The sequence below is a fragment of the Pseudorca crassidens genome, chromosome 14 (assembly GCF_039906515.1).
Source record: "Pseudorca crassidens isolate mPseCra1 chromosome 14, mPseCra1.hap1, whole genome shotgun sequence".
Taxonomy (NCBI): domain Eukaryota; kingdom Metazoa; phylum Chordata; class Mammalia; order Artiodactyla; family Delphinidae; genus Pseudorca; species Pseudorca crassidens.
The window spans coordinates 90,168,028-90,237,642 of NC_090309.1; the positions used below are offsets into that span (position 1 = coordinate 90,168,028).

General features: G+C 58.7%; 2 long non-coding RNA genes across 2 annotated transcripts; one reads left to right on the forward strand and one right to left on the reverse strand.

The window, feature by feature from the left end:
• The first annotated feature begins 1,843 nt into the window (after nt 1-1,843).
• LOC137205511 (uncharacterized) lies at nt 1,844-60,242 on the forward strand. Its single transcript, XR_010934200.1, has 5 exons — nt 1,844-1,972; nt 49,076-49,201; nt 50,499-50,569; nt 54,017-59,106; nt 59,203-60,242. It is a non-coding gene; the product is annotated as an uncharacterized lncRNA (long non-coding RNA).
• On the reverse strand, nt 19,548-25,554 carry LOC137205509 (uncharacterized). Its single transcript, XR_010934199.1, has 3 exons — nt 24,739-25,554; nt 21,499-22,741; nt 19,548-21,387 (listed from the first exon to the last, which is right to left on the reverse strand). It is a non-coding gene; the product is annotated as an uncharacterized lncRNA (long non-coding RNA).
• Nucleotides 60,243-69,615: the final 9,373 nt, after the last annotated feature.

Sequence of the window (69,615 nt, forward strand, 5' to 3'; positions counted from 1 at the left end):
CAGGGGGCTGCTCCCAGAGCGGATGCTGGGCTGGGGATGTGCCGGGCAAGGAAGAGAGAGGGGCAGCCTGGGACTCGGTCGTGCTGCCCCCATCAGCTGAGTACCCCGTGCAGGTCACATACGTCATGGACTAGCTTCTCTCTCTGGTATTTGAAGGTTCTCGTGAAAAGCAAGTGAAAACAATTGTGTCTGTGGAAGATGCACTTTGTAAACTAGAAAGTGTGACGAGGGTTCTAGGGCCCTTGGCCCTGGGCCCTCCCCCCAGGACCTGCCTCAGCTGGCTGCCCCGGAGAACCTTCTCATGTCGGCTCTGCGGGAGGAGGATGGGCCTGAGTGGCGGGACCTTGGGACGCGTTCAGCCGCAGCGAGGCTGCCTCTACGTCCTCCGGGGGGGGGGGGGGGGGGGGCTGTGCTCCGGGCTGCTCTACAGGGCGGCCAGGCCAGAGGCCTCAGCCCTGGCGGTGGGCTGAGCTCCCGGGTCTCCGAGGCGCTCTGAGCGCAGCCCTGCTCCTGAGGGGTTCTGGCTCCGCTCCCTGACACCCTTTTCCACCAGGATTCCCCGCAGCGGCTCTGCTTGTGTTAACTCTTCTCCACACCCTTACGTCTCTGCAGAGGCGCAGATTTACTGCCACCCGAGGCCCCGTGAAATGAATTCGGTTTATGGGGACTCTGAGCTCATTTCCTCGTGCCCGGGAGCGCCCGACGTCCTGCTGGGGGCGCCTGTGGCCCCCGAGGTTCCAGGAACCCTGGGCAGCCTGGGGCAGACTGTGGACACGTCCCCCCATCCCCCATTAACTCTGAAAACCCGGGCGAGGGCCATTTTAACTCGACACTTGTGCAAATATATTCAAATGATCATTCAAATGATTTAACGCGGAAAGGGTCCGACTCTCCCCAGAGTAAGTCGTGTTTTTAATGTGCTGTCTGAGTGATTTCATTAGGTTGCAATGTTAAAGAGAGGTGTATTTGCTGCATAACTTACACAAGTGTACGCAAATACTGTGCCCACTCCTGCCTGCAGAGGCAGCCAGTGAGGCTCCTGGGGGATTCCCTTGGGCCCCACCACTGCCTGCACGGCTGTTCTCATCACCAGGGGGACGGGCAGGGGTGGGAAGGATGATTACTGAGGCAGGAGGGGAGGGGCGGCCGGAAAGCTCCCCGGCCCGGGAGCGGGGTCTCCAGCGGGGCGGGTGGGCGGTGAGCCCAGGCTTCTATCGCCCGCCCTGGAGCTGGCTTGCAGCAGTTCTGGCGCCTGGAATACTAATCAGCTCTCAACTTTTGAACTCCTTCTGGTAGGAAAAGAAACAAATAACACAAAGAAGCCAATTCCATACCCAGTGGAGTGGAGAGAGGCCTTTCATTTCTCTGCGGGGCGGGGTGGGGGGTCGTGGCCAGGGGCAGCAGAGCTCTGGGCCCTGGGCGGTCCTGCATCTCCAGGGCTGCCCCTGGGGCCACCCGTGCCTCTGGGACTGTGCCCACAGTGATGAAGTGGTTTCCCCCGTCAGGGGAAGCTGCAACTTTTTATTTGATTTTCAAGGTTGTGAATAACCGTATTGCAGAGCTCAGGCCATGTATTTATCCAGGATTCTCATCCTCCCCTCGCCCAGAGCCAGGTGGCGAGAGGAAGGAGGGGGGCTAGGGGTCGGCAGGCTTGGAAGGAACCTCAAAGACCTCCCCCCTGCCCCCCGCAGACTAGAGACCTTGGCCGTCTGTCTGTCTCGCTCCTCCAGTAGCTGACCCAGCTCAGCCGGAGGTGCTCGGCCTAGACCTCCACCTGACCGCTTGTGCCGCCAGACCTCTGCTGGAGTCCCGCCCGTCTCCCCGCTGAATCCCTGGCTAGTTTGGAGGTGGCCCCTTTCACCCACCGGTGTCAGCTGGGAGCAGGTCTCTTGCCGGGGGCCCGCCTGCCCCCCGCAGCTGCTCTGTGCGTCAGCTATCCTCTGAATCCACCCACTGCCTGCCCGGACCTGGGGTAAGCGCCGAGCAAATTACTGGCAGGACCAGAATCCCAGCCTGGCACTGGTGTGGCAGGCACAGTGTTACCCACCTGCCTGCCTTTGCTTGTGTGTGTCCTGTTGCCCTTCCCCACGGGCATGATACTGGACTTTGGGAAAGTTCCCGAGTCCCCGGGCTGGGTGGAAGCAGGCTCTTCTGCAAGCAGGGCCTGGAGTCCCCTGCTCCATGGAGCCGTCGCCGGGCCCTCAGTTTCGAGTTTAGCTCAAGCACTATCCTTTTATAATAAGGGTTTCCTGAATTTTTTCTTCCCATTTCCTGCCTGTCTCCTCTGTTTGTAATATCGGTTCATGTATTCCAGCTCATTCATTCAGCAGGTGTTTATTGAGGCCCTGTCAGGTCACAGAGATGGTTCTAGGCACTAAGAGGATAGGAGTGAACAAAACACACACACACACAAACACACACAAGTCACTGCCCTCATGGAGCCCACCTTCCACTGGAGGAAGACACAAGGTAGAACCAGTAAACTGCACACCACATTGGATGTTGATATAGATTAAGGCAGAGACTCCTCGGGGACGGGGATGGGGAGTATGTTTACAGTGACTTTAATAGAAGATGACGTTTGAATAAGTCCCTAGAACAGGCAGATGAGTAAGTCACGCAGATGGACACCTGGAGAAAGGGTTCACAGCAGGTGCAAATGTCCTGAGGCAGGAACATGCTTGGTACGTGTGAGGGGGACGTGGGAAGCCTGCGGAGAAAGGGTGAAAGACGAGGCTGGAAGAAGGATGGGGGTGGTCACAGGGTCTCCCAGGACATTTAGGACTTTGGTTTTTACCTGAGTGGGATGGGAGCCTGTTTTGAACAGTGGGGTGACTTGATCTGACATCGTTCTATTTGACATGTGGTTTAGAGCGATTAATGCCAAGGTCCCAGAGGCTCAGTGAAAAGCATATATTGGCCCCCATGTCACAGTCTGATGCCGGGCCTCCTGCAGGTGGTGGTGCAGGGACCCCGGCTGTATCTGGGCTGCAGGGCACCTGTGGCCTTGAGTCAGGGAGCAGAGAAGAGCGATGTCCGTGGAGAAGGTGCAGCCCCAGCGCTCAGGCTAGGAGCCATTTCTGCTCTAGGGCTGCTGGTGAGAACGCCACAGCCCGACCTGACTGCAAGGGCCTGGGTGTCCCAGCCCCCCAAGAGACAGCAGGAGGCTGGAAGGGCATGGAGGTGGGAGGGGACACATCCTCCACGCGGTGAGTCTGCTGTGCCCCCCTCAGCCCCACCGGGCGCTCGGGTGGGAGCAGCCTCTGTGCTGCTGAGGGTTCTCTTGCGCCAAACACAAAAAGGGTCGGATCCCTGAGCAAATTCTTGGCGTCTCAGTCCTTCTGGTCCCTTAGGGATTCTGGGAGGGGCATGCCTGCTCTAGTATGAGATTCCGTGATCAGATGGAAATAGGCGAACGCCGTTCGGGGTGATGAAGGGAGGCTTCCCATGAACGGGGGCGGTGACCACCTGACTGATGTCAGAATTATAGAAACTTTGGGGACCCTTGGGCCCCACTGCTCTCTTCCTGCGCCAGCTCATCTTCAGGGGCTTTGGGGCGAGGGGCTGCCCCCTGCTCCTGGGGACCCGCTGCAGCTCCATTCATTTTAACCTCCAGACCGTGCTCGGCCCGCAGGGTGCAGCCAGTCGTGCCGGGCGGGGCCTGCTTGAAACGCCTCCGCGGGTTGAAGTCCCTGCCTCTGAGGGCCACTGGTTGGTGTCAGTCAACGTGACTGGGCCGTGGGAGGGCCAGACGTTTGGTCAAACACCATTTCTGGGTGTGTCTGGAGGATTCCAGCTGCCAGACTGGGGCAGGGAGGTTGCAACCAGGAGAGGAGGACCAGAGGCAGGTGGTGGTGATGGCTCAGAGCAGGGAGCTCACGCCCTCACCCCGCTGCAGGCCTGGAGCCTGGTCTTCCATCTCCTGAGAGGGCCTGGGCTTCCATCCGTCTTCCCTTCCCACGGGCCAGCCTCCCTAAGCTTGCTGAACACCCTTCTCTCTGTGGCGAGGGCCTCTCCTGGGCCTGCTTGACGCTGCAGACATCTGCGCCTCGGCTGCATTTCTTAGGGGTCAAACCCTTGCTCCCTCGGAGGGAAAGGCTTACGAACTTATGGACAAATCAGAGTAAGGGTGAGGCTGCAGGACAGCTGCACCGGAAAAGCAATGCTCGTGTGCTGCTTCTTCAGACTTTAATTTTCACTTTCCGGTCACCTAACCAGTACACCTTCATTGGAACACGACTATTCCAGGAACATAAAAAGAAGGCAGGTAAAAAACAACCATCCTCAGGCTTCCCTGGTGGCGCAGTGGTTGAGAATCTGCCCGCCGATGCAGGGGACACGGGTTCGTGCCCCAGTCCGGGAAGATCCCACATGCTGCGGAGCTGCTGGGCCTGTGAGCCGTGGCCGCTGAGCCTGTGCGTCCGGAGCCTGTGTTCTGCAACCGAAGAGGCCGCAACAGTGAGAGGCCCGCGTACCGCAAAAAACAAACAAACAAACAAAACCCCATAGATCTCCCAGAAGTATCTAAGAGAACATTGGGGAAAATTTGTTTCCATACTCATTTATTAACATTGGCAATCAACGATTAAAAATATATATTTTTGTCTTAGTACGATTTCTGTATCAATGGAGGGACGTTTTCTGTGTATGTTGATTAAGCATGTGTGTCCCTCTTGCATGATGGGCACGTTTCCACAGCTGGTAGTGGAGGAAACGGGACATTTCCAGGTCCTGGGGCCGATACTAACACTGCGTGCTGACGTTGCTGAGCGCTGGCTGTGGGCCAGATCTGCTGGTGACCCCTCCAGGCCGTGTCCCTGCACGAGGTCCATGACAGGTCCTGACTCCACGCCTTCTTGGTGATGCAGGAGGAACATGCCCCTCGGGGAGCTGAGACGACTGAATGCCCCCCGAAGCGCTCTGATCCTAACAAAGGTGAGGGGTCGGTGATGATCCCACGGGGCTGTGCCTCTCGGTTTCACTACGTTCAACCCCTCGTCATCCTCATGCCTAGAATCATAGACGTGGCAGAGCACCTGCCTGTTTCCGGAAAGCTCTGGGGAGGTGCGTGAACGTGGGCAATTCTGTTCAGTTTGAGGAGATCCTCTGGGTCCTCCTCAGGTCGGGGCTCTGTCCGCACAAGCAGGAGTGGCGGGAACACACCTAGGACTGGACGTCAGGAGAACAGAACCCCCTCTGGGGCCTCAGGCAGGAAAGGCTGACACACAGGGGGATTCGGTATTTACAGACCTGTGGGGAGTTCTTGGGAGTGAGGCCAGGAAGGCCACCGGAAGCTCTCAGGACACCTGGACGTGTGTGAATTAATGGAAGACTTTTAGGAGACGACGAGGCTGCGGGACTCGCAGGGAAGCCACCACCAATACCTGGTGACCTAGGGCCCCGGGTGGGTGCGTGGAAGCCACTAGAAAAATCCGACCTCTGTCAGCTGACGCTCTGATATATGTCTGTCCACCATGGCTGCTAGAGAAGATACTGCTTCTCCTTTTCTGTCTCCCAAATTTCATTTGCACGCCTCTCATTGGATCCCGGTTTGTAAGGGAGTCTGGGAAGATGGGAGGGTCATACGAATATCAGTGGACAACCGACAGCGCAGTTTTGGAAGCGCGAGCTGCTTCCAGTCAAACGTAGGTGCAAAGAGAGACATGTGCACGGAGGCACCCAGCACAGAAGACCCCGAGCGAGGTTGGAGCCATGTGCGTGGACTCCCAGGCAGAGGGACCTGTGCGGGCAGACAGGTGAAGGTCGGGTTTGGTTTTTCCGGACGCTCTCTCTAGTTTCAGTGGGAAAGCTGGCTTTACGTAGGAATAGACTGGAATCATGGAAACCAGCAGTTCCGGCAGAAGATGATGAAGACCCAGCCTTGGATGCTGGCCTGGAGAGGGCGTGCACTTAGCAAGCATTTGGGCGTGAACTACCAGGACACAGCCTTCAAGCTGACTGGGTTGGTGAAGGTGGGGTGATAAAGGGAGGTGCTGTCGTGGACCCTTTGGCTTCTGGTTTGAATGAGTCAGTGCTGGTACCAGCAGCTTAAACAAGGGTAAAAAATACAGGGACTTATGTTTGGGACTGTTGGTCTTTGGGTGTCTGTGGGGCATTCAAGTGACTTGACAGTTGAGCCTGGCAGTGTGTCTCGAGTTCGGGGCGGGGGGCGGGACCCCAGCTGCTGAGCGGGTTGTCTTCTGGGGGTATGTGGAGGTGAGAGTGGTGAGGTCAGCCAGGGAGAGCTTGTAGAGGGAGGTACACCTGGTTCAGAATTCACCGAGTAGCAGAGCTTAGAAATGAGGTGGCTTTCTTTTTTTTTTTTTTTCTGTGGTATGCAGGCCTCTCACTGTTGTGGCCTCTCCCATTGCGGAGCACAGGCTCCGGACGCGCAGGCTCAGCGGCTATGGCTCACAGGCCCAGCCGCTCTGCGGCATGTGGGATCTTCCCGGACCGGGGCACGAACCTGTGTCCCCTGCATCGGCAGGCGGACTCCCAACCACTGCGCCACCAGGGAAGCCCACGAGGTGACTTTCTATCCACCAGAATTTTGTCGGGATAGCCAGTTGCTTCCTACAGCTGGGCAATTTACAAAGCACAATCACGTGTCCTGCCCACCACTGGCCCACAAAGACTTCTTCTGTTTTATGGATGAGGAAAGTAGAGCCTAGAGACTCTGGGTCAGAAGCCAGTGAACAGCCGTACGGCTCAGGGCCGCAACCCGATCCTCCTCTGCTTTCTCTCCTCTTTCTTCTTAAACATGTCACAGCCCCGCATCCACAGTTAGGGTTTAAAGTGGTCAAATGTCAAATGACCCCCGAATTTTTGCACAATTGCTTCACAAAATAGTGAGAACAACACAGGAATTGTTTCCCACTTATTAAAGATAAAGGTACCTAGAGCTTTATTGGTGTTCAAGGAAATTGAATGTGCCAATAGGTAATTACAGCACTGTTAGCAATAGCATGAATTATAAGTTCAAAATAATTGGAAGTTGGCTTTTGCATGTGAAAGTGGAAAATGTTGAGAATTATTATGGCTGGGTCTGCACGCAAAGGGAAGGGTATAGATTTCTTAAGTTCTTGCAGTTTTCAAAGTCGTCGCAGCTGTGGTCGAGAGAGCGCAGTGGCATGCTAGAAGGAAAGTTGAAACCAAATAAGAGTCTGCGGGTTTCAGGGTCCGTCCCTGGCTTCCTCCCTCCCTGTTGTCGGTCTTCACCCTTTCAGTCTTAAATTGCAGTAGCGACTTGGTTGAAATTCCCATCAACCTTTCAGGAATGTCTGACAAAATCATATTATAGACTCTGCCCTGTGGCCGGAGTGTCGGATGGAGTCACAAAAGCATACGCTGCAAGGAGCGGCCATAAGGTCCACCCCGTCCAACATTGCGTTTCCGGGGCCGGCGCCGGGAAGCGGGGATGGAAGGTGTGATTGTCACCCAGTCGTTCAGGCAGCGTGAGGACTGGATATCGTGCGCTGAGCCCGTGCCCTGAGTTCCCAGGGCTCAGCTGGGGGGAGGCGAGGCAAGGGCATCTCTCCTGAGACAGGCGTGGCTCAGTGCGCTCAGCTGTTGTTGCAGTGATTTTATGACCACTCTGGAGGGTGTTCACAGGCCTGTGTTGCAAGTCGGAGCCCAGGACTGGGTGCGGGGGGGAAGGCCTCGCCTGCGACCACGTGAGTGTCCAACGATGGCTCCGGGCGGTCAGCCACCAAAGCCCGGGATCCTTCTATTCCTCGTGCACCTGGCGACTGTCCCCAGGCCTCCGTCATGTCCCCTCCACACCTGACCATCCACAGACCGAGCCCGAGGGCTGCGGGACCACATCCGCCGTCGTCCTCAGTCCTCACGGGATGACGGCTTCCTCTTGGAACCCATTTATCTATTCTCGTTCTGCAAAACTTTCCCCTTTCCAAACACCCATTCCTAGATCTATTTTAAATAATCTATTTTCTAAAATTCCTTATCTTACAAAGCTTTCTTTTACTCTTTATCACATGGTCTCAATTTATATTTAATCCGTTTATTCATCCATTTATTCATTCTTTATTTCATTTATCCAGTATTTCACTGACTAAATATTCTTTGGGTCCTATTATGTGTGAAGTGCTGGGAGCACAAAATGCAGTGGCCCAGCCCGTGGCCTCTGGGAAGACCCACGTTACAGAGAGATTGCAGCGAAGCAGGACAAGTGTGGTAACGACACTTAGGGGGCTCTGGGCGGCAGGAGGGTGGGTTCCGCTCCGAGTTTAGGGGGAGGATCAGGAGGGAAGGCGGCGAAAGCTGTGGGGCCAAAGGCATCAAAATAAGAAAGAGAAGATGAGGGGCTGCCCTGGGCCCACGCAGGTGGCCCTGGAGAGAGTCCTCTACGTGGAGAAGGCAGGGGTCCTGGAAACCCATGATGCTGTGGAACTGTTTCTTTTCTGTGTAACTGGAGCATGTGCGTGCGTGTGTGTGCCTGTGTGTGTGTAAGTGTGTATGCGTGTGTGTCCATAGGGATGTAGGAGGTTCGAACGGCCTCTGTTGTGGCCACACAGCCGGACACGAGCAGCGCCCCGAGCAGTGGCTGGTGCCGTGCTTGCCCCACCTTTCGCCGTCTGCACCCACGCTCTATGTGGGCAGGACGGCTTTGCCCAGGGGCCTGTGGGTGGGAGCAGCCGGGTCCCGGCTCCAGGCCACAGCTTCAGAACCCCGAGTTTCCACGACCTCTCCTGCCACGAGAAGAGGAAGCGCAGCCAGAAAAAGTGCCACGAACGGGGGCTGGGGCGAGGTGGCTTAAGACAGCAGAAATGTATCTCCTCGCAGCGCTGGAGGCCGTGCCCTCCCCTCTGCGGAGAGTCCTTCCCGCCCGCTCCAGCTTCTGGAGGCCCTGGGCATCCCTCGGGCTCTGGTCTTTTCGCTCTGTGTCTGTGTCCTCACGTAGAACCTCCTTCCTGTGTGTCTGCTCTTCTCTTAAGGACCCAGTCGTAGGGGATCAGGGCCGCCCCAGGGATCGTCCGCAAAGACCCTACTTCCCACAAGGTCAGGTTCGCAGGCGCGGGGGTTAGGACTTCGACGTGTCCTTTGCCGGGGGGCGGGGCACGGGACGCGGGACACAATTCCCCCCAGAACAGCTGCCTCCCCGCAACCCTGGTTCAGGCAGAGGAGGATGATGGAGCAGGGGCCCAGCTGACGCGCAGACCCACAGCCTGGAGCAGAGTGCGTGGCAGCGGGTAACCGACGCACCTCCTCCCGGGAGCACGGTGTTCAGGGTGGGGCCCCTTGCCTTTCCTCTCCTGTGGACCTCAGGGTCCTCTCCGCCCCATCGTACGGTCCCTTCATCCAGTCTTCTCACTCCGTCCCCTTCTTCCACCCCCTGAAACCCCACCTGGTCCCTCCCCGGCTGAGGCCCCACCTCTGCCCAGTGCCAGGTCAGGGCCGCGTCCGCGACCTTGGAGCAGTTACTCTGTCTCCCTCTCAGCATGGGTCCTGACCCAGTGACGCCCAAGACGGCCACGTCCGCGACCTCGGAGCAGTTACTCTGTCTCCCTCTCAGCGTGGGTCCTGACCCAGTGACGCCCAAGTTGCTCTCTAGTTCTTTCCTGAGTATGCACCTTGCTTCATGGGCCTTCCGCCTGGTCAGTGGCCAGCACGGCCCCAGAGCGGCCCAGACACGGCTTCCAGGAGGGACGCCTGGACCAGGACATAGGCCTCCCTTGGAGGTCAGGGTTTGCTGTCCTCAGGGAGGACGCCCATCCTTTCAGCTCCTCCCTCCTCGTCCTGCTCTGTTACCGTCCCTTCCTGCACTGTCCTCCGTCCACACAGCCGCCCTCACCCTCACTCCCCGCTCAGTCCCACTCCCACCCGGGATGCCGGTCTCTGCTTTGACCAGCTGGGGTCCCGGTCAGTCCTCCAGGGGCGCCTCCAGGGAGCTCCGTGCACGGCCAGGGCCCTGAGGATATGGAGTCTGTCAGGGCAGCGGGGGGACGTGGGGGACACCGGCCGGGACCCAGGAGAGAGCCATCCCTCAGGGCCTCAGATGCCAGGTTTGGGGACCTTTCTGTTTTGTGTCAGCCTGGGGAGTCACTGAAGGAACGACAGCAGAGGAAGCACAACCAGGTCTGTGTTTAAAAATAATTCTCTCGGTAGATTAGCAAGTCGACCAAAGGTGAGACCGACCAGCCAGTCAGGAGGCCGCCCCAATTGACATGAGAAACGACCCCAAAGTGAGCTGTGGGCACCTCAGCCCCCGAGGTCCGGTCGCAGATGGGGCTGGGGTCGGGGAAGTGGGTCCGTGACCCGATATACACCGTGGTCCCGACCACGCCCCGCTGTGGATAGCGGGCCTGGGGGGCCCTTACAGGTTAAGGCGCAGACCGGGGGCCTGCCCGTGGGTTGCGACTCTGCGGAGGGAGCTGCCCCTTTAACCGTGCCCTCCCCCGATAGCGATGGCAATCTGCCCGCTCAGAAGGAAAGCCTCATTACTAGCTCTTTAAAATGCAGGCCCCTGCGGGCATCGCACGGTGGATGGAACAGGCATTTAGGCGGCAGAGTGACAGGAGGCCCCGGGGGCAGGTGCGGGGGGGAGCCCCGGGGGCCAAGCCTCATCCCCATCATGCCGCCTTCACGGTTCTGGGCCAGAGGCCGGTCTCCACGTCCCCCGCGAGACCGCGCTGTGCTGTGTGGCTCTGTGCGCAGCAGACACCCGGCAACGGTGAACTCAAAAGCCAGGGGCCGTGCTGCCGGGTGCAGCGAGGACCCCATGGGGTAGGGGCGCCCACAGCTGGTGCGCGAGGCCAGGGGCGCGAAGGAGTGACACAGGCTGCGCCTGGGGTGCGGGCAGGACGCCGTCCTCGGCGGGGGCAAAGGCACGTGGGACAAGGCGTGGCAGTGACAGGCTCGCCGCCCTCCGCCTGGCGGCGAGGGTCACGCAGGCCCTCAGGCCCGTTCTGAGCTGGAGCCCTTGGAGGCTCGGCCTCGCGGGCTGGGTCTCCTCTGGCATCCCAGGAGGGGTGCTGGGCTGCTTCAGGAGAGCCGCGTGGCCTGGGGCACGCGGGCTGCAGCCGGACCCCCGATCTGGCCCTGAGGTATCCCTCCGTGCCGGACGGTGCGACCCCGGCAGGCCCAGGCTCCCGGTTCGCCTGTCATGTTCTGGTGGCTTCCCCACCTGAGGAGGGCTGGCCGAGCGACTCAGCGCCCTCAGGCTCTGACAGGCGAGACCCCACAGCCCACCTCTGCGCAGGACGGTCGTCCCTCCGATGGTGACGTTATTTTGCCTGGGAAATAGGATGAACAATCCAGTAGACACTTATGACAAAGGACCCGCTGTCCTCAGCAGGCCCAGGAGGGGTGGGAGGCGTGTGAGGACCTACGGGGCTGGTGGGAACGCCTCTGGCAGAACCCGGGCTCCCTCCACTGCCACCTCTGCGGCGGCCCTGAGCCGAGCTCCCGGCCGGCCAGCGGGAGGGGCGTGGCAGTTGGGGGCAGGCGAGGCCTTGGTCTTGGTGATTGGGGACGGAGTCCTCCTCTCACCTGAGGCCTGTGCTCTGGGCACATGGGAGGCACCAGGTACCTGCAGACAGCACGAGTTCAGGGCCAGAGCTGCAGGCGCGTGGGCGCGTGAGGGTGTACCTGTCAGGTGTGCGTGACGGGCCTGCTGAAGCAGTCCTGACTTCTGTCTGTGGCTCCGGAAGTGCTACTCGTGGCAGCCGGTCCTTCTGTTCACTCTCGAAAGCATCCCGATTTGAGACAGAAATTAGATGATCAGCTCTTCAAGGCGAGTGGAGACACGGGGCTGGTACAGTCCCGGGCGTGGTCCTGAAGGGCCTGGGGGTTCTCCTGGCAGCTAGAGGGGGCCTGGCTGGAGTTTGAAGCAGGTAAGTAAAATTTTAAAAAGAAAAGGGAGAGAGAGAGGAAAGAGGAGACACTGAAGGGTACGCGTCCTTCCGCATCCGCCCACGCTCGCAGCAGGTGCAGCGCCCAGAGTGAGCCTGACCTGCCCTGGCCCCTGGGTGACGATGGCGCGCCAGTGCCCGTTCACTGACTGCACCAAACGCACTGTCTGGTGGGAGCTTGACAAGGGGGAGCCCGCACGTGTGGAGGAGGGGCTATGGGCACTCGCCGTACCTGCCCCTCGATTTTGCTGTGAACCTAAGACTGCTCGAAAAGGTAAAGTCTTTAAAAAGTAAGCAAGCATTTGGGAAAGACCTTCTGGGCGCTGTGCTGGAGGACGCTTCGAGGGCCCTGCAGGTCCCGGGTGGGTGCTGGGAGGGCCTGGTGGGGGTCAAGCCTGCGGGCGTCCCAGGTTCAGCGATGCGCCCTGGGCAGGGGTCCGGGCCTGGTGGGTGGTCAGGACGCTGGCCTGTTCTGGGCAGGTGCTAGAGTGTCCTTTAGGGTGATCTTTGGAGGAGGGAAGCAGACGTTCCGGGAGCGCTCCTGCCCTGGGCTGTGACCCGAGTGACGTCCCCTGGGTCCCAGACACAAGCCGCCACAGGTGCCCTTCCTGGCTCCCCTCTCAGGACCCCCTGCCCTCGTGGCCCCTCCTCCCCCCGGGTTCTGCCCCTTCCAGCTCCCCCCTCCATCCCTCTCCGTCCTCCTCCCCCACCTGCCCCCTCCCCCACTGCTGCACCCCAGGGACTCTGGCCCAGAGGCAGCATCTGCCGCTCCGTCTGCACGGGACCCGCTTCTGTCTCAGCAGCTGTGACCCTCTTATCTGTCTTCCTCCTGTCCGTCCTCCTCCCCGGGTTTCCTGTCAGCTCTGAGCCCCAGGCCCGCAGGACAGAGGAAGGAAGACCAGCGGGGCAGCTGTTGGCAGTGGGGAAGGCGGGGCGAGGGGCTCCAGCGCTGACACCGCAGAGGAGCCGGGGGCTCCCGGATCCGGCTCCTCTAACCAAGGGCCGGGCCCTGGGTGCGCTCGTGAGCACACGGATGCAGCGTGCACAGGGACGAGTGTGCCTGGTGACTCTGGTGTGGGGCACGCGTGGTATGTGAGGCGTGCACCTACACCCGTGAGGCTGGGGTGCGGTGGGTGTGTCCGTGCGTGTACTGCACCGCGGCCCACGCATGCTCGAGTGACCCTGCTGGGTGGGGCGGCCCTGTGTGAACCTGCCTATCTACACAGCGGGGTTCCCGGCACCGGCCTGGTGGAGGTGTCCCCAGCCCAGGGCTTGGGGCAGCTCCCAGGGACGAGGGCCTGACCAGCTCACCTGTTCCACGTAAAGCACAGGCTGTGCTGTCCCCCAGCTGCCTGGGCTTCGGTATCCACGCGGGGCAAGGTCCCTCCCGGTGGGCGGGCCCTTCTCTGGGGGCTTCTCAGTGACACTCAAGGCCGGGTGCTGAGTGTGGCCAGGAGGGAGGGTGCTCTGGGCTCCTCCAGGACGTCCCACCTTCCGGACGGGTCAGATAACAACCTGCCAGGCACTTCCGGGGGCAGGGGCTTCCTCTCTCCCAAGCAGGGTTGCGGGCGCTCACACTGCATCACAGCCCGCCTTTCTCCTGGGCCGTGAACTGTTGGGCGGGTAGAATTTCCCAACAGGCACGGGGATTGGGGCGCAGTCCCGCTGGTTTTACTGCCGGTTCAGGGGTGATGGCCGAGCAGCGGGCTTGCGGTGGGCCGGGGACCGGCTTTGAGTGTGTCCAGGGGATGCCCCGCTCTGCTCCTAGAATCTCCCCTCAAATCAGCCCTGGGGTCCTGTGCTGGAGGAAGAGAAGGGCTCTGGGAAATACCGGCGCGACCTGTGTCCCCTGGAAGAAGAAATCTCAGAGTGAAAATAGCTCAGGGGAAGGCCTCCCCCTCTTCCTTTTTCTTGTCGATTTCATCAGCACTGTTTGTGTTTCTCTGGGTGGGGCTCGTGTGTCCTTCTTTGTTTGGCTGCATTGGGTCTTTGTTGCGGCATGCGGGCTCTTCTTACAGCGCCGGGCTTCTCTCTAGTTGTGGCTTGTGGGCTTTCTCTTCTCTAGTTGTGGTGCGCAGGCTCCAGAGCGCATGGGCTCTGTAGTTGTGGCGCGTGGGCTCTGTAGTTGTGGCGCGTGGGCTCTGTAGTTGTGGCGCGCGGGCTTAGTTGCCCTGAGGCACGTGGGATCTTAGTCCCCACACCAGAGATTGAACCCGAGTCCCTGCGTTGGAAGGTGGATTCTTTACCACTGGACCACCATGGAAGTCCCCCACTCCGGGTGAATCCTTGACGTTCACGTGCCCCCGAGGACTCTGCCACTAGGCTGAGTTCTGCTTGTGACTGGACTTACTTTGGAACACAGGCGAGCAGTCTGTCAGCATCGCCCGTTTCTTCTAACTTGAGGCTCCTACCGTAGGGCCACAGAGGGAAATAGAATATTCTCTCGTGGAGGAGCCAATCCTTAAAGCAGGACCTGCCACCTGATGGCTGGGGAGAGACCCCCTGGGCTCAAACCCCTCCTGGCTGTGGGAACCTGGGACCTCTCCATGCCTAGGCGCCCTTCTCTGCAGGACGGGTGCAAGGCCTCACCTCCTTGCACTGCTGTGAGGGTGAAGTGCCCTGGAGAAGGCCACGTGCCTGGCACAGGACGGGCATGGAGACAGGCTGGCCCGCGCAGTACCCAGACCTTGCAGCCCTCCTCGGGGCACTGGGTCCATGAGTGTCTCCCCACCAGATATCCAGAGAGGGGGGCCTCCAGAGGGTGTGAGGTTCCTTCTAAGGGGACCACCAGGGACTTGAGCTAAGGAAGCACCTGCCCGCTTCCACGCTGCTGCATCCTCCTCCTCCTCGGGGCCCTGATAATAAAAATGGTGGGGGCAGCAGTGACCCTGAGGTCAGTGCCTGGCTGAGTGCCTCTTGTGGGAGCCAGCAGGATCTCACGTCCCCAGGGTGGCTCTGGAGAGCACGTGCGGGGCTGAAGCGTGTGGGCAGGGACAGGGGGCAGCGGAGGGCAAGGGGTGCGGGCAGGGTGGTTCCCGCCCTGCCCTCCCGGGGGACGCACCGTGTCCTGAATCCCACCACCCACCCCTGGGCTGACCGCCACGCGCCCTGGCTTTCATGGGACATGTGCTGAATCAAAACGCCCGGCTTTGTAAACACCTTCCTGGGAGACAAGCTTGAGTGTTTGAAATCATGAAGTGAGACTTGCTACGTCAGCTTAGGATATGAAGGAAGCTGCGCGTGGCGACGGCTTTGGTCCTAAGGTCTTACCTAGCTCAGGGTGTTCTGCTCTTTCTTTCTTTCTTTTCTTTTTCGTTAATGGCTCAGCGTCATCCTGGGGAATCGCTTTGGAGTCAGTCTCTCCTCGACTTCTTTTTCTTCCCCCCCGGGTTCTGCACAGCGGGTGGGGGCTGAGCCAGGGGAGGAGGCTGGAGGGTGAAGAGTCATCTGTGTGCCTGGCACAGCTAGGGCTCTGCGCTGTGGAAGGAGGAAGAGTAAGCAGCCGCCCCCCACTGAAACCCCGGCGTGCTGTCCAGTCCTCTCAGAAGCCTCCTCTGCGGTGGGCTGGGGAGGGGACGCTTCCCGACTTCCCAGAGGCCCATACCTGCGCTCCACACGGGGTCGCCCAGGGCTTCACCACAGCGGGTAAGGAGGGAAACTCTCATCACACTTGGAGAGCGCGGCCTTGGGCTGAGACTGACTCGCCCCTGGACCGGCTGGCCATCTGGCCGGACCGCAGACATCCCGCTGGGCCTGGCCTGGGCAGGGAGGAGAGCTTGCGAGCCGGGCTCTGGCCATCCTGTGGCGACAGGGACGCACGTCCAGAGAGACCTCTGGGAGCTCTGTTCCGTCTCCAGCCAGTCACTTCCTGCACTCGTCTTTGATCTGGGAGAGGCCATGGAGGCCATCGGATCTGCCCCTCATTTTATAGTCTGATGGGAACCCGTCTCACACCTGGACGCGCGGAGCGCCACACCACTCCTGGGTCAGCCGGGTACCGGCAGGAGGTGCCCTCCTCTGTTCCTCGCTTCTTTCTTCATTGACGGGGAGACCCCAGGGCCTGTGTGATCATCTTTAAAATGATGGAAATAACACTTCTCTTTGAGAATCTTTGCTGCGGATCAAGTGGAATGTGATTGGCTCTGTAGGTTACAAAGTCTCCTGTGACGGAGGAGGCCAGCGTACCAGTGCCGGTCCCCACTTCTCAGCTGGCGGAGTGCTGGGCCCCTGAGGCACCCCTTACTCTGTGCCTAGAATTCCTGATCTCAGACAAGCCTTGCCCCTCATTCCACCCCCTCCGTTTCTCACACACACACGGGGCTCTCTCAGCAAGGTGAGAAGGCCAGTCCCTAAATCACGCTGAGCACAGGGAAAGCCCTGTCCCTGTCCGGCTTTGGGAGTTGGGCGAATCCTTTGACTTCCCTAGGACTGGGTGTCCCAACAGCACATGAGGAAAGGAGTGAGCTGCGGTTTGCATCGGTGAGGGTTCCAGCAGCAGACACGAGGTGTCGCAAAGCAGCCACCGATGGAGTGTGCCGTCCCGGAAGGTGGGCTGCGGGCGGGACCTTCGCCACCCAGTCTGAGGGCGTGGTTACGCCCAGAGAGCTGGAGCCCTGGGCGCTGGTGTTTGCTGGGACCTGTGCCTCTGGCCTGAGCCTGGGCCGGGGTGACCCTCAGGGAGAGGGCTGTTGAGGGACTGGTGACGCCCTGACTCACCCCACAGTCTGGACCCAGGGGAGCCAGAGGGCACAGGTCAACGGAGGGGCAGAGGAAAGGTGGCAGGCCCGTAATCTCCAGCCCAAACTCGCAAGTGTGTGGGTGTGTGTGCGTGTGTGCATGTGTGTCTGTGTGTGCGTGTGTGCTGTGTGTGCATGTGCGTGCGCGTGTGTGCTGGGGAATAGGGCCTTGACTAGGCAGCGTGGACAGGACCAAATCCGGGCCGGGTCCAGCTGCAGCACCTGGGCGAATTCTGTGCTCACGGGGACAGAGAGGGTCAGCCCCACCACTGGCCCACCCGGGAGCTCGTGCACAGGCCACGCAGACCAGGTGGATCCCTGGCCCGTGCCCCTGCTCTGCCCCTGCCGCTGTGGACCCTGGACGCTGGCCAGGCCCCTCCACCCCAGGCTTCTGCCCGGGGTCTGTGCCCTCTGTGCCCACCTGCCTAGACTGTTTCCTGCAGTTGTGCATCTCCCGTGGTGGGACGTGAGGAGAAGACTCTGGAACAGCTGCTGATGTCGGCTCCCACTCCCAGGTGGCCCAGGGTGAGACCTGAGCCCGCCAAGAGCATCACGATTCCTCGCCCGTCACGGTCTCTGGCAGCAGCCCCTAGACTGTCGTCCCCACCCTGTCGGCCACCTGTGGGAACCCAACAGACCTCGCCCTGGCAGGACGGCAGCCACTGCGCTTCATCTCAGCTCTGCAGGCCTGGTGGGGCTGCAGCCCCCCGCTTCCCAGCAGCCCTGCAGTGAAGCCGCCGACTTGGATGGCGTCCTGGGGCCCAGCATCCCCTCCAGGGTCCTCCCAGGTGGGCTCGTGGGCAGAGATGCAGGTGGGCCGGAGCCCCAGAAGCAGAGCAGGGTGGGTGGGCTTCGATTGCCCTCCGGGGGTCAGAGATGCTGCCTAAGGGTCAGAGGCACCGTTCGGGGCTGAGCCTTCCCGTGGCCGAGCTTGAAGGGCCCGCAGGAAGGGAAGCGACCAACGGCCCGCTCACCTGGGACCTGTCTGTCCCCCCTGGTGGCTTTGCAGGAGGGCTTCCTGGCAGGGGCAGCAGAGCCGCGGGCAGGAAGAGCTCCAGGTCCTGCCTCACTGTGGAGGCTGAGAACCCGCAACACCGAGCCCGGGGCAGGTTACCGGGAGTGTGCCAGGCCACACCAGCAGACACAGCCCCCTATCTGGAGAAGGTTCTGGGCAGGGAGACGTCCCCCAGACCCACCGGGAGAGGAGGCCCTGAAGTGGGCTGTGCAGGGCAGTGACAGCCCCCGCCCCCTGCTGGCTTCTTCTTCACCTGGGTTCTTCCCTTTGAATCTTGCTGCCTGGAGAGGGAGAGGGGAGATGAATAAAGAGAAGGGGTGATCTCCAGGGGGTTTTGCTTGAGACGTACTCAAAATAAGGAAGATGGATCAAAGCTTTGGGAAGACGGGTGAGTTCCCCTCCCTAGCTCTGCTGAAGTGTGCCTGGTGGTCACGCAGATGTAACCCCCAGGGACTAACGGCACGTGTGAGTACACGCACGTGTACACGTGTGGCGTGTGGCGTGTGTGTGTGTGTGTGAGGGAGAGACAGACAGAGACAGACGGAGACAGAGAGAGACAGGGAGGGGAGAGCATCTCATGGTGCTGCGGGGCGCCGGCCCTGTGCTCAGAGGCCAAGCTGCACGTCTGTAGCGTGAGATGATGGATGGACAGACACGGGCAGAGAGACACGGCCGTGCCACGGCCCAGGTCAGCTCCACCTGCCACGTGCCCCTCACAGTGCACGTGGCACAGAGCCGTGGGTGCTTGTGTAGACGGGTCGACATCCCACCCTCCAAACATAAGGCAATTGCATTTGGTGTCCACTCAGCTGTCCCAGGGCGAGTGGCCGTACTGCCCTGCGTGTGATCTGAGGGGTTCTCGTGCACAAGAGGGAGAGGTTCTGATCTGGGGACCTGGGAGCGCGGCCCCGCGGTCTCCCCTGCCCTGGGCGGCCCGTCGAGGACAGAAGGGCCGAGGGGCTGACTGTTGATGTCGTGCTTCTCTGCCGTCCGAGGACACAGTCTGGAGAGGCTCAGGGACAGAGGCGGGCAGGGGTCTTGGCGTATTTTGGAGTTAAAACACAATACTTTTGAGCAGCTGAGGCAAGACCCCAAGAGCTCCGGGATCCAGAAGGCCTGCTTTTGCATCCGTCCCAGGCCCCGGTGCCCACCCGCTCTCCTCCCCATCTCACGTCTGCCGCCCCTGGCACATGCTTGTCTGCCTGCTTGCTGAGGAGAGACCCTCTATCACTCCTGCCATCCCCCAGGAAGCACAGACTTCCTGCTGTGTCTCCCCTTCCGCACACCCTGGCCTGAGGCCTGGGCTCTGCCTGCGAGGGGAAGAGCTTTCGACCGGGAGGAGAAATCTGCTCACGCCCAGGACGGTGCTTGCGGGGACCCCTGGCTCATGTTCTGTGGATGAAGCCCAGCGGCCCGCCCGCCACGGCCTGTGGAAGCTGCCGTGACGCGCACACAGCACTGTGCTCATTCTCTCTGTGTCCACGAGCCTGGGAGACGTGTCCACAGCAGCACCTGCTTTCGCCCCGTGAGCATCGCAAGTGCTCTGGCCTCACCCGTTAGAGGTGGGGGAACTGAGGGCCCGGCTTCCCGTGGAGGCTCCTCCCCAGGGGTGGAAGGGCTGGCAGTCTGCTTGGGCCCTGACGATTCTAAGGGCATCCCAACTCGAGGACAGAGACTGCATCTGCCCGAGTGCTCGTTTCCCTGGGCCAAGCCCTTGGGAGCGGGGTGGGCTCGCACACCGGCCTCTGCCCGCGATCTCAGGTGTGATCTGAGATGAGGCGGCCGACGGCCCCTGCCCCATCCCCTCCGCGGCGGGCGGTGAAATCGCCTGCCTCCTGGTTGCCCTGTGAGCCGTAGGGAACTCAGGGGAGCTTCGTATGTATTTTTGATAAACACGTCAAAATGCTAATCGGTATTTTATCCCGCTTTATAATTTAGGAGGCAGATTCACATGTGTTTAAGCCTCCAGTGAGTAGGGGACCCTGACTTCCAGAGTGAGGCAGGGAGTGCCGCTGGCACGAGGTCTCAGCACCGGAAGGTCGGCCTGGGACTGCGGCTGAGATCTCGCTGCCAATCTCGAGGTCACCCCAGCGCGGCAGCCCACTCACCTATCTGATCAGATGGTGGGCAGGTGACAGAGGGCCGTTCCGGGAGCGCCTCTTCAGCCGGTGAGCCGACGGCACCCACAGAAGGAGGACGGGTTGGGGAGGAGCTGTTTAGTGACATCGGGCGCTCGTGGGGCGGGGGGACTCGCCCTCGGAGGTGGGGACTGCAGCTGTTGGTCCCTGCGGCCCCCGCGACACAGCGTGGGGTTAATTCATCCCGTGCCCGCGGCACGTCCGGTGTACCTGGCGCGGACGTCCAGCCCCCTCACCACAGGGGCTTGTGGGTGATTCGGCCTGCTCTGTCTCCTGTGTGACCCCGCCTGCAGCCACCCACTTTTATTTGCTCCCTGGATTAGTGTCCTGGGGCTGCTGCATCACAGGACCACGAACAGGGTGGCTTAAGACAACAGAAGTGTATCTCCTCGCAGCGCTGGAGGCCGTGCCCTCCCCCCGTGGGCAGAGTCCTTCCCGCCTGCTCCAGCTTCTGGAGGCCCTGGGCGTCCCTCGGGCTCTGGTCTCTTCCCTCTGTGTCTGTGTCCTCATGTGGAATCTCCTTCCTGTGTGTCTGCTCTTCTCTTAAGGACCCAGTCGTAGGGGATCAGGGTCGCACCAGGGATCGTCCGCAAAGACCCTACTTCCCACAAGGTCAAGTCTGCAGGCACGGGGGTTAGGACTTTGAGGCGTCTTTTTGGGGGACACAGTTTTACCACAACCTGACCTTTACTCTCATCCCCTCTCCCATCTGCAACGTTTGTTTCAAGGAAGAAAATGATGACCGAATGGATTTGACATTTCCAAAAGGCCGTGACGCCATCGGTACCCGGGGAGTCAGCGGTGAAAGCACAGCTGCTTTGGAAGGCGGTTTGGTCTGGGGCTGGTGCCGTGCTTACTTTCCTGCTCGGCACACCCAGGTCCCCAGCGCGTTGCAGGGGGGCGGTTCTCAGCCATCCCCCGGCCCTCGGGCGCCACGTGGCTCACAGCGCGTCTTCCTGTGGGCGTTTCCCTCTGTGGGAGCCGAGCTGCTGGAGGGATGCCCAGTCTTCTCAGGCTGTCTCTGGTGGTTCTGCTCAAGCAAACTCGAGGTACCTCCTGGTAAACACAGACCCCCAACCCCCAAATCTGCACCTAGACCAAAGGGATGGCATCACACACACACACAGACACACATACAGGGTTTTATATCACTCTGTCTGTGGAGTGTCTGTCTCGATGCCCCAACTAGACTTCCAGCCCACCCTGACCTCTCCTGGCCACTGGGTGCAGTCTGTGAGCTGCAGGGGAAGAGGCTGGAGACAGAGGCCGGTACGGAGGATCCAGGAGAGGCAGCCGCGTGTGCCGGGGACTCGGGCGGCGCTGACGGGAAGGCAGGACGTGGAAACAGGCCGTTCTTACCCTGGCAGGTGCACCCGAGGGGCCCCTTTGGTGGGGACGCCCCCAAGCCTGTCCCATAACTACGTGCTCCCCCCAGCCCTGGGGTCCCCCTGCCTGCAGAGCCGGCCACTCCCCGGGGGACGTGGGAGGCTCAGCCCTGGGAGGAGCAGCCGGACCGTTTACTCTTGGCCTGGAGTCACTGCTGGTGACTGTCACGTGACGTCCCGCAAGCTCAGGTGTCTGGATACAGCCATTCCTGCAGGGGTTCTGTCCTTTTATCTTGGGCCTTACTGAAACAACAAGAGGATGAACAGTGAATGACTGAACCCGCCCCGTGGAGCGAGAACTGTGTGCCTGTGGCCACCCAGCCCAGTAACCGCCCCCCGCCACCCCGACCTCACCCAGGGCCTGGGGCGGCCTCTCAGCACGACCGGCAGGAAGAAGCGTTCTCAGCAGCTGCTCTCTCTGTGTTGTCCGCGTTCCCTCTCTGGTTGTAAGCGGCCGCACTGGCACCAGCCATCAGTTCATCGAGGGCCGGGGCTCAGGGGCGCGTGCTGAGCCTGTCCGAGCAGCCCCTGGCTGAGGGCCTGTCCTCTCCCGAGCAGCATGAGGACGAGAGGTCAGCGCTTCCCAGGCTGGATGCGACTCTGGCCTGGCTCTCGTGGCCCTGGAGTGACCTGGAATGAGCCGTCATGCCTCTAGAGATGCCCCAAGGTCAGCGGCCAGCCCGTTCCTCCAGAGCCACAGCTTCCTCCCCATCTTCACGGGGCCCCGGCCCCTCCCGTGCCATCTGCCTGCTCCCAGCTGGCGCCCTGTCGGCCTCCCGGACTACAGCTGTGAACCTTGGAGAGCGCACGCTTGGTGAGCAGAAAAACGAATCTGAAATCTCTCCTTTGGGCCCCCCTCTTGCTTCCCGCTCCTCGCCCGCCTCTGGACCAATTTATCTGCCAGTCCAGCCTCCAAGTGGAGTTCAGGCCAAGTTGGCCACCTGCCCTCGCTTGTCAGCTTCTCTGACCAGATGACAGGGGAGCAGCTCTGAGCCGGGGAGGGCTGCGCGTCCAGGGAGCACGCACAGGAGCAGCACCCAGGACGGTGGCGGCAGCCAGGAGGCTGTCCCGGCTGTGAGGGGCTGTGTGTGTGGGGGACGTCCCCGTGCCTGGGGGACACCATACCACAGCGTGTGCACGAGCACGCGTGCACACGTGTGTGTGCGTGTATGTGAGGGTTCATGTGTGCGCACGTATGGTTTAAGCGTGTCTGTGTGTACGCGTGCCTGGGTACCTGGTGTGGCATTGGAACACTCCTGGGCTATTTGGAGTCCCTGCAGTTGTCTTGTGGCACCTGTACCTGCCTTGGCCTTGACATAGGAAATTTGCTTCAGGCCCTTCCCCCTGCCGTGCCCCCAGGGTAGCTGGGCCCCGGACCCGTGTGCCCGCACTTCTGGGTCTGTGCACAGCAGGAGCCGAGGGGCCTGCCTGCGCCAGGCTGGAGCTGGGGGCTTGCTACAGGGCTCCCGCGGGAGGGAGGAAGCGATGTGTAGACGCGTCGTCCGCTCCGTGACCATCGCTAGGTGTGAGGTCCCCCGTGTGCAGATGGCTGGACTGCGGGCGCTGCCGGAGAAGGCGGGAAGAGGCGCGGGTGCTCCTGTAAGAGGGCGGAGGAGAGTGGGAGCTCGGGCAGAGCCTCAGGTGTCACCCGGTTGCCAGTGGACCCTGGATCCTAAGTGACCTGCAGTGTCGGACACTCATCCACTCCGTCCTTGTGGAAAAACCTTCTCCTGGCTTCCGGTTACCATGCTCGCTCTGTCGCCCCCCCCCCCCCGCCCCGTCCGTCCTCTCTGTCTGATCCTGGGGTTCCATGCTTGGTCTCTGCACCCTGGGCACAGTCTGGGGATCTCAGCTTCACCCCTGGCTGCAGTCACACCTGCGCAAATACGCCACCTCTGTCTCTACGCACCCCTCCGACTCCTCTGCAGAGCCCCGGAGCTTCACGTCCAGCCGCCGGGGCCTCTCTGCTGAGGAGACCCCCCAGCGGCCTCCGGAGCCGCCAACAGGGGTCCGAGCTTGTCCTGGCTTCACCTCCACTTGCGCCCCTCCCTGCATTCCATCCTGGGGAAGGCTCCACCGTCCCCCTCACCCATGCCCCGTGCGCTGGAGTCCGGCAGCCCAGCCCCATGTCCTGCTCTCCTGCGGGCACCCTTCCCTCTCCGTCCTCCACGCTCATCACCTCAGGTCTTGACCATTCTGAAACCCCTAAACTGGTCTCTGCACCCAGTCTGTGCCCGCCGCATCTTGCAGCCCGCTTCCTGCTAATACACACGCTCTAATCCACGCTCCACACGGCCTCCGTGTAGCCTCCTTCTCCTCCCGTCCTTAGGGCTCCTCTGCTCCTCTGCCTGAAATCCTTCCTGGGCTCTCCGTGACCTTCAGAAACTGCCGCAGGCTCTGCAGGACCTCGGGTCCGCCCTGCCCCCTCCCGACTCCCCGCACAGCCCAGCTGCGCAGCCCCGGAGAAGGTGTCTGGCTCCGTGACCCCTGTCCTCTGCTTGCTCCACGGCCTCCCTGTCCCTGACCTGTGGTTGGGTGCAATGACCATTCCCACCCTGTATCCCTGACCCGCGATTGGAGGAAAGGCAGGACCACCCTCTTGCCATGTCCTGCCACGAGGCATGGGGCTCAGTGTTCTAACCCAGCGGCCCCCAACCTGTTTGACACCAAGGACCAGTTTTGTGGAAGGCAATTTTTCCATGGATAGCGGCGGGGAGATGGTTCAGGCGGTAATGTGAGCGCTGGGGAGCGCTGGGGAGTGGGAGGGAGCAGTGGGGATTGGTGGGGAGCCATGGGGAGCGGCTGTAATTACAGATGAAGCTTCGCTCGCCGCCTGCCGCTCACCTCCTGCTGTGCGGCCTGGTTCGTAGCATGCCATGGACCGGCACCAGTCTGAGGCCCGGGGGTTGGGGACCCCTGCTCTAACCCACTGTAGAGGTGGCTCCCTCCACTGTGGCTCTGGCTGTTGGAACTGTTCCCTTGTACACAGCTCTGTGTCCGTGTCACCTGCCTTGAGGCACATGGTGTCCAGCTCCTTTCCTGCTGCACAGCCCTGTGGTGTCCCCCTGAGTGTTCTCGCAGCCAAGCTCCCCGTCACACAGGGAGACGCAGGCTGGGTTTCACAGCCTGCTGGCCGGCCGGGGGCAATCTTCCCCTCTCTTCTAGGCCACGGGCATGTGCCCTACCTCTTCCCCAGAGGCTGACCTGGGTCTGTGCTTCTCACACCTTGAAGTGCATGTGAAACTGCTGGGCGTCCTGTCCAGAGGCAGAGCTGGGTGGGGCCTGGGAGCCTGCATTTCTCACAAGCACACTTGGTGGCAGGGAGCTGGGCCGTCTCCAGGGTCCCCCCTAGCTCTCCGTCTTTGAGGAGCACCTCTAGTCGTGGTGCAGAGACCCCTCTGCCTTGGTCCATGGTGTGTCGCCCTCCCTCCCTCCCTCCACCAACCCTCCGCACTAGGAGAATCTACCAGGTGCTCTGCCTGGCACAGCAGGGGTTGCCAGTGTCTGCTCCCGGACTTCCGGGCCCTCTTGTGAGAAGACTCCCCGTGTGCTGACCTGGTAAGCTTCTCCTAGGGTGGGCCCCTGCGTACTGACCTTGGCATGTGTGTGGGCTTCTGTTTCTTGCCTTATCTTCCTTGGCTGACCTGAATCTTGTGAATGTCGACCTTCATCGCTTACCGAGATCTGCTTCCCACCTGCTCCCTCCCTGAAGCAAGGTGACAGGATACTGGGCTTTGCCTTTGTCTCTGGGCTGCATCCAACACCCAGGCTGCCGCAGGGGCACAGGAGTCTTGGCTTCGAGCCCGTGCCGCCCGGAAGATGCCCAGGGTCAGTCTGTCCAGCCGTCCCCCGGCTCCCTGCCCTGCGGTGCTGGCTGGGCTGTCTCTCCGCACCGTCCCCGGGCCTCGCCTCCCTTGTAAGTCTCCATCAGAGACGAGCGTGCACAGGGCCTCTGCTGTGCTGCCCGGGAGTGGGGGGTGGGGGGAGGCGAGGTACCCAGAGCCCACAGAGCTCAGCCTGCTGTGACAGAGCACCACTCGAGCCCACGTGTCCCACCTCTAGCAGGCATCTTGCTGGTCAGCCCCGACTCCCCCAAAGCCAGGAAGACATTCCCCTTCCGCATCACGCAGAACCACCCAGCATGCTTTCCCTCAGCTCTAAAGAATTGCACCGAGTTATTGATCTATGATTCCCACTCTTGGGGGCGCCTTCTAAACCGGAGACGGAGCCGTTCCAGACAGGCTCCCGCTGGTCCTGAGCTCCCCACGTGCAAATCATCAGCTCTGCACTCCTTCTCCCCGCTGAAGCCAACGATGTTCTAAGAGAGAAACTAGGTGCTCATCGGAATTGTGTCTAAATTTAGCAGATCATTTTAGAGCTTTAAATTAATGTTTTAAGACTGACCTCTGTCATTTTGGCCAGCCGTAATGGACTCCCTCAAGCAATGGTGATTTAAGGAAGAGGATTGATCTTGACAAACCAGGGCAACTTCGGCCCTTCGGGAGTGGGCGGCAGAGTGGACAAGTGGCCGGGCCTCACAGAGGGTCCCACTCCCTTGCCCAGGACGCAGGCTGGCGCCGGGGGCAGCTCCCCCACCCCCACCCCCAACCGCAGAGCAGAATCGCTGCTCCATGAGCCTGAGCTCGGCAGACAGCTTGACAGGCGTCCGGCACTGGAGGACCTGGCACACAACTGTCTCCCTTCCAGCCCTGCCAGCCTGCACACCGCGGAGGCCAGCTGCCCCAGAGCGCCTGCGCTCAGATACGGGCATGTGAATCTGCCACGTGCCTGCAGATCTAAAAAGAGACAATCACGCAGCGCTTGTGTCTTTAGAGGAGCTGCATTTTAAGATTCTGGGTATGAGTATTTTAAAAAATTCAGTGCTCACAGGCTAAGGATCTTTCTGGGGCGTACTGCTGACTTATGGTTCATCTTTTCACGTGTAGCTTTTGGGAACCACACAAGCAGTTCAGCTGACAGTCGGTCAAAGCAAGCAAGGCTCCCAAGTCTGGAAAGCAGAATCTGAATCCTGTTGCTTCTCTGGTATTTCCAGCCAACGTGGGGTCCACCTCTATATTCCTGCCCTGAAGATATCCACACATCCAGGTCGAAACTGTTGTAACCGTTGTATCCATTTCGTAGGGGAAACCAAAGAGGAGCTGAGGGACGGATTTAGTCCTGCCCAGAATCTGCGCTGCAGCCTGGGACGCTGGGAGAGCAACGGGAGGAGCGCTGGTTCTGATCCCACAAGCCGAGCTGTTGGCAAAAGCCTGCCCGGCCTTGTGCAATGCTTAGCTTCCACGTGGGAGGACGGAGCAGCTCCCTGTGACCGTGTGCTCTGAATCCAGGCGGCATCTCTGGCTCCCGGGCCTCTCCCTGCCTTTCCGAGCTGTAGGGGTCAGAGGACAGGGGCCGAGGGGGCGTGGTTGCGGCCGCCCAGCGCAGGTCTCTGTGCCTCCACCTCTGGGCTCCTGGTATTGGCAGTTTAAAGTGATGGCCACGGCTCTTTGTCTGTCTTCCAGGAATGGGACCTGTGGCCTCTTGCCTCGGGTCCAGGTGGGCGTGGGACTGCTTTGACCTACAGAGGACTGGGAGCAAGGTGACCTTCCAAGCTGGGTGCTCTGCCCGGGTTTGGGGGTGCTCGTGTGGACACGGCCCCTGGGACCCTACAAGCTGGGGGAGCCTGGGCCCCAGAGAAAGGCCACGTGTGGACACTGGGTCAACAGGCCAGCCGAGTGCCACTTGTGAGTCATCCCAGCTCAGGTGCCAGACGTGAGGGAAGAGCCCTCCAGCCATTCCAGTCACTCCCAGCCGTTTGAGTCTTCAGGGAGAAGAGGCTGGCACCCCGCGCTGTGCCCGGTTCGAATGCCCGACCTACAGAATCAATCCTGAGTTTGGTAAATGAGGGGTTGCTTTTCCCCGATTTCCCCGGAAATCGGTGGCTGGGCCTAGAGCAGAGGGGCCCTGAGCTGCTTCGATGGGCCTCCTCATTCATTCACGCAGCAGATTCTGCTGAGAAAACAGTCTTTACTAGATGACGCACAGGGGCGCAACTGAGCGAACGCTGTTCCCTAAACACAGGGTATGTGGCCGTCCGCTCCGAGGTCTCTGGCCCGTGTGCTCACCGCTTCCCAGAGCAGTCTGCCGGCGGGGGCGGGTCGAGTCCTCTCCCTTTTGCGGTCCTCGTGTTCCGCCACGAGGGTCTGAGCGGGCTGGCAGGTGAGTCTTCTCCGTCCCTAACCAAACAGGCTATGGCCTTTCTGACTGGGATCTCTTGTCACCCTGCTTCCACTGCCATCCTCTCGAGGTCTCCCAGGCCTTGGGGAGCAGTGCCCTCATCCAGGGCAGTGTGGTTTTAGGGCGCCCGAGGCGGGGGTCTCACCCCCATGCTGTGAGCAGAGCATCGAGGAGGGAGGCGGTGCTGTCACCTCCCTGAGGGATAACGCGGGTGGCGGGGAAGGGGGCAGGGCGTCAGGGAGCTGGCAGTGTTACCAGCGGTGCAGAAGGGTGCGTGCCCAGACCTTTGCTTCAGGGTGGCCTCCGGCTGCCGGGTGGAAGAGGGGGTTGGAGGCACCTGGGGGTGTCTTCGGGGCTGCTCAGAGGAGACAAGGCTGCCCGAAGCGGGGATCGGAGGTAAGACCTGTTCTGGAGTGGGAATCACTGTAATTTGTTCTCAGGCTGACTAGTGGGCGTGAAGAAAGGGGAGCGAGCCCACACCTCCGGGAAAATGGAGAAAACATGGTTTTTGAGGTGTGGGTGTGGGGAAGGGTGTGTCCATCCTTCTGGACGTGTCATACCTGGGATGTCCTTCATGCATCTCAATGGGAATACTGAGCTGGTTTGGGGATATTTGCACCTGGAGCTCAGAGGAACGCTCTGAACTGGACAAAGGTGGGGCTCCCGCACAAAGGGTGCAGGCTGGCCGCTGCGGGCCGCGTGGGGAGAGGCGACAGAGCTGGATGGGCCCGCGCTAGTTCTCAGAGCCTGCACCTTTACCCTCTGCGCGATGGCCCTGTGGCTGCCGCCACAGATGGCCACAGGATGGGTGGCCCTGAACGGCAAGGCTGTGTCCCTGCCAGCTGCGGAGGCAGAAGTCCACGTGTGAGGCTCGGGGGCGTCCTTCCCGCCTCCCCAGCTTCTTAGGTACCGGGTGTCCCGGGCTGCTGGCCGCATCCCTCGTCTCTGCCTCGTCTTCACGTCACCCTCTTCCCTGTGATTTGAATCTTCAATCTTCTGCTGCTCTTTTCTAAGCTTGTTTATACTGGATTTAGGCCCCGCCCTGATAATCCAGGACAGTCTCTCCACGTCAAGGTCCTTCATTTCGTCTCCAAGGACCCTTCCTCCTCGTAAGGTCACATCCACAGGTTCCAGGATTGGGATCTGCTATCTTTGGGGGCCATTGTTCAGCTCACTCCAAAACGGAGGCCTGCGGAGACCGCACCTGAGAACAAAAAGCTTGACTTTGCCGGCAGAGTTCCAGGTGGAACTGTGTTCCTGGGCTGGCGGAACTGGACTGGGAATCCCAGCTGTGTGAGCGGGGCCGTCGCTGGGCCCTCAGAGCCTCACTTTACTCATCCATTTGGGGGGTGCTGCTTCTGTGTCCTCAGCCTGCTGTCTGGGTTTTACGAGAGCACGCATGTCAGGTGTCCGGTAGAGTGCCAGACACACGCACACACACACACACACACACGCACCCCTGCACAGATCTGAGCCCCGATCGCTCAAGGCCCCCCTTAGAGGTGCTCCGGCTGGTTTAGCTGTATCTCAGGCCAACGCAGACGCAGGTCTGGGCTTTTCTGGGAGGGACTTACACAGAGAAATGGAAGCAGGGTGTCTGGGTGACCTCCAGCTCTGCACCAGGGAGGGAGGGGCTGGCGATTCGGGGCCAGGCTGGGCCCTGGGAAGTTGTGGGCAGACGGCCTGCGGCTCCCCTGCTAATGAGCCTTCACTGCCTTGAGCTGACAGGGAGCCCTCCTGGGGGAGGAGAGCCCGAGCCACTGTGCTGAGCCTGCCTTTCTGCGCTCGTCTCTGTCTCCATGGCAACGGGGCGGGGGGGGGAGGGGGGACGTGCGATCTCTCTGGGAAGCGTGGGCGCAGAGGTTCGCAGGCAGCGCAGCTGGAAGGAAAAACCCAGGAATGAACGGCAGCCCTGCTTCCAGCCCAGCGCTTGACAGTGCCCATCACGGCTTCACAGGGAAGCTCAAGGGGGGCGGTATCTGCCCCACGTCGCAGAAGAGGAAGCTGAAACAGAGAGGCCGAGTAACTCGCCCGCAGGCCCACAGTTGGTAGATAGGAGACTCGGGTCCGAAGCAGGTGGCTCTGCCCGATGGGTGACCTGGCCCCCGGCAGACCCCTCAGTGCCCCTCCGGGGCCCTGGAGCCTATTACACCACAGGGCAGGGCCAGGCATGTCTGATGCTGAGAAAAGGGTGTGGGCAGTTACAGGAAGCCCAGGAGTTCTGAGGACGTCTCCCCGCGCCCCCTCCCCCGAGCTCATTCTGAGGGCTGCCAGTACATCTTTCACGAGGGAACTGTGAAAATGTGCACGTGGTCTGTTCAGAGGCATGAAAAGTTCTCGCAGAGCAGGTAATCTCTGCTCAGGGGACGGTCGGATGACAGAGGAGAGCTTCGTGGAAAATGGGGGTCTCAGGCGGGGCAGTGGGGGCAGCTTTTAGGGCTGGTGGGCGGATGAGCCCCAGTGGGGAGGGAGCCCCCTTCCCCTCGCCGCCTTCCCACCCAGACTGCTGCTCCGATGACTCTCGCTCTCTCCTGTGACAGCACCTGGCGTATTTGGCATCACGCCTGGCATCTCCCTGCCGGGGGGCGGGGGGTGGTCTGAGGACAGGGGTCGACTACGCGCCGCTCTCCCCTGGAACCCAAGGGCCACGGCCGACCCCAAGGTCTGGGTGCTCTCGGGGGTGTCCTACTCAACCCTGGGCTCAAGGTAACACAGAAACTTGTCACTGCAGGGCAGGCTGTGGACTCCAGGGAGGAAAGAAGAGCTTGTGAAGGGAAAGAAAAGCCCGGATGTGAGATGTTAAGTCCAGAGGAGAATCGCAGGGATCTGGGGACACAGAGGCTGGGGTCAGGCTGCAGGAAGGGCCGGGACGTCCTACTTCCCCCAGTCAGCTCAGGACTCACCCTGCGGTGTCCCCCCCTCTGCCAGGAGGTCTTCAAGGGCTGGGGGTGGATTGGCCGTGAGGTGGTGCCCACCCTGGTGGGAGCTTTCTCTTTAGAAGGTTGTGCTAACGTGCAGCTGGATCCTGTGTCCTGGTGCAGCCGTCCCTGGGGCTCGCCTGCCCGCTGCCCTGGCTGCTCTGGGAGCCACGCTTCTCCTGCAGGGCCTGGGGCCCTGTCCAGCTCAGTCAGTGGGTCTGAGGACGGCTGTGCACCGAGGGCGCGGAAACCACACGGGCCCTCTGTTCTGCTTTGCATTTTGGATTGTTTCATAAAAATGCACCCGGGTTTATAATAATCTGAAGCTTGCAGCCTGGGTAGGTTTTTCTTAAAACTCCATCTGCTTTTTAATTAGTGCAGATTCCTCCAGGATCTTCACATGAATTGCTCATCACTCCTGGTTTTGAGGCGGCAAGTGCTTGTTCCCGAGCGTGTGGGCGCCCTTGCTGGGACAGGTGGCAGGGGCCGGGGGCTGCCCGCCACGGCGGTCATTTCAGATCCCTCTGAACCCTACGAGGGCAGCTCAGCTCACGATTTCACATCGGCAGGGACACTGAGTTCCAAGTCCGGCTTCCCCACGACGCAGCAGGCCACTGTCACAACCATCAGGGAGGCCTGGCCGAGGGGACCGAGGTCGGCTCGCTGGGGGCGGGGTCTGGAGCAGGACCTCCTTCGGGAGGACGCCAGAGCTCCCGCTGTGCGAGCCCACGGCTCCCCGTTACTCAGGGAAGGCCAGTGATGAGGGGACAGGAAATGGTCTGACCAGTCTCTTTGTTTTCATCGTTTTTGAGCTAATATTTGTTGAAAGCAAAGTAATCCATATGCAAAGAGGAGAAAATCAAGTTGTATATTTTGAGGAAAACGTGGGGTCCCACTCCTGCTGCCAGCTGGGAGGACTGTCCCAGAGAGGCCTTTCCCGCACGTCACCCTGGCTCTCTCCTCTCTGAGAGGGGCGGCAGGTCGACTAGCTGGTGACTTGGCCATGAGGCTTGAGCTCCCTCTGTTTCCCTCCTGGGGCCTGGCCTCCCACAGTGGTCGGTTTCCCTGCCGGGAGGTGTGTAGGAGCAGGTCACTGCGCGGGGCTGTCAGTCTAAGGCTGGGTCTGGGAATCAGAAGCCTGCCGTTCACTCCTGACCCTCTTCCTCTGCCCTGCCCGCGGTCTGTCCGGCGTCTGTCCGGGCTCTGTCCGGCGCCCCATCAGCTCAGAGCTCTGGTAAGAGGAAGGGTGCTGATTGCTGGGCTCCTACAGCAGCACCAATGGTGTCAAACGGCTTCTCACGGAAGCAGCAGTTTCTGTGCACTGTCTTTTCCCGCCTCTCCTAGACTTTTTTTTGTTTTGGTATGCGGGCCTCTCACTGTTGTGGCCTCTCCCGTTGCGGAGCACAGGCTCCAGACGTGCAGGCTTAGCGGCCATGGCTCACGGGCCCAGCCGCTCCGCGGCATGTGGGATCTTCCCGGACCGGGGCACGAACCCGTGTCCCCTGCATCGGCAGGCGGACTCTCAACCACTGCGCCACCAGGGGAGCCCCTCTCCTAGACTTTTTAATATTTATCTTTCTGTTCCTAATAACATGCTTCTGGTCAGCAGACACCACGGAGTGAGGTGGAGACTCACCACGTGGTCACACAGGAGGGCTCACTCCCCAGGCCTCCCTCCACCCTGTCCAGGGTGACGTGCAGAGGGGACTGCGTGTCCAGGCGCCCGTGGGACGGCGGCCTTGAGCTCAGGGTGCCCTGGGTGCTCCGTCCCGTGCGGGCTCCGTGCGCCCCGCAGGTCGCCCACTGGCTGAGTGTGCGGAGGTGGGTCCAGGGTGGGTCGGCATCTTCTGCTTCTTATCATTATCACCTTTTTATTTGCTTGTTTTTCTCTGTTTACTTCTATATCTTTAAATGTACTTTTTGTCTCTGTTACTTGATTTCTCTCCTCTAAACGATGAGTTCTGACTCTACATCTATCAAAACAGAGCAAAAGAAATGAGAAGATCAGTGAACCTGCTTCCCTAGCCGTAAGCTGTATTCAATAACCTGATCTGTCTTTTCATATCTCCCCCATATAATACACGTACAACATATACTCAAGATTTATTTATGAAAATAGTATCACTAATACATAGTTTCAACCTCTTGTTTTCTCACTCCAAATCAACTTGTGGAAATCACCTTAAATTACCCAGTACAGCTAATTATTTTTAATGACTATATAATGGTTTCTAGTGCAGATGTAATACAATTTTTCCAGCTTCTCTCTAATTGATGTAATTCAGTTTACTTCCAATTCTTGGCCAAAACAACCACGGTGAGAACCTTTGTACGTTACTCATCCACGTGATAGCATCTGTGGTTGGACATGTCCATAGGTGGGTCGTGGTCCTTTCACTTCTGTTGGCATCTTCGAGGGCGTCTCCAGTACATAGTGCCTTCCTTCTCCATCTAGATTCTAAACACAATGAAAAAATAAATAAGCAAATGACATGGAGGCAAAAATCACCGGCATCACTGCCAGCAGCTGAATTACCAGATTTGGCAGGTCTGTTTGCCAAGGGCTTCTGGTGGGCCCATGACCAGGCCAAGCTCTGCATCTAGCTGTGTGCCCCAGAGCGACCTCCTTCCAGCAAAACCTGGCCGTTCATCTCAGATATCCTGGAGCAGCCGGCCCAGGGCTGCAGGGGTAGAGAGGACCAGAGCAGAGTGTGCTCAGAGAGCGGGGCGGGAAATACGATTTCTCTCTCACATCATCTCTGGGAGAGACCCCGGGAGGAGGTGCCGCAGGGCCCAGAGGGTGTGTTTCCGTGGTCAAGACACGCCCCCATCTCCACCGACGACCTGGAGAATCCATCACAGTGAGGACTGTGGCTTCTGCCAGTTCGGTTTGCGATGGGTGTGAGGCCTGCTCACCCCGGTTCACAGAGCCCGCGTGGCCTGGCCTCACGCATGGTACCCAGCTGTGTGCGCCTCCTCGAGAGGTATTCATTTAGCAAAATGTGCAGAGATGCAGCTGGACGCTGGGCCCAACTTCAGGCCCCGAGAGCCTGCTGAGCGTGTCTTGCTTCATGTTCCTGGGCCTCTGCTTCACATCTCTGCTTTCCGATGAGTCTCCTCCCTGATTTCCACCCGGTTGGCCTCTTCCTTCCCGCTCTTGGCCCAAATGTCCCCTTTGTGGAGAGGCTCCCTTGCCCACTGATCTAGAATAAACACCCGACACTCCCTTCGGGGCCGGACGCCAGTCCTGCCCCAGCCACCTGGCGTGTCGCGCTCTCCCTGAGCCTGTCCCCACTCTGCCCTCTCTTTGAAATCTCCACCTGGCTTTAGCACCACGTGTGCTTTCCTCATTCCATTTTATGTACATTTTTATTTGCTCACTTATGATCTGATTTTCCCAGCTGGGATCCAAGCTCGGTGACAACAAGGGACTGTGTGTGCTACCCGACGTGGTCAGCGTGGAGAGCGGAGCCGGAAGGCAGCAGCTGTGGCTTCTGCACGAAGCCCTCTGCTGCCCCAGCACCGCCACTGTCTCTACCTGCGGCCGCGGCGGGGCCTCCCTGGGCTCCGGACGGACGGGCTGGGCTCGCTGTGCTTCTCGCTCTGGCCTGGGGCGCCGGGTGTTCCTCCTTTCCTTCTCTTCTCCTCCGTCAAGCCGCCCCCTCACCGGCCTGCATCTTCCAGAGATTCCTTGATGTCTCTCTGCCTCTCTTCCCTTTGAACTTCCGCGGTGGCAGTGCGGTTCTAAGAAGCAGAGGCGGTCCACGCATGTGGCCGTCTTCTTTGTCAGGCTGGAAGCCTGTGCACTCTGTCTCGTGGGGGAGGGGAGAGAGGCTCGCAGGCAGAGGCGAGAGCCCCGGGCGCGCGGCCACGGCAGGCCTGGGTCTCAGGCCTCCGGAGCCCTTTGTGCCCACCCCCTGCCGGAGGCGCAGACCGTGCTCTGGAGCTCCTGCCCACCCCCCCCCCCCCCCGCCACGCCATCTGAAGCAGGGTCGGGGCCCGTTCCCAGGGCAGCCTGTGGTCCCTCCGTCCACGGATGGCATGGGGCCCTGGGCGGAGTGAGAGGGCAGCCGGGGAGCAATGGGGGCGGCCCCCTCGTGTGCTTCCAAGTCCTGCTGTCCACTCACCAGCTGCTCCAAAAAGACAACCGAGGTCAGCGTGCTGGGAAGATGGGAGGTGCCCTTGTTACTATCCGATGATGAACTGCGATGTTGGCAGGAAAGGAAGTAACTGGAGGGTGAGTTTCATGCCCAGAGACTCTGCCTTGGAAATGTAACGCCAGCCTGTGCTCCAGCCTGGTCCTCTGGGATGCTTCCGGCCTGGGGCAGGCCCACGCGGGGCAGGACTGCTACCCCGACATTCTCCACTGACCTTCCTCCAGAATCTGGAGGGCAGGGGGCTCTACCTGGGCTCCTGGGAAGGAGCAGTCTCCCCCCACTTCCCTGGTCCTCAGCTCTGTCTTGGGGGAAGCCCGAGGCTCTGTTCTCAGTGTTCCTGGCAGCCAGGCGGCAGTGGCGTAGGAGGGTGGTGGCATAGCCGGACATCCCGGCCCTGCGCCGCCCTCCCCCGCCAGCCTGGACGCGGCTGCGCTAGAAACCCACCCCAGCGGGACTCTGATAAGGCCTCGGGAGAAGAGGGAGCAGTGCTTGGGCCGCACCGCTTTCCTCGTTACGGGAAAGGCTCAGCCCATCGAGCCCCGGAGCCCCGCTCCCTGGCTTGGGTCTGGGTACAGGCTGACCCTCAGCGCTTGCCTGGGTGCGGAACAGAAGGTCACTTTCTCACCGTCGGTCATACTGTTTTTTGTAGATGAAATAATCAAAAGTCTTTAGGTATGATGTTCACTGCACAGTTGAAATCAAATGCGACAAAGCGTGTGGGGAGGTGTGTGGGGGGCTTGCACTCTGTGTCGGCCCAGCCCCGGCTGCCAGGCTCCCGTCAGAGCGAGATGCTAGAGTCTCACTAAGACAGAGACTCGGTTGGTCATTAGAGAGCATGAGACGGCGGCGGCTTCCCCGGGGCCGGGCCCTGAGGACCACAGTGGGCCCGTGAGGAAGACAGTCACCGCCTTTTGTCACCAAATCTCAGGAGTGTCATCGGTCACTTCTCGCTCTGTTCTCTCGATTAGAGAAGCATCCCTAGGTCCAGCCTGCAGGCAAGACAAGGGGGTTCCGTAGGGATGTGAGCACCAGGAGGTGTTGGGGCCGATTTACAGACTGCCGGCCGGGGGAGCTCACTGGGTGCCAGGTACCCTTCTAGCCGTGCGGCTGCAGAGATGAGTAAGATTCGGTTCTGGCCCCAAGGACATTATCATTTAGTATGAGAAGCAGATATATAAGCAGAGGCCTTTGGTATAGTGTTATGAGCAAAATAACACAAATATTGAGGCAGTATAATGGTAGCTCAGAGAAAGAATGATTCAACTCTGTTGACAAAGGGCCAAGAGCAAGAAGGCAAGGAGGGCTTCCTGGAGGAGGTGAAGCACGAACTGACATTTGAAGAACAAATCCTCTCCCCAGTGCTGGACAGAGGGTACGATGGCCAAGGCGTGTACAGAGCCAGCCCCGCTGGCAGACCCAAAGGTCGTGGGGCTCCTTTCCATTCAGGAAATACCTGCATTTCCCTTCAAGATGCCCCAGAGAAGTGGCTGGGAACAGCACAGCAGAGCACCAGGTTATTCGATGGCAATGTCAATATGAAAAGTAAGAGCAGCGTTTCAGCATCGGGTCCCGCCAGCCTGCGGTATGCTCTTGCCAAGATAGCCTTGTAAACATCAAATTTCGAGAAAGCGAAGGAAATTATGTTAATCGTATTCCTGAGAGCACTCAAGCAAAAGGGCTGTTTCCCGAAAATATTGACACGAAGAGAAAACCTGTTAGAGTGATCGTCCCTTCGGGCTTCGAGTGTCCCCGAGGGAACCGGCACAGGTCGCCCGGAGGCTGGGTGGGCTGACAGGTGTGGGTGTCGGCAGCCCCGTGCTGGGGCGGGACATGGGGGGCGAGCGGGGAGACTTGGGGTCGGCAAGCCTGGAGGGAAGCACCTCCAAGGTCAGGCCGGGGCCTTGGGGCTGGTGGCCGCTCCCCACCCAGCACCTGGGGGAGCAGTGCAGGGCTGCAAGGGAGGGGGTGTCCTGGGCTCGCGTGCGTGGGTGGGGGGCAGCCAGCTCGCCTGGTCCCCTGGGCTTCCTCCCAGCCCCCTCTCCCACCCCTCCACTGCCATGTCCACCAGCCGGCCCCCTCCCCGTGGGCCTGCCTGCTCCGGGGCCAGGGCAGCACCATCTCATCGCTGATTTCCTGGGTCTAGGATGGTGATGGGTATGGAGTGGTTTCCTGCCAGAATTCACTGAAAGCTTTCGATCGGGCGGGTGATTGGCAGCCCATCTAAACTAGAAGAATGAGAAGAGGGACTTCCCTGGCGGTCCAGTGGTTAAGACTCCACGTTTCCGATGCAGGGGGTGCGGGTTCAGTCCCTGGTCGGGGAACCAAGATCCCACAGGCCGCAGCGCAGCCAAAAGAAAGAGAGAGAAGAAAGAGCATGTTCCAGAACACAGACCTGTACCATCTGTTGTCCCTGGAGCTGCAGCTCTTGGCCGTGAAGCGTGCAGCTCTGAGGACAGGCTCTGGGGCCCAGACCAGGCACTCCCTGGCTTTGTGACCTAGGATGGGCTTCCCCCCCGTGGGGACGTGGAGATGGGGAGGGATCCCCCTTGGGGAGGCTGTGAGAGGGCTTTGCCGTGCCCCTGCACGTGGGGCCTGGGCGAGCACCCACCCAGAGAGGTTCGCAGGCCGGGGCCCATCCTGCCTGCACCAGGCCTCACCCAGGGCACAGCTGGGCCTTGTCCCGGCTCTGGAGAGTCCTCATGGCCGACGAGAGCTGACTGGAGCTTGCACGGGGCCCCGGGGCAGCACAGGCCCGGGGAACCTATAGGACGGTGCCCGGACAGACGGCCTCCCAGCTGCACCGTCTCTCACCTCTTGCTCCTTGTTCTGTCTGCTTGTCCGTCTGTCCCTGCAGACAGGGCTCCTCTGATGCTCTGAGATGTGGAGAAGAGGGCTGCCCCTGGGCACCCCCCGTCACTGGGTCAGGCCGCTGTTCCCACTCTGCCTGGTAGGGCCGGGGCCAAGGGTCACCGACACAGACGTGTGTCTGACTCACCTCTGGGACAGGCCTCAGAAAAGGGCACTGCTGTGAGCTGGGCCTCACCCCAGAAGAGGTGGGCTACCCATCCGGACGGCGCCCTATTTATTATGATCGATTGGGACACCTTTATTCCCCTTTTACTTAGGGAAACTGAGGCTCACAAAGGCTAAGGTTACTTTTTGGTTTTAGGGTGATGGGTAATTTTTGTTTCCTTCGTGCTTTTTTTTCTGTATTTCCTAAGCGTTCTGCCATGAGCAAATATGGCTTTTACAGAAGCAGAGCTTTATCAAGGTACTTCCTCCTCCATCCCTTGAGGGGTCCTTGGGGGGAGGGGGAGACACTTCAGGAGCACAGACTGGCACTCGTTCTTTGGGGACAGTCCTGTGGAGGTGACAGCAATGGAGACCGGGTGGCGGGCCCCTGTTGAAGGGCTGAGTGCATCTCAGTATGGTCAGGTTCCGTCTAGGTCCCAGCGTTCAGCTGAGGCATTTCTACGGGGAAATCATTATGACTTGTTTAAAAATACTTTCTCCAAACCAATAAAGTGACCAGTATTTATGTCTGGTTAAAAATAGCTTCTTTATTACAAAGGAACTTAAAAAAATTGCGTGAACGTTTTAAGAAATGTACAAAGGAAAGACCTCTGCAGAAGTGGCTATTCACACACTTCTGCAAAGCCCTGAGGACACCTGGATGATTTTGTCTCTGGGATTAGATGTGAAACTGTTGAACGGGAACAAAGGCAGCTAACAAAAGCGTCCCAAGGAAGTCAGCACAACTGGAAGGAGAGAGGCTCCTGCCGGAAGGAGAGGTGGTCCGGGTTGGGGCTGAGGGAGCGCTCCGTGGGGAGGGGCTGAAGAGGGATGCGGCTTGGTGGGCTGCTTAGTTTCTGCTCCCTGCGCAATTTCCCTGGCATTTCCTCTTCTTCTGGGTCCCCACAGGTGTCTCATCTGAAATGACAGGTGTGCTGGGGGCCCCACCAGGCCTGCGGTGGGCGCTGCTCCTTTTCTGGAATCCACCTGGATTCTGCCTGAGAGGCCGGCTGCTGCCACCTCTGCTGGGCACCTGCGTCCGGGCAGCTCACCAAGCTGGCTGGGGCCCCATGGGCGCTCCAGGGCCCTTAGGCTGTGAGAACCAGGGGATGCTGGCACGGGGGAGCAGAGATGCAGGGAGATGGCTTTTCTGCTTCTCCGTCCCTTTCCTCGCCCCACCCTAGGACTCCTGTCTTGAACGGCAACGTCATCGGACTCTCCTCAGCGTGAGCCCTCTCCCTGGGGGCGGCTCAGTTCCCCCTGCAAACAGAACTAGGCAGCCCCACGCGCCCAGATGCGTCTGAATCCCTGGCCAGCTCGGCCGTGGACCCCTGGCGCTGTGCTGGGCGTCTGGGCTCTGACGGGGCTGCCCCGCCTCTGCGATCCCCGTTCCACGCACATCCAAGGCCCATCAGTGTTCACTGAGCGCCTGCTGTACGTGGGCCCTGCCTCTGTCACTTTTACTTTCCCTGCCTCAACCTTACTCTCACGATAGAGCTTACGTTTTCGTTCTCGGAGAACTAAGGTTCAGAGTGATTAATCAGTTATCAAGCTGTGGCCTGAGAATCAGAATCTCAATCCAGTGGCCACCCCAGACCTCCCGAGCCCTTTCTCTCCATCACCGTCCCTTCCCAGGAGTCGGCACCACCAGGCCCCCGCGCCCACCAACCTGAGACTCGGGGTCACTCTGGACCCCTCCTCCCCCCTCCCCCTCACGCACAGCCACCGGCAGGTCCCATTGGCTCTACCTGCCAAGGACGCTTCCGTCCACTCAAGCCTACCCCATTCCCACCTCCACCTGACCCGCGCGGCGTCAGCCCTCCTCAGCAGCGTCTAGTCTTTGGAACCATCACTCTGTTTCTGCTTATCAGGGCGACCCTTTAACGACATCAATGAGATCCTGCCACTTCTCTGCCCGTTACCCCAGGACGGCACGTGGGCCCCCGGTCCTCCTGGCTCTGTTGCTCAGCTGCTGGGGACTCCGCGCTGAGCCCCAAACACCCCAAGTGTTCTCCTCTGCCACTCCTTCCTAGAATTTGCTTTACCCGGCTTATCACACAGCAGTGCCATTGTTATCCGTGTGCCCAGAGCAGCTGTCCCCTCCCAGAGGCCGTCCTGACCACATTGTTCTCAGTCTCCACTGCCTGCCCTCCTTACTCCCCACCCCTAGGCCCCGCCCCCATCCTCTCTGGGTATTCGAAGCCTCTTCCTTGCAAATTTCAAAACCACAGCTCAAAGAGGCTTGAGGGAAATGGGAATCATCAGCTCCCGTAACTGGGGAGCCAGAGGAGGGCTGGTTCGAAGTGGGCCGCACGGAGGGACTCACCGGAACGCCCCTCTCCTCCTGTCGGCTGGGCCCTTGGCGGGGCCCGACTTCCTCCTGTGCTGGGGCAGGGGGTGCGGGGGGCTCCCTCCAAGTGCTCAGGACCAGAGATCTCGTGGCTTCAGGCTTGCGTTGCCCCTGACTAGCAGCTGATGTAGAAAGTGACTCTTTTCCTGCTCTCCTGAGGAAAGGCCCCGGGAGGAGCCGCCTGGCCTGTTTGTCCTGGAGCGGAGCCTCAGCATGAAGGGAGGCTGCGCTCCGACCGTCCATACCGAGGTGTGCGCCCACCCCAGAGCCGAGCACGCAGCCCCCGATCTGCTCGGACTGAGGGTGCAGGAGGGATGGGTCTCTAAAGGGCAGAGTGTGACGAGGCTGACGAACTGGTGCTGGGCTGGCAGGGGCTGTGGACACGCACAACGCCCGGCCTCAGGTCGGCTCTGCTCATCCTCTGCGCAGACACAGCAGTCTGCCGCTTCCCCTTGGCTTGTGTATTTGTTGCCGTGTGTCTCCCCACTGGAACATAAGTGCCACGGAACAGGGCTTGAGCTGAGTTTGAAGCATTGCAGTATGCGGTGGACAACAAATGCTTGTTGAATGAATGACTGATGGAAGAAATGTGACAGCAGGACAGGGGTTCGGGCTCCAGTGCCTCTTCCTCGCTCCACTGCATCTCACGTCTCAGGTCTCCAGTTCCCCTGAATCAGATTCTCCCTCTGAGCGTGCAGGTACCTTAAAGGTGCCTGCGTGTCCTGGTGTCGGTGACCACGGGCTTGCCGTTGGTCTGAGGGTCACCTTGACCCAAGTCCTCCTCCGTATAAGACGAGCTGCTAGAGACTTGGTCCTCTGTCCTTACCGCGTAGATCGATGTCGAACCCTGAGGTTGCCGGTCCACATCGGCATGAATAAAGGGATGGGCTCAGCCCAGGAGTTTAGTCTCATGTTTTTCTTCAGCGACACCTCAAAGCACCACGGAGCCCCTGAATTTATGTACTCACAGTCCCCACTTTACACCCCCCAAAAACACTAGTATTGATTTACCTCTCTCATAAGGCTGCTTGAATATTCATGAAGCTCTTCTCTGCATCATGAAAATATTCATTTCCACCTGTGATTAGACTCAAGGAACCTTCTGTTTCCCCACGTCGGCTGAGCGGCAATGGCAGAGATTTCCGGCTGTTCACAAAATTCCTGTTTTCTTCTTCGCGGGCGCCCGGCGAGATGGGGTTTCCCAGCCTCCCCGGCAATGAGGTGCGGCAGCGGGACTTAAGGTTAGTTCACAGGATGTGAGCACAAGTGCTTGGGCCTGGCCCAAGGAAGGCTCCACGCACGGCCCCATCCTCCCCGCAACACGGAGACGGGCCTGGACAGCCTTGGGGGCCACCTGCTGAAGACGGCAGAGCAGCCCCAGCATGAGACCCCCGACGGCCCTGCCCTCCACGCTCTGTTACGTGGTGGGACGTAACCTTCCGCTGTGTTTGAGCCATCATGCTTCGGGTGGGTTGCTTCATTAAGTAGTTCCTAACTTCACTCCATGATACCAAGTGATCTCTGAAGGAGGCTCCAGTGAAATCGCAATGTTACGATTTTTGCTAAAGAGAAGTGATAAAGAAGTGGCTAAGTGAACGAACAGAAATGTAGAAGGTATATATCAATGGCTTCTTCAGATGCCGACTAGTGGTGAGATGACAATACATATTGTGTCTATGCATTTACTTGTGCAAATAGATCTATATTGTTATGCATATATCAGTGCGTAAAATGATGCACCAGCCCACTTCCAGGTGCTGAAATCTGAGAAGACCCCACTATCAAACACAGTTACCTCAAAAACTAGCACCTTATTCTTGGAAGCTCAGGTTCAGCATTTTTCCAACACAGTTAATTGGAGTAACATCATAAAAGATGATTAAAAACTAAAATAGTTTTATAAAAAGTGGTAAGTGTTAATGTGATAATGAAACAAGCTAATTAAGAATGTTTAAGACCTCCAATTGTAGTTCCTAGTCCCAAAGATTGAAAGAGAGGGAGGGTGGGACCTGAAGGGGCCTGACGACCTAGTTATTTAGGTCACGTGGGGACAGCCAGGAGCCCCTCCCTCCACTGCCCACGAGTACAACCTGTGAGGGGTCCTATCCTCTGGGATGGCATTGGCTCAGGCCCATGTCTCCTTAAGCCATCCTGAAAGAGATGAAAGGTCCTTTACAACAGTCTCAGGGCCGTGTTCAGATGTCCTGAATATTCCAGTGAATGACAGATTGAGAACAGAGCTCTCTGGAGAAACGGGATCTGTAAAATACACGTCTAAGGAATTGGTTCACACAGTCATGGAGCCCGAGGAGCCCAGTCTGCGGGGCGCGCCGGCAGGCTGAAGACCAGGGGAGCTGACGCTGCAGATGCCGTCCAAGGGCATCTGCTGGAGAATTTGCTCTTGCTCAGGGGAGGGTCAATCGTTTTCTTCTACTTGGGTCTTCACCTGATTGGGTGAGGCCCACCCACACTGGGGAGAGCAATCTGATTTACTCAGTCTGTCAGTTTCCATGTTAATCTTATCCAAAAAACACCCTTGTAGAAACAGCCAGAATAATGTTCGACTGAATATCTGGACATGCTTAGCCCAGTCAATTTGACACATAAAATTAACAGTTTCAAGGGATCAGCAAACTTTTTCAAGAAAGAACCAGACAGTAAAATCCTAGGTTTGCGAGTATGTGGTCTTTGTCTGAATTATTCAGCTTTTCTGTTGTAGGGTGAAAATTGCCACTGACGACACCTAAACAAATGAGCAGGGTCATGTTCCAATAAATTTTTATTTATATAAACAGGCAGAGGGCCAGAGTTTGCCGAGTCCTGACATAGATAAATAACTAACATTAACTGAGCCCTTGGAATGTTCTCTAAGTACTATCCATGCATAACTGATTTAACCCTTTCAATGATCCTCTGAGAAAATGCAGGCATTGGCACAGATGAGTAACCTGCCCGAGGTTATCAGCTGGTTAGTGGTAGAATTAGTCCTCCAATCCAGGCACGATGATCTCTAATCCTCACCCACCAGGATAACCCGACTGCTCCCAGCTGCCCTGTTCTCACAAACAGAGGGTCCAGCGGAGGCTCAGTGCAGAGTGAGGTGTCTGGTCTCCCTTGCTTTTCCCTGTTGCTCTGTGGACCATCCTATGATGGGTGTCTCCATCGAAGTTTCTAGATGTTTCACTTCCCTGGAGCCTTAAGTCAGTAGGTCTAGTAACTTTGTTTCCATAACGATTTCCCTGCATTCGGTGTGCGGGAGAACATTAATCCCTGTTGCATGTGAGGATGTGACCATCCCTGAGCTTGGACCCCTACATCTAAGTCCACAAGTGCTCACTGAGCTCTCTGTGATGGCATCAACCCCCTTCTTTTCCAGACAGGAAACAGGCTCAGAGTGGATGTAACGTTTTCACGGTCATATTCTTGGTAAGTGGTGCTGCAGGTGTATTTGGCCTAAAGCACGAGAGTCTGCAGGACACATGCTTTCTCCAGGCCCTGTCGTGTGCACTGGGTCGTTAAAATTCATCAGAGCTATAATACGGTTTTACCTCAAGGTCATTGAAGGCTAGTTGGCATTTCAGTTTTACCAATAGCTATTCACATCGCAAAGCAATGACCTTGGTCTTTATTATGATTATTTTCATCAGTACCGCTCAGAAACCAGTGATATGTAGTGAGAGTTATCCATTGTTACACTGGGGAGCGTTACAGCAAACACTGCCACTGGGGATAAGTCATCACCTCCATTTTGGGTCCCAAAATGGCAGAGGAAAAGTTAGTAAAAAATAGATAGAATGTTCCCAGGATTTTATTTTTCAAAACCCAGCCTTAGTACCCAGCTTAGTATTGAGCGACTCTTCCCCAAAGCAAAAGATCTCTGCCATCTGAAGTCTTCAAACTGTCAAAGAGCAAGATGCTGAAACTCCCAGCAGGATCGCTATTCTGACCAGATGTGAATAGAGCCTAAGAAATGTGACAGATGCTGGTTTCCATGTAAAAAGCAGGGGCACCTGCGCCCTGGGCTCCTGTCCCCAGTGGATGGAGAATGTGGCAGGAAAAGATGCTCTGTGCATGGACCAGAGGTTATGGAATGAAGCTGCAGGTGTGACCAAGGATGCTGAGGTGGGCAACAGAGTTACGTCTCCTGGTACCGTTAACGAACAGACATCTGCCTGGTGTTTCATGGTTCAAGGTGTGAGTTCATCTTCCCTTCCTGGCAAACCAACCCCGTGTACTTTATAGAAAGGACAAGTGAGGGCAGAGGGATGACGCAACTTGTGTGCATCAAGCAGACGTTACATTTTTGGCCCCGGATTTGAGCCTGTGTTTGGACAGCAGCTGTGTCATCTTTTCACTGAAACTTTAAGCTCTGTCAGATCTTGTCACCGTCCATGTAAAATTGTCGCCAATGTCAATATGAGCTTTGGGGCCAGAGTCTGAGATAAGTCAGGAAGGTAGAACAGGACCTCCGGGCAGAGCGGCCAGGCTGGCTGTGCTTGTGCTTGGCCGAGGGCCTGGCTGGGATGGGGGGAGCTGAGGCCCACCCAGTGGTCTGTGCGTGGAGGAAGGGGAGGTGGCAAGCCGGCCAAGCCGTGTGACCGCCACATGTCTCCCTGCCCCGAGATACGGGTCCCTCCACGGCACAGGCATCGAGTGCTTGGCTCTGAGATCCAAACCCGGTGTCCAGGGAGCAGATCAAAGCTGACGGTTCCCAGGAGGGACGTGACCCAGGTCTCCGCATTAGAGGGACGCAGGGGGGCGTAAAGCTTCTCCAGGGCCCTCCAGAGCCCCATCCGCTTCCTGGCCCCTCCTCTGGGAGGGCGTCCTCTCTCTCCGGCCGCACTGGGGCAGCTGGGAATGTTACAGACCTTCCTAACGTTTCAAGGTCAGTGAACCCAAATCTACTTCCTTGAAGTTCTCCCTAGACTTGAAGTTTTCACAGCTCACTGCTTCTAGATGTTGTCCCCAGAGCAGTTTGGCCCTGTCACCCTGTCTTCCGCTCCGGGTGAGATGGTCAGGAGAGGAGACGCGTGGCGGGGATCACAGGAGATTGCGTGCGGATCCCTCCCTGCCACTCCACCGACCCCGGGTTATCAGTAAGATGCGTCAGTGAGCGGCTGTCTCAGCCCAGATGCCCCCAAGTTCTGATGACGTCGTCTGGTTTACAACCTATGAAAACACGCCTTCCTCATTTCCTCAAGGCCCTGCTGGTCTGAACAGCTGAAGTGCTGATGAAAGACCCTGCCTGCTCCTGGCCCGGAAAATACCTCTGTCCTCGCCGTGCCCATCAAGGCCTCAAAATACAGAGAGCAGACGCAGGCATTTCCAGCACTGTAACGGGACCCGGGAAGTTTCCGTAGGAGGGCTACGGGGTGACCTCAACCACGTGGCCGTGCGCACAGTGCGGTACCAGTTTCAATAGGCGTGAAAGCAGCCCGGAGTTGCAGTCGGGAGCCACCGTCCCCCCGCGAGGGCTGCTCTCACGGGCTAGTCGCGCATCAGAGGGTCGTCTAGAGCCTCCGTGTTCCAGGGAAGCACAGCGCTATCCTAAGTGCCCACGGTTTGCTGAGAAAGGGAACTCGCAGGTACTTCTGTGCCATTTCTGTGCCTGGTTTGCCACAGGGGCGAGACCCCGGCTCCTGTGGGACCCCAGGGCAAGAGTCTAGGGGTCCAGGGAGGGCTTCACGTGGTGAGAGGTGGGGACGGGGGCTTGGGATAATTGTGTGACCTGAATAATAGCAACCAGGCGGCGGGGACGACGCAGTCTATTCTCATTATTCACGGCAGTTACGCTCCCGAAAAGTGGGCCCAAGCGCTGAGTCGGTGAACCTGGCCCGTTGCTCTTGGGAGATACAGGGTCCGTGTGTTGGTCAGGGCTCCCCAGAGAAACAGGGCCAGCAGGATGTGCATATGCACAGACTGTCTGTGATGGTGGAGGCGGGTGAGTCCACGGTCTGCAGCATGGCCAGCAGCCTCAGGCCCAGAGCAGAGGGGGCGCTGCAGTTCAAGTCCAAAGGCAGCTGGCCGCAGAACCCCCCCCTTGCTCGGGACGGTCAGGTTTTGTTCAGGTCGGGCCGTCAACTGATGGGACGCGGCCCACCCACCCTGGGCAGTTTGCTTCGCTTGCAGTCCACTGGTTTAAATGGGAATCTCATCCAAAAACAGCCTCAGAGAAACACCCAGAATAATGGTTAGCCAGATATCGGGACACCGCAGCCCAGCCCAGTGGACACATACAGCGAACCACCACAGAGTCCTGCCGACGTCTGGTCACAGCAGCTTCATCCACCAAACAGTGCACCACCTTGTTCTCTGTGTTTCTGTTTGAAGACACCCAACTTAATAGACATCACTGATGCACTAACATTGAACTCGGGGCCAACAGCCCGTAACTCGTGCTGTATGGAAGCTCCTCTGGGAGGCCCAGCACAGCCTTTGTATGCTTAGGACGCTAGACAGCACTGCAGCGTGACGCCTGGGGACCATTTTAGACAGAAAACCACGAACAAGGTCACCAAGATGTGAAGAGCGCGGCTCTCAGTAGACCACGAGAAGGACACCTGTTTGCGTGTGAGCTGGACGGAGAAGGCGGGATGTGGTCCTGTCCCAGTGGAGCCAGGGCGGTGGATCTGGACGTGCACGTGTTTCCCTGCTCTGCGATGTCTGAGGACGCCCACGAAGGCCCCACGAGTGCTGACTGCAGGTCACTAATAGGTCTTGGTGCGCAGGCAGATGTACCAACACGGAATCCCAGACCAGTAAGGACTGACCGCGTATGAAGCTGGGCGGCTGTGCGCCCGCCTGGTGGTGACTCACGATCGGGTGGAGCCGGGGGTGGCCGTGGAGGTGAAGCTGGACAGCGCAGGGCTGGGGACACGCTTGGGGTTAAAGGACTTTCTCCTGAGCCTGGACTGGGGGTTCAGCTATTGGAAGTGATTGAAGAGTTTTGGAAAGCGAGTGGTGATCTGCCTTGCATTTTTGATGTGTGTAGATGTTTTCATCTATAAAAGTGGATGAAAAGGGGAGGTGCTGGACCTGGGGGGTCCTGATGAAGTCTGCTTCTGGGATCCCAGTGAGAGAAGGTGATGCTCTATGAGGGGGCAGGGGGTGCGGAGCTGGGAGGAGAGTCGGGGGGAGGCCAAGGCCCCGCGGGAGGCTGAGGCCGAGGAGAGGTTCTGTGGTACCCAGGTTCAGGGCTGCATCCCTGGAACAGAACGTGTCTGCAGCCCTGCAACCACGGATCCTGACAGCACCTTCCCCAGGCTTCCTCCACACCCGCGGCAGCAGCTGTGCTTCCTTCCTCCTCTCAGACTTCCCCAGGAGACGCCCCAGCCCCCGCGCTCTTCCCGGACCGTGTGTTCCGCATCCCAGCGTTGCCCCGCACGCCCCGTCTGAAGCGCTGCAGAACCCCCGCAGCTGTCCACAAAAGGGGCCCTCTTCCTTCGGTCTTGGGGGACGATTCCGTTCAGACCTGTCACTCCTGTTTAATAAATCGGGTCCCTCTCCACCAACGATGGTGACGCTCGGTCCCATCCCTGCCCAGAGCTTCCTCGCGGTATTGGAGGGCGGAGGTCATGGCTAAGCAGCCCTTCTGAAGACTCAGCAGACGGGGACAGATCTGAGCGGAGACTCTCTGGGGACTGCAGCCCTGGCCCTTTGTTCACCTCTGAGCTCTGAGCCGCTCTGCATCTTGAAATGAATTACAACCCACCCACAACGAGGTCTGCTTCTTGTCTGCCCTCCATCGGGGCTGAAAGCGTGCTGGTCCCCGTTCCCATCTGTCACTGTCAGCCGGCACCCGAGGACACCACCTTCTCTACGCCAGTTTCATCCTGGGACCTTTTAAGCTGCTGAGCCCAGTGGAGATACCGACATGTACACCGTAAGGAATAGGTTTTCCATGATCAATTACAGTCAACCGGGTCTCTCTCTTCCCCCAGCGCTTGATCCAAATATTTACAGGGAATTCCGATCAGATGCTCACCGTCCAAATTAGTATTATTTCTTCTGAAAATGCAAGAGTGTTTTCATCCAAAATCAGCTGGTTTTGAGTCAGTCAGCGTATTATGTGGCAAAACACGGTAGAGGTAGGTGACAGGGGACAGCGTGTGACGTGGCTGGTCAGTTACGGAGAGGGCAGCGTCCCGGTGAGCGTCCGCAACCCAGGCCATGCATGGAGTTTATCGAAGTCCCGAGTCGCCTGTCCCACCCTCTGGTCCCTCCTGCGTGGCCGTCACAGAGTCCCCGCCGTGGGGACCTTCCCCCGAGGGGCTCCCCACCCTGGAGGGGGAGGTCGGCCAAGTGCTGTGGGCCTTGGTAGCTAGTTACACTTTTATTACGATCCTCAGGCGACCACTTCCTCACAGGAGTAAAGAGCAGGGATGGGGGACTCCTAGGCCTCCTGCTGCTCGGACAGCTAAGTGGCTGGGGAGCAGGCGTCCAGGGCGGGCGCAGGATGTGGTCCCTGTCGGGCTGGACGCTGCTGCTGCCACCTCCAGGGCTGTGTGTCCAGACGAGCAGCTCACCTGCGAGCGGCAGGAACAAGAACTCCTGCTCCCCAGAGACCACCAGTCTCTCTTCTCCCCCATTTCCTCCCCTCCCCCACCCCGGGCCCCTCAGCATCCGACATCCTTGGGGATCCCTGAGCCCAGACTGTCTCCTGGGGACCCAGGTCCACGTAAGAATGTGGAGGAATACACGTGTTCTTATTTCTCTCCTAATTAAAATTAACTCAGAAAATGACTTGTTTCTGTCACATCTTTACGGAAACTGGAGTCACATGGCTCATGTCCTGGGACTCTGGCCACATCTCCTGGAGGCTGAAGCTAAGCTCCCCCGGCGTTTGTGTGCCGTCTTCCCGTTTCTTATGTCACATCCTTATCTCACCAGTCCTGTATTTTGCCTAATATTAAAAAAAAACTAATCCCAGTCCAAAGCGATACCATCTGTGGGAATTTGGTCTGGTAGCGAGATGTTTCTGAAAAAAATCTTAAGTAAATTCTATTTATTCTCATTCTCCTGCCCACAGGTCCCCAGTTGAATGCAAGTTTGGGCTGGCTCCGTCCTCTAGGGAAAGGGCTGCTCCCCAGCCCCAGGGGTGACACAGGTCCTTCCCTTTGCCAGAGGGTATTTTAGACTCAGATTTGTAGCGTGATCTGGCCCAGAGGGGTGGGGCCCCGGAAAGGCTTTCCCTGGAGAGCAAAGAAGATGCTGAGGTACCAGGGCCCACTTTCACTTTCTGGATGTGTCATTGACAGAGGCGTCTAGAACTGTTGTGGACTTCTGGCCGTCGTCCGAGGGCTGTCCCGGGGGACAGCAGGAAGGCCCTGACCCGTCAGAACACCGTTGAGCTGCTCACACACCCGCCTCCAGGGATCAGCAACGTAAGTCTGGGATAGAATCTAGAAAACTGTGTTTTTAGCAACCTGCCCTGGGAATTTACATACAGGTTTTTTACCAGCCAAAATATGTGAAACATCGTCTTAAGCCAGCTTGATAAATTGCTTCAAGACGTCGAATATGTTTGGATCTCAGCCAGGGGCGTTTCTGCCCCGCAGGGGACATTTGGCAATATCCCCAGGTGTGTTTGAGGGACGCTGCTGTCATTTAGTGTGGAGGGACCTGGGACGCTGCTAAACATCTTATAATGCAAAGGGCAGTCCCCACGGGAGTTACCTGCCCGACGTGTCAGCAGCGGGTGGGGAGCCTGGGCTGACAGCCTGGAGGGGCCGTGAGGTCCTTCTGTGAAGCGTGGATGCCTTGAGGATCAGAAAAGAGGAAGGGAGTGAAAGAGAACAGTCTTGGCGAAGCTGGGGACATTCGTGGTCCATTTAATGTCTTGATGAGCGTGTGCCCACCGCTCCTCCCCCAGCAGGGGTGTTGGACGTGAGTCTAGACCTGAGGGTCCTTGAGAAGAGCCTTCATGGGTGGGGGGGCGTATGCGGACACCGTGCTGATCAGGTGTCACTGAGGAAGAACATACTTTGGGCAAATAATTTCGCCAGCTGACCAAGATGAACTGTTTTAAGCATAATTTTTCATTAAAAATAAACAACCTAGCGTACTTTACATTTTCTATATCTTCACAATTAGACTGTGGACCAGAGTCTCATGTCTGCAGGGTCATCGCCAGCACCGATTTATCACATTTTGCACAACAATGCCTTCGGGAAACTTGCTCTAAATTAAACTAGTCACTCCCTCCGTCGCCTCCCAGAAGCGGAAATTCTGAAGTTCGTGTACCTTTTTCTTCTGCAGTTTCCACTGTAGTGGCCAGGCCTGCTGCAGGTCCTCCTGTGGTTTGAGTTCTCTCCTGCGGATGCAGCCGCGGCACTCAAGGCCGCTCAGAGCACCAGAAGTGCTCGCCCGCCGCAGGCCCTTGGGGCAAGGCCAGGTCCAAGCCCCAGGCCGACGGCCGCAGGCTGGACAGAGCGGGATGCCGAGGAGATAGCTCTGGAGGGATGGGCCTGAGGGAGTGAGGGGACTGGGCAGTTACCGCAGATATGGGCGTGTAGTTCCCATTTTTCTTTAGGACTGACAGCATGGTAGGTCCAGTTAGTTTAATAACCGGACATAAATAGGGTGCTGGGACATAAATATCCTTGACTTTGGCGTGAGAGTTACTTCTCTTTGATCCCGTCTAGTAAAATGAATGAATTGCTGTTGCCATGTTTTTTCTAGCTGTTTCAAAGCCTGTGATGTGCACACAGACTTGCACCTGCCGCGTGGTCCACCATCGGGAGGGCCCTCAGGTGAGCGTGAGTCAGTGAGTTGCAGCGGGAACCCCCTAAATACGGAACCTCGCGTCTGCTCTGTTGGTGCGTCAGCTGCCACTGTGGACCAAGGCTCAGACCTGAGAGGCTCACCAACACGGGGTGAGCAGGGCACGTCGGCCAAAGCAAATCCATGGTCGTGCCCAGGATTGGGGCAGGGAGATACTCCCTTCCCGCGGAGGGGCGAGGTGGAGTGAAGGCTCACTAAACAACAATATAACTTACTTTCACTCTCCTTAGTGCTATACTTTAGGTGGAAATGTCAGGGGCTTCACGTGGTGATTTTGGGAACACGGGGAAACGTCGGGATGCTAGGTGTCTCTGGGTGTGGAGAAAATATGAATGACCAGTGAAAGGTGAGCATTTTCCTGGTAATCACGACTCAAGCAGACCATATGCTTACACTTTGTTCTAATCGGGGTTAAGGAAACACCAGATTTTTCGTGGGTTTTGATGGGAGGAAAGAAGGAGTGGTTTCTAGGCAATGAGGATGTGGCCCCTTGCTTTGCCTGTCGTGGTTCACGTTCTCTCCAGGTCTTCCTGGTCCTTCCTCATCCTGGCGGAAGAGACACTGGAGCAGGTGCCTTTGCACCGCAGGCTCTGGGTCCCGTTCTGGTCAAGGAGGCGCACAGGGACCCACTGGCTCTGCTACCAGGCTGCCCCGGGCACCGTGCCTCTGCCTGCCCTCTCCCCACCCCCCCCAGCTATAATGGAGGGAAGTGACCTACAGGGCAGGGGGCAGCCCCCAAGTATTCGGAACTCTGCATTGGCCGGGCGCCGAGCGGAAAGAAAGGGTGACTTGGACAGTGGCCAAGCACAGAGCTGCCCTCGCATTGTTGGTGCGTCTCCCCCAGGCCTCCCCGGAATCTCAGGGGACCTCACACAGGTGCACGTGAGAGCCTGTGACTGTCACACACCCCCTTCCCTCCTCTTTGTCCTGAGAGCCTCCAGCTGGAGTGTGTGTGGCCCCTGCCCTGTGCTCAGCAGTGGGTTTTGCGGTTACCTTGTGAACTCGGGGTGCCGGTCCAGCATTTAGATTTTATTGTGTGTGGGTCACCTTGTGTACGGAGCATCTCACTGATTCGAATCCATCGATCAGTGCATATCACATAGGAGCTATTCTGAAGAGCACCGCCAGCCGCCCCGTGACAGCCGCACTGGGCCTGGAATTAAGAGGCTGTCAGGAGGGATTAGAGCCCGAGTCCAGCTTTCCCTGGACCGGCTGTGTGCCTTCGAGGAATCACATGGTCTGGCTCAGGCTTTGTTTTCTTGGTACAAAATCCAGATACAAACGTACTCTGGTCTCTCGGGGCGGCCGTGAAGATCCGAGGAGATAGCGGGCATGGGCGGAAGGGACGGCCCGTGGCCAGTGGCACTGCCACGTTGCAGGGCAGTTCTAATACTCGGGACCCCGGCTTCGGGGTTCAAACACTGAATGGGCGCCGACCTCCCTCCTTCCCTCCCACCCCAGTGAAACAGCTGCATTTATAGAGCCCGGCGACCTTTGATAAGGCTTTTGCCAGGTGTTCTTAAAGCACCTCCTTGCTCAGGAAACCTTAAAGAGAGTGGGCACGTGAGGCAAGGACGAGGGGAAATGGTGATGGGAATCTTGCTTCCGGTACTGATTTGCTTAGCGAGTCCTTTCCCACGGAAGCTGAGCCCCAGCCAGGTCACGTCTGAGCGATGGCAGAGCCTGTGTTGGAGAGTCTCCTTCATGGCGTTCCATTACGTCAAGGAGCACGTGCTTGGCCCATTTCTGATGTTGATGGGAGCATCTAAACACCCACTCGTGGGCCGGTTAAGAATACCTGCAGGTAACGCCTTTGGGATGGACAGCAGGCTGGGTGCGGCCTGTGCACCTCTGACCGTCCTGTGCCGCCCTGGGTTCCAAGCTCCAATCCGCGGATCAGCTCTGCTCGCAGTCTGTGCGTTTCTTAGGGGGCTCCTGGGAGCGCGTCTCCATCCGATGGGGACCCTCCAGCAGAGCTGCCCTGCACGGTCCCGCCCCTGCCCTCCGGCACCCATGGCGCTGCCGGCTGAGGGTGGCAGGCTGTCCTTTGAGTCCACACTTGCCTGGCTCCGCCTGCCTCCAGAAGCGCACGGCTCTAGGCCTGAGGGGAGCTTTTCTGTGGGGTGGGTGTCCTGTCAGGAGGTGGCGGTCAGGCTGGTTCTGGAAGACTGAATAGGCGTGTTTTCCATCGGGAGGAGGCGACCAGATTTTGGCAACCGACCAGGGCAGGTGCAAAAGCACAGCTGGCCCAGCGCCACGATGGCGGGGGTGGGGGTGGGGGGGATGAGGCACAGGCGCTCGGGCCACGCGGAGGGGCGCGGGCGCTTCCTGAGCGCGATGGGGGCTGGCGGCGCCCGTGAGACGCCTGGGACAAGGGGCTCAGTGTCTGAGGCCCTGCTCCTCGGGGACCTGGACACTCTCTGTAGAGCTGGGTGCAGAGCCACCCACTGTGCTTCCCAGCTGCCCGGCTGGGGACAGAGGCCACCTCAGGGCAGGCGGGACCCCAGGGGCCAGGGCTGGTGTCCCTGCGTTCAGGGCTTAGGTAGCGCCAAGGGCTGCTTTCGTCAGCAGGTGTTTCCCAGACGAGGTGAGCCTGGCCGGCCGGCGGGGGCATGTGGGGTCCCTCAGGGCTGGAGCGCAACCTCCAGATGGCCTGAGAAGGGCAGAGGGTGGTGGGAAGGTGCTGCCCGAAGGGACGAGGAACGTTCTGGAGGCCGAGCCCGGGCCGGTGGGGGGGGGGCGGGCTCCTGTCTGCTGAGCCCCTGGGTGGAGATGCACCATCTCCCGGCCCCCTTGTCCCCTCGTCCCCCTCCATCCGTCCTGTCCCTCGTCACTAGCCGCCTCCCTCTTCCCCCCAGGCCCTGCCGGCGAGCAGGTCTCGGCACAGAGCCCTCCCGCCGGCGGGGCCGCACGTGCAGGTCCACTGTTGGAGCGTGCGGTGTGGTTGCTGATACTTAGAGCAGGTCTCTGGCTCGTCGCTTCCATGGGGCCGTTAGTCCAGGCGTGTGGCTCCAGGGCGCTGGCCCCGAGGGAGCTGCCGAGGCGGTTAGGTGGGAAGGGCCGCCGCTTCCTGCAGGGACCCCGGCAGCAGCCTGGGCGTGGTCCCCAGACCCGGGCCTGGCCTTGGGCCATGTCTCAGGCACGCTTTCTTCAGACGTCTGCAAACAGAAAGACATGTTTCGCATTAACTGGCGATGGACGGGTACAGTCTTCTGGAGGAAACTCGGGGTAAACTTCAGGTGAGGGTAATCCCTTAGGTGGTTACCACCCAGCGATGAGGACCTTTAGTCTCCGGCCATACACGGTTTTCCTCACCTTCCTCCGAATTCGTGTCGCTCCGTGCCCCTCTCCGCGCCCTGGAAATTGGGAGCCCTGATTCTGCTGGTATTGCCACGAGCTTTATTCTTTTCCCACAGGCCACGACCTCCCATGGGCTGGGCCAGACCCTCCTGCACAAACCTCTTCACGATGTGCGGCCCCCATGAGTCAGCTCTCCCTTCCGAGGAGCAGACACTCAGTCACCGCTGCCGCCAAGATCTTATACCGTCGTCCCCTTTTCCATTTACTTCTGATCTAAAAAAAAAATGAGGTGAAAAACTGGTTCACGGTGTAGTTGACAGAAAATACGTTATCTGTGCTGCACAGATAGGCCATCCTGCAGCTATTTGAGTTATAAGATTCTATCGCCTAAATAAGGTCATCGCTGCGGGACGGATTACACTGCGGTACCGGCCAGCACAGAGGCGGCTCAGGTGCCCTGGGTGAGATCGCAGGGCTGGGGAGGCTGACGAGTCACCCCAGTGGGACCCAGAACTGCGCACCGGGAGCCCTGCAGCCGGAATCGGGGAAACAGCTCAAGGCCTGGGTCCTGGCTGGGGGCTGCGATGGGAACCACCCCTGCTTGGCCGGTTCGCCGTCTGCTCCCTCTGGCTGGAGTATCAGCTTGTTGAAGGTACCGTCCTTCCGGGTGGTGGCTGACACGCTGGTCTCGTGGTTGCCCCTCACGGTGGCGTGGGCAGCTACCTTCTTCTGTGGCCTCAGCTCTCTTCTCTCTGAGTGTTCGGACAGGGGCCCCCCGCCCGCTCACACGGCACCGCGTGCGCTCAGGCCTCGGACCCGTGGGACCCTGACTCTGGGGAATAAGGAGCGGGGCTGAGATGCACGAGCGCACCCTCAGCACAGGTGGGCTCTGACTTATTTCACAATCAAGTTCGTCCTGGAATTGCGGCGTGGATCCCGGGGACCCCCTCACCTGGCGTCCTCGATTTCTGCCCACCAGAAACTGGGGGTTCGAGACGGGCTGTACTCCACCCAAGCTTCCCAGGGGCCCAGGCGCTCCCTGGGGCGGATGACGCCAGCCTGTGTCGGAACAGCCTTTATAGGTTTTCAAAAGCCTATTTACTGCATGTACTATACAATTTTCTTTTTAAAGGAAACCTAGTTTTTTCCTTTTTAAAAAAATCTCCTTAAAATGAGAGTCTCCCTGACCCTGCCCACGCTGAGTTCAAATGGTCACTGCCGTCCCCCCACACCTGAGCGTCTCCACACTCCTGCAACGTTGGTCTAGGGGTCTGCCTGGGGCCAGTGTCTCCTGCTGGCCCAGGTTCTGTGCGAGTGACCCACCGCTCCCCTGGCTCTGGGCCTGACTGGAGCAGTAGCTCCGCCCAAGAGTGAAGGAGAATGTGTCAGAGTGAACAGCTCGGCCCGGGATCCTTCTGCATCTAACCTCAGCGCTGACCCGCCATGGGTTACCCACTTACCCTTGGCCTCCGCATCTGTCAGGCAGGGATCGCGGTGCCTTCCTGGCTGGGTTGTCATGGAGATCTAGCAGCATCTGGTCTGTAAATCACAGAGCACGGGGCCCACCACGGGATCCCTAACCCCCTCCCCTTCCTCCCAGCCCCTCCTAACCAAGATGTTCACGCCAGAGCTGGGGACTCGGAGCTCTGGACCTGACATGTCACTATGAAGACCCCCGACGGGACCCTTCGTCAGGAGCGCCTTTGGAGCTGTTGAGCCTGCAGTGGGTGTTCGGGTGTCTGAAGCTCATCTGACTATACCACAATGGGCATCGGACAGATGGAAGGTTCTGAAGGTCTGAGGACTGTCTGGCAAAAATAATAATGTCCTCGTTATTGTTGAAAATTTTTATAAAATACATACAGTTACGGTAACATAGGTGACATAAAGTGGGTGCTTACAGCCTGCCAGCTACATGCCATGTGCTAGTGCTTTAAAGGGAGTATTTTATTTAGTCTTTGTGATACCTTTTCTCTTCTTTTCACATATAAGAAAACTGAAGTGCAAGGAAGTGAAGCGGCTTCCTACGTCACATGTAATGGGTCCCGGGGTGGAGCCTGCATTTGTCTGACCTAGAGCCCCACACTCTCAGCTCACCCTCTAGCTCCCAGGCTCTTTAGGGAACACGGCAACCACCTGCATCTATAGGATTTCATTTTGTTTTTCGGCTTTCTGTTTATTTTTCGTATGAAGTGAAGCAAAGCTTGGCATTTGAATTGTTCCCCTTTAGACAATTCTCAGTGCCGTTTATTGAATTAGCCCATTGTTTTCCCATTGTTTCACGATTCTTCATTTTTTACTGTTCGTGTCTTCGTTCCACTAGAATCTGGCGTTTCTCTCTGTGCTTGACGCGTCACTGCCCCCACGGACTTCTTTCTCCTTCCCTGGGCTACGTCCCCTCTTCTCCTCTTAACTGAGGTGACAGTGGATGGGGGTAGGCTTTTGTGTGACCTATGATGTGTCACACCCACTCTCAGAACTTCAGCCCGTCTTGGGGACCCTGTCCTGCTGCCCACAGCAGAGGAGCAGGCGAAGTTCCAGGCATGGATGACGGTCTCATTGAAGGAGCATCTTGTCATTCCAGCTGGGGCCATGGAGCACACACGCCCAGGTCCCCCGGGCGGAGCCAGGCGTGGGGTCACAGCCAGGCGCCTGCTGCCTCACAGTCAGAGCGGATCGCTTTCACGTGGTAAAATGTCAGTGCGTCCCGAGCCCCCAAGAAGCAAATTTTCCTCTCCTGCATGTCCCCTAGTCTCTGTAGCTCGTCTCAGCATCCTCTAAGCTGTGTAAACTAAAACACCTTGTCCCCCTGAAATTCAAATCCGTCTGTCATTCTTGTGACACCCTCCACCAAATACCCGCAACCCCCCCGCCTTGTTCCTGTCCTGGCCATGCCCTCATCTGACCCAGGACAGCGTCCGGCCTGCTCACCTGCCTTCACCTCCCCTCCTGCCCCACACCTGTGCTCCACGGAGCCAGGAGAGCTTTGCAGAAGCATAAACTGCATGATGGTGCCTTTCTGCTTATAGCCCTTTGATGCTTCTAATTTTACTCAAATAAAACCTGAAGTCCTCTTCCTGGCTTACATCCTCCCTCAGACATGCCAGGGGGCTTCCAGCTGGGGCCCTGCACCGACTGCTCCCTGGGCAGACGCCGTCCGCCCCGATGTGGGCCCAGTGGGGTCCAGCCGCTCAGACCTCAGCTCCAGGGAGAGGCCACTCAGGCCCTTCGCTGCCCTCCTGGTCTCCAAAGCCACACACTGAGGCTCTGCGTTGACTGTTTTGTCCCCACCCTCACGGCCAGTGGACACCCACTGGGTGAGGCCAGGCCCTTGTGGCATCGTTCCCGTCAAAGCCCTTCGGCTGGAATTGTCCCTGGTGCCTGGAATAAGGTCAAAAACACTAGGCAGATGAACGCTGGGTTTTGGGTACGACCTTGCCCCACGTGAGTCCTTTTAATGCCCCATCTGAGGGACATCTCCAGCCAGGTAGGGGCCGCAGCGGAGCCCAGGGACGCGCCTGGTTTCACCTCCTTTGTGTGTTTGCTCACGTTTTCCCCCAAAGCTCGGGGGCTGGCAAGGGGGAGAGACCCGGGGCGAGGCCAGGGCACTGGTTTCCTCCTCAGGGCCCCCGACGGCTCCCGCTTCTGTGCGGGGCTGGGAGTTGCCCCAGAGTTGCTTCTGGGAAGTGATCGTGGGGCAGGAATTCAATTTGGTGGCTCTCCGCCGTCTGGAACAGAATCGCAGATGGCTGTGTCTGCGGAAACAGAAATATGCATGTGGATTCAAGCGGGCTGTCCGTCCTGACGGTCCGGACCGCCTAACACACTCTGGTGGCGCCTGCAGGTTTCCGAGAAGTGCGGGTAGAATTGAATGAGTTCTTCTCGGTTTCCGAGGGACGTTAGGGCCTCCACACTGAATGACCGAGTCTGGTCTTCTGGAGACTGTAGAGCTTCAGAAATGCAGTTATGATGGAACCGAGGTCCCCCTGACCTCGTGACAAGACGATGCTGAAACCTTGTCGTCTTTCGTGGTTTCCTCCTCAGATGCCTCAGAAAGCAGAGAGCGCTTCCTTGGACTCATCAGGCCGTCCTCGCTCCCCACAGCCGGTGCCCGGCGAGCTTATCCCTCACCTTTCTTGCCCGACCCCAGGGACCGCCTCGAGCGATGTGCCTCACCAGCAGCTGTGCGGGATCCAGGGCGAGAAGGCAGACGCCACTGTCCTAGCAAAACAGGACTCGTGACGGCAGAGAGCTCAGGACACACCGGGCAGCTCTGGGGCAGACGGGGGTGGGTTCCAGCTGGGAGGGCGCTGTGTGTACAGAGAGACGGGAGGCTGATGCAGAGCTGGGGGCCTGGAGCGTTGCCACCCCATGTCCTGCAGACCCTCCCCTCCCACCTGCTGGTATGGCAGCATGGCTGCCCCACTCTGAGACTTAGGGGCACCTAGGTATGCCTTCCCCTGGAGCCCTCTCCGCCCTCTGAGGACCCCCGTGCTTGGCCCCCTGCTCCTGTCTTATGTGCCCTGCTCCATGCAGATTTCCTCTGGGGACACTTCCTTAACGATGCACCTGTACACAGACCGGCTCTTCAGGGCCGGCTGCCGGACAGCCCGACCGAAGACCGTCTGGGCACACAGAAGCTGCTAGGAAGTATTGGATGATTGGATGAAGAGCTGTCGGAGGCGTGGAGGAATGTGGCACCATCTTTGCTTACGTGTCACCTTCTGACCGTGAGCTGGAGAGGCGAGGGCACTGATCCTGCAAGGATGCTCTCCAGACCTCTGTCCCCGCAGCTGGTCCCCAATAACGGGGGGGGGGCAGAGGGGCTGCTAGGGACAGACAGCTTTGTGGAGCGCTGCACCCTGTGCTCCCCTCACCGATGGTCCCCAGTTGAGACCGTGCATTTACATCTTGAACCAGTGCTGCATTAAATACACACACTTAACTTTCAAGTCAATCCTCTCACACACTTGGCCTTGGAACCCTTTCTTCACTCAACACCGATGAACGTTCTTGGTGAACAAGAACGTTCACCTTGAGCAAGAAACACGTTGGGTGTTTCTTTCCACAGAAAACACCCAACAAAAGCAATGCTCAGAGACGGACTCCCGTGGTGCAGGAGGGATATTGGGTCTGATGAGTGGTTTGGGCGGACCGTGGACCCCACACCAGGGCCACTACAGGACGTGCAGAGCACTCTCTGGAGGTAAAGCCATTTTCAGCAAGAGAATGATGACACATCTGTTTTCCACTAAACAAGCGAACTGTGTAATCGTTACACATTATCATTTTTTTCCGACAGGACAGGGCATAGCTGGAAATTAGGCAGATTCGATGAACAGCCAGACCTAATGAACCCTGCAAAGACTGAGCTGTCAGTGGCAACATCTGGAATTGAAGCATACTGTCAGAGAGTGAATGGTGTTAGGACACTAATTATGTGACCACGGGGCGGGGCTCGGTGCAGAGCGGTGACCAGGCCTCTGTGACCAGGGTACGTCGCTGAGGTCGGCTCTGCACACAGCCACCTGCCGGGGCGGACAGCAAGGGTGCCGGTGTGCAGAGCCCCGCTGATGGACCAGCTCCAAGTCAGTGCCTCTGGACGCCAAGTCCAGGCTCCTCTTGCCTCCACGGGGATGAGAGACGAAGCGCAGCTGTGGGCGGTACCCGCCCTCGGTACCTGACTCAGCCACACCCATGTGTGGGGCGCTTCCTGGTCCCTAGTCCCCCTCCTGGAAGATACAGGGGTGAGTAAGACACCCACAGGGGTGGTGCCTTTACCCTGGAGGGCTCGTAATCTGGGGGTGGGGGGCAGCTGGGTTAGTAGCAGCCCTGGAACAGGGCGATGGTTAGGTGATATCCTGGCAGTGGTGCCTGGTGGGCCCTGGAGCACAGCGCTGGTTCCTGGCTGGCTGCAGGTAGGCTGCGGTAATCTGGGCTCGGCCAAAGCTCTGGTTCCTGCCCATCCTTTAGTTCTTGGTCACTCTTGGCGGAGCTCAGCACACCTTTGTCGGACGTGCAGTGTTAGCGCTCCAGTGTGCAGGGCGCTAAGGTGCAGGAAGGGTGCAAACTATGACGCAGCATCTCTCCTGGGAGGCGCCCAGGCCTCGGAGGAGAGTCACACGCTTCTTAACAAGGAGGTGAGTTGGGCAAATTCTCACGTGTTGGGCGTGGGCCCAGGGCATGTGAGGGTGAAGTGGGGCAGCTCCCCCCGGAGGGGATTCGCGGAAAGCTTCCTGAGGATGGCGGCCAGGCAGGGGAGACGTCTCGGAAGAGCTGGGCAGGTGAGGGTAGGGGGTTTCGGGCTTGCTGAGGAGTCGGGGAGAGCATCATCGTGGGGAGGGGGGCGTGGAGGCTGCTCCTCGGAGACGAGACACACGTGACCGCGAGACTGGAGTGGGGTCTGAGAGGGCTCCCCCTGGCGGCCGGCGGCCGGAGACAACAGCTTCGCGGCGACGTGATGGGGATCGGGGAGGCGGGACCCTGGGCTTGGGGATTCCCTGGTCGCGTCAGCTAGACCAAGGGGCACGGCACCCCGAGTCCCCCGTTCTGCTTGCCCAGCACACGCAATCTGCATGGATTGGATTCTGTCCCAGGAAACCCTGAACCTATAACCGCCTGGCCCTGGTTGGGGCTTTCTGTGGCATGGTGGCGTGTGGTGGCCAGGGGTCTCCAGAGAAGCGGAACCAACCGGAGGTATATATACATATAAGTGCACCTGAACGGGACACAGCACAGCATTTCGGGAGCTGTCTCGTGATTACGAAGGCCGAGGAGTCCCACGGCCCACCTGCGGTCAGCAAGCCAGAGGCCAGGACAGCGCAGAGGCCCAGAGCCTGCGGAGCTACTGGGGTTAGGCCCTGTCTGAGTCTGAAAACAGAGACCCAAGGCACCGAGGTCCGAGGGCGGGAGAAGGCAGACGCCCGGGCGTGAGCAGAGAGAGAGACTTTGTGCTCTCCCTGCCCTTTTGCTCTCCAGGCCCTCCCTGGGCGGACGAGCTCAGTTCACTCACAGGCTGACGGAAGTCACGCTGAGCAGATCTCTGGGCGGCCTGTGGCCAGTCAGGGCGACGCGTGGGATCACCCATCACACCACATCTGGGGGCAGGAGAGAGGGCCACAGCCCTGGACCAGGCCTGGCCGCTGCCAGTGCGGCGACCGAGCGCCGCTCGCGCCCAATGCCAAGGCTGGGGTCTCTTCTTAGAGACTCTTGTGACCGTTACGGACCTGGCCTTTGTCCTGAAGGTGGCGGGAGGCCCTGAAGTACTGTGAGAGCCGGGAGCTGACCGCCGGCGCGGCGATGGAGAAAGGACCCTGTGCGGCCTGCTGGAGGATGACAGCGGAGTCGGGCCATAACAGCCGGTGGGCAGGGCCCGGCTCTGGGCCGAAGGTGCAGGTGCACTTCTCCAACGGCAGTTCTGCAACTCCAGCTGATGTCGGTTCAGCTCTGACCTAACCGCCCGGCCTCCGTGTCAGCCTCCGGCCGGGTCGGAGCTCAGGCCCACACGACTCTCCCACTCCAGACGCCAGGCACAAGCCCAGGGTCGCCACATGTCTGATCAACTGGCCGTAAATTCAGGGGCTCTCGAACGACACCCAGGGACGCTGAGAACCGCTGACGAGACTTCTGACCCGAGCCCTGGGCGAGCCCTGGTGAAAGTGGCTGTTGACGAGAGGCCTCTGGGCAGTGGCCTCGGGACGCAGCGCTGCCTCGGAGGGTGGCCGGCTCTGCTCTCGCTCCTGTATCAGCCTCGCAAGTTTTCCGTGGAGGGGGAACCACGAGCGTCCCTGAGAACCTGCTCTGTGCTGTGTGATCTTGTCGGTTAGAGACGATTCTTTGTTGCAGAGGATACGTCAGTAACGCCCTCACTGGCGTTATCTTGGTCGTTGAAGCAAGTCTATGGAATAAACAGGTGTCTTTAGACGCATTTTACAGATCAAGAGCGATTCAAAGAGCCTGAGTCTCCCGGAAGACCCTAAGCAACACGATGAGGAACGAGGGCTTGAACTGACACCTGACTCCAGATTCCACGTTGCTGTGTGATTCCTCAGGTAGAGCGATTCTGTGAGGAACCGTGTGCTGCACTGCATTAAACGTGGATCCAGCTGCTATTGTGGGGTAAACACGCATCAACTAGAAAGACACCCCAAACTCCCATTGTCTGGGAAAACGTGAGATGTTTCCATCAACCTGCATTTGAGGCTGCCCTCTACTTGTAGGAGAAAGAGACACATCATGTGAGCACGAATTTACGTTGAGTGCCAAATTACTTTAGTCCCAGCAATAACGTCTGGGGTGAGTAACCCTGTCTTCCACCTTGTTGGAGTCCTGGAAGCAGCCGTGCTCAGAACGGGTTCAAACCCACAGAAGATGCCCATCAGTAGAGGCACTGCTCCACCAGCTTAGAGCTCTCGGTGGGCCGTCCAGGGATGGGGCTTAACATGATAAAGTCAAGATGGGCATTCGGCTGTACCTTTAGTTCCTATAAAAGAGACCTGTCCAGACCCATTCAGACTTCAGGGTGAGCAAGGGTTTTCTTGAAAGTGTTTTCTTTCCTCTAATATTAGAAAATAAGATGCCTGGGATAATATGAAATTATGGTTCTTTAAAAATAAGAACGTTTTAAATCCATATTTATTTATATCTGGTTTTGGGGGAGCCTGTGCTGACGCTGGGAAGGGAGAGGGACCTGTCAAATACCGCCTGCTTCCAGGGGCCCAGGGAGGGAACGGGATTTGCCCACAGTCACAGCCGGCGGCCCCCCGGTGGAGCAGCGGGCACCTGGCAGCCGGCTCGTCCTGCCGGGAGGAAAGCGGGTCTGATGGACGACCCTCGCCCGCGTGAGAAATAGGTTAATGCATCATCTGGCCCGGGCTGTTGGCATCCTCATGGCCGAGGGGAAGGTGGCCGAGTCTCCCACGGGGCCTCTGGCTTCCTCATCAGAGGACCTGCCCACGTCCTGTGAGGTGACCGCCCTGCACCTTCCTGGAGGCTGCCCTCAGGCATGGGATGGAGGCGTGCGGCCTGTGAACCCTCCAGGAGGGCCTTAGGTGGGGCCTTTAAGCGGCCCACGGTGTCCAGGTGTCACTCTGACTCACTGGCTTAACGGGGCTGTGCCTGAGGGCCCCAGCTGGGGGAGGCACGCTGAGGTCCCAGGCGCAGGGGTCCTGGGGGAGGGTGACCAGTGTCCCAGAGCAAGGCCCAGACAGGGAGCTCTCGGGGGGCCAGTTCCCTGGCCTCCAGGCTGCAGGGCTCAGCACGAACCAGACCTGCTTACACTGCCAGGCACATGGAGCCCATGGGGGCTGAGTGTGGCCAAGGGGCACCCGTCCCAGCTCTCGCCCCAGCGTGGACACTCCGCCCCCAGACTCCAGGTGTGGACACAGCCCCGTCGGGCCCACTCTGTCCTGCCCTGCCTGCAGCCCAGCTTCTCTTCACCGAACTCCCCTGGCCTCTCCAGGTTCCTAACTGGCCTTCCACCTGGCCTCTCCAGGTCCCTAACTGGCCTTCCACCTGGCCTCTCCAGGTCCCTAACTGGCCTTCCACCTGGCCTCTCCAGGTTCCTAACTGACCTTCCACCTGGCCTCTCCAGGTCCCTAACTGGCCTTCCAGGTGGCCTCTCCTGGTCCCTAACTGGCCTTCCAGGTGGAAACTGAAGCCCAATTTTTGAGGCTTGCTGCCTCCAGCTGGGAACTGGAGGCCCTAGACGCAGCTCTCCAGTCAGCTGGGAACTGGAGGCCCTAGACGCAGCTCTCCAGTCAGCTGGGTTAGTCATTCAGGGGTGACATTAACCTTTCCTTTGTGGTGCGCCGTTATTAGGTTTAATGTGTGTCTGCTTTGTGTCAGGCAGCCCCTGAAGGCTGGAACGAGGGAAGATGGTGCCCCCAGAGCCTGGAGGAGGACAGGCACGTGATGAGTGGAGGCAGCAGGGGCTGCTACTTCTGCCCAGAGAGGCCGAGGGAGCCCTAGAGAAGGGAAGGTTTGTTCCTGGGGAATAGCGTCCCCTGCAGTGACAACGGCCTGTCACAGGCCTGGAGGGGACAGGGTGTAAGGAGAGAGGAGGTGAGGGTTGTTTTCCATGAGAAGGCGTGAGAGCGGGACCAGCGAGATGCCCGTGTTGACTGGACCAGGTGCCCGCCGGCTCGGGCACTGCCGGCCGTGGTGGGGACACGGTGATGGTGCTGCAGGAGGGCGCAGGCTGAAGCCCCAGAGTTGTCGTAGGGGCTTGACTGCTGCAGAAACCACTTCTAATTCATCCAGAAAGCCTGCGGGCGCCATCTTTGAAATCCAGCCATCGTGCGAATCTCTCCCCACCCAAGAGTCAGCACCGCGGTCAACATCTCCATCAGCGCCAGGACAGCCTGCAATGGTGTCCTGGCTAGTCAACTGTGCCCACCTCGCGAGTCTCTGCCAGCGCTCAGAGGGACCCTGTAAAAACCAAGCAGCTCTGTCACTGCACCGTGGGGCCCCTCCCAGGGGCTCCTGTCTCACGCACGATAAACGCAAAGCAAACCCCGGGGCCCACCAGCCCTCATGGTCTGGCCTCTCTGCTCTCGACGTCATCCACGCCTCTACCTCTGGCCACGCCCTGCAGCAAGGATGGGCACCTGCTGTCCTGAACAGACGGGGCAGCTTCTCCCATGGGTGGGGGGGTTGTGCATTTTCTCCTCCGTCTGGAGCAGCAACACTTGTGACATCCTTCTTGCCTCTTTGGGATAGGTGCCCTCCCTGTTCACACGCAGCCCCCTCCTGGGTTCTCCCACCTTCCCTGGCCTTCCTTCCTCCATGGGACCCGGGCCCTCTGTGGCAGACAGGCCTGAGCAGGCCCACCTCCTGGTGCTCTCATCCTGGGGTGAGCCCCTCCCCGGGTGTGGGCAGGACCTGTGGCCACCTGTGCCTACAGAAGGTGCCCCGGGTGCCGGGGCCTCGCTCGCGGCTCATTGACAGACGTGAGACCCCTTGTTGCAAACTCAGCCTAGAGTCTTGCTGTGGTTTGCTTTGGATAACTAAGCTATCTGCAAATGCAAGTAAGTTCTGCCAAAGCCTGAGTGAGTGAAGATGGGGATGAGAATGCAGCCTGGCCCGCACCTGGATTGCTGCCTGAGCGGAAAGCCCAGCTCGGCGGTGCCAGGGCTCCTGGCCACAGACACCAGGAGATGGTCAGCTTGTGTGTCTGCAGCTGCTGAGCACGCGGTAGTTGTCAGGCAGTGATAAAGAGCCATTACACCTTCCAACCTCGGTTGTTTATTTCTGCTGCCTGTCCCCCCAGCACAGGGAGGCCTGAGAGGGTGAAGACCTTTGTCCCTTGGCTCTGCTGCATCTCCAGGGCCTGAGCACACATGGAACTGTGGGCGCTCCGTGAATGTGTGTTGGATGAGGTGGCATCTCATTGCTTTTACGCAGATAAGAAATAGATGAGGGAGAAATGTTATGGGCCGCAAAGTGCAGAACGCGTCTGCCCTGCAGACACAGCAGTGGCTTCCCACATAGTTATTTATTCTTTCTTCTGTAACCTCATTTTAAGGGCATTTCCTCGTCCTAAATAGAGACACAGGGTGGAATTGTTGGAAGGGGGCTTGGTGACTGCAAGCTGAGCCCTCGTTTTATAGATGAGGGAAAAGACTCGCTTAGGGTCACGCAGCGAGCGAGGGAGGGAGTGAATATCGTGCACAGAAAAGGAGGCAGAACAGAAACTGAGCCAGCTTCCACGCCCAGGGCTCTCCCCGAGCCCGAGAAACCCCATGCAGGAGGCCGTGAAGCCCGGCCCCTCTGTCCTCCTTAACCGTGGGTGCAACGCTGACGTGAGTAGGTTACCTGCTGTTCATGAACCTAAGGGCACCAGTAATAGGATTTAATTCTGCTATTGGGCAAAGCTGTTTCTCTCAGGAAATGGCAGCACACTGGCCAGGACTCTATAATCCTAACAGTGAGGGAAACGTGACAGCGCGGGTGACGCTCTCGCGATAAGTGACTGCACGTGATGTGTTTTGGAGAATCTCACTTGACATTGGGAAGAAGAAAGACTCTTTGTGACGAGTGTGAGTGTGCGTTTTATTTTATGGAAAGCAAAGTCAGCTATGTTTTCTCTTTGTTTTCCAATTAAACATCTACATTCTCTATTTGATAAAATTTGATACTTTAGTTTACGGCAAATAAGCCTGTGGACATATTACAAATACAATTTTGAACCACCTCTTATACACTGTATAGGCTGAGATGACTTGCTATTTAATGGTAGATGTGTAATTAACACGATTAAGTCATAGATTAGATCCAAAATTCAAGTGGTGCAGCCTCATAGGCAATGTCCTCATCATGAAGTATTTGCTAGGTATTTTCATAGACATTTGATAAATATTACCCTTTAAAATAAGCTTCTGTATTGTCAGATGAGGAACTAGCAATCACACAGGCTTGGTATTCATTTTTGTCTGTTTTCATTATCTTACAGAAAAGATGTTTTATGTTCATCTTTTTGTCTGGTAGTTTGGGAAAATTGTAGAGTTAAGGTATAGTTTTTTTTCTCCTGTTTCTCCAAAGATGCATAGTATTTGCTACCGGTTACAGGGCTTGATTTTAAATGCTCACATCCCGTCACCAATACAGACCCACACAGACCCCTGCACCATCCCACCCTCTCTAGCTGAGCACACAGGGGAAGGAGACTAAGAGGCTGTTACTGAAAACCTCTTACGTGCAGGTGCTGTGTCTAGGGGAATGCTTTGGTGGATTCAGGCCGTCAGGGAGAGGATGGGCAACAAGAGACACCAGGGCCCCTCCCCTCACCTGATCACCTGGCCACCTGACTGTCACCTGGCCATCTGCCCTCACCTGGCCACCTCCCCTCACCAGGCCACCTGCCCTCACCTGGTCACCTGCCTTTCACCTGGTCACATCCCCTTACCTGGCCATCTGCCCTCACCTGGCCACCTCCCCTCACCAGGCCACCTGCCCTCACCTGGTCACCTGCCTTTCACCTGGTCACATCCCCTTACCAGGCCACCTGCCCTCACCTGGCCACCTCCCCTCACCTGGCCACCTGCCCTCACCTGGCCACCTGCCGTCAGGTGCTGCCTGGCCCTGTGGCCTCTGCTCCTCCCTCCCTGTGCTTTCTGATCTCGTTGCAGCCCTGGGTTTCACGGGGCTCACCCCGATAGCAAGTAACCGTCTGGGGCTGGCCGGTCTCTGTATGCACCTGCCCACGTGTTCTCTGCCCACGTGTTGCCCTCCATTCAGCCTGGCTCCCCGCCTGGACACCATCCTGCTCTAACCCGGCATCTCGATGCTACACACACATCCTCACCATGAGCCCAGCCCACCAGCCTCTTCCATGTATGTGCCCACGTCATTCAGTCTGAAGTCACTGAGAACAGCGGTTATGGCTTTGGGTTTGGGGGTTTAGGTCACAGGCTCTAGCTGCTGCCAGAAGTGGTAGGTTAGTCTCCACCTGCCCATCTCCTCTGTGACAAAGGCAGTTCAGGTGGCCGCATGACAGGGACAGGCTTGTTAGGAGCCTTCTGTGGGGTCCAGAAGAGGAGACCGGGAGGGGGAAGAGTTCCGTTTGCTGCCAGAGTCTCTCTGTGTGGAGAAGTTCCTCAGGTGTGCTGGTGGGAGCCTGGCTGTGAGACGCAGAGTGGGCGGTGTTAAGAGGAAGAGAGCCTGCCAGTCCCCGGGCACTGAGTCCCCCCGAGGCTTCATCCCGGCTCGTGTGCCCCTGCCTGCCCACCTCCTGGCCTTTCCTTTCCTTGGTGGGGGAGGTCCGGGCTCTTCCCGTGCACAGCGGGGCCTGGAGGACTTCGGTGATTATCCATAGGGGTGAGCGGGGCTCTGGGGCCTTGGAGGTTAGGAGCTGCATTTCCTGCGCCTGCGGCTCCCTGCCGTCTTCATGATCCCGGGAAGCTTCGTACCTGTAGGAAGTGTGTGGTTTCTACTAGATGCTTTATTGCTAATCTCATTATATAGCTCCAGTTTTTCCTTTCAAATGCTGAATTTTTTAAAGACCTAAAAGGCTTAGAAAGCAGATTGTCCCTGGCTCCGAGGAAACCCTCAGGGCGGACCCACCAGTTCCCTGGCCTCCCCTCCGGGTTCTCAGAAGCTGTGAGCACACTGTGCCCTCAGCTCTGCCTGCCAGGGCCTCTTTGGGAAACAGGATCTGCAGGGCGTTGTGTCCACAGCCCTGTTACTTGGGACACACTCCAGCCCCTGCAGGAAAGGGCTTTTGAGCGTCCTTGCTATGCAGCCCACTGTGGGCTGCTCCAGGCCTATTCTCTGAGCCGGGCAGGGGGCGGAGGGTGAGCCCTGAAGGAGGACCGGGTGCTGGGCGCTCCCTGGGGTCACTGTCCTTCCTCTTGCGTATTCTGTGGTTCTGCAGGGGTTTGCCAGTTCGGGTTGTATTGGACTCCAGCGATCGGCCCTCCACGGTAGCCAGCGCCTACGTCTGCGTTCCCGGCCCTCTGCGGTTCCTCTCTCCAGCGGGGAGCCTCTCCCCCCTTCTTGACTCTAGACGGGCCTTTGCAATTTGCTTCATCCATTGGATGCAGAAGGAGGGACATTCCAGAGCTTCGGAGGCCGGTTCAGAAAAACTTGAAGCTCCTGCCTCGGCCTCTTGGAAGCTTGCCTCTGATGGCCCTGGGACACTAAGTAAGAATTCCTGCTACCCACTGGGAGTCACCTGGAGAGGACTGGGCCTCCCGGGAAGGAGAGGGGCCCACAGGGGACCAACCCTGCTCTGTGCCCGCCAAGGTCCAGGCCTGTGGATGGAGCATCTGAGCCCAGCTGCTGCCATGTAGGGCAGACCAGCAGTCCTTGAATTCCTGACCTGCAAAGGCATGAGACATAATAAAATAATAATTTTAAGTTAAAAATGAACGACATTTTAAAGTTTGGGGGAATGTGCTCTGCAGCCACGGACAGCCGGCACCGCGACTTAGCGCCGCCCGTGTGGGGCAGCCAAGGCCTGGAGGCGGCCCCCGCTGCCTCTGGCACGTCTCCCACCTCGTCCTGGGTTGGGGTCTTGGCAGGCTCGGCGGTGGACGGCCGCGGGGAGCTGCCGGGGCCCAGGACTGCCGGCCGCCTTCGTAGCCTCTGCCGGCTGGGCCTCGGGTCTGCCAGGGCCTCTACGGCAGGCGGCAGGGGAATCACATTCCTCTCCAGCGCTCTTGGCACCTGGCTTGTCGTCCGTCTCTGCAGGAACTGCAGGAACTCAAGGACTGTGGCAGGACGAAAAGATGAGAGTAGTGAACCCACGTCTGCTTGCCTGGAAGGGGCGGCTGCCTGCTGCCCTGCAGGAGAAGTTAGCGCTGACGTAGTGTCGGAACCAGAGAGTTCTGTGGAAAGAGGGTAGCAAGGCAGGAACGAGGCGGGTGCACGGGCAGCGCCGCCGTCCAGGGCGGCTGAGTGGGGGGCAGCAAGGGTCATGGGGGCGGCGTTTTGAGGGGAATAATTCCAGAGAAGCAGGATGCACAGAAGGCACACACACTGCAGGGCTGCCAGCCGGAGTCACGCCTGCCCCAGGGACCCTGGACTTGGAAGTGGGAGGTGTGGGCGGCTTGTGGGAGGGAATCCACTGAGCAGACCTGGGCTCTGAGTGGTGGAGACCTGGGGTTAGAGTCTCACCTGTGCCACGTTCTCTGAACCAGCTTCCTCCAGGGCAACAGGAAAATTGGGGAAGTTAACAACAAATGTTGTAGTAGTGCAGACACGAGGTTGACACACC